Source organism: Pezoporus occidentalis, unplaced genomic scaffold, assembly GCF_034315485.1.
Source record: "Pezoporus occidentalis ecotype Australia unplaced genomic scaffold, CSIRO_AGI_Poc_V1 ctg58, whole genome shotgun sequence".
Classification (NCBI taxonomy): domain Eukaryota; kingdom Metazoa; phylum Chordata; class Aves; order Psittaciformes; family Psittacidae; genus Pezoporus; species Pezoporus occidentalis.
The window spans coordinates 3,367-75,080 of record NW_026915921.1 but is presented as its reverse complement, the minus strand read 5'-3'; the positions used below and the strand labels follow the sequence as shown (position 1 = coordinate 75,080).

The 71,714-nt window shown below is 41.3% G+C and overlaps 1 protein-coding gene across 3 annotated transcripts; it reads left to right on the top strand.

The window, feature by feature from the left end:
• Positions 1-16,800: 16,800 nt before the first annotated feature.
• Positions 16,801-52,934, top strand: FAM53A (family with sequence similarity 53 member A). 3 transcript variants are annotated; one of them, XM_062638626.1, is made up of 4 exons: positions 16,801-16,953; positions 37,609-37,855; positions 47,859-47,913; positions 51,929-52,934. In XM_062638626.1, exons 2-4 carry the CDS (start codon positions 37,778-37,780, stop codon positions 52,789-52,791), a joined length of 996 nt encoding a protein of 331 aa, XP_062494610.1. In that variant the 5' UTR covers positions 16,801-16,953; positions 37,609-37,777; the 3' UTR covers positions 52,792-52,934. The 3 variants fall into 3 exon arrangements, with proteins under 3 accessions (XP_062494610.1, XP_062494608.1, XP_062494609.1); XM_062638624.1 differs by having other exon boundaries at positions 16,802-16,953; positions 51,926-52,931; XM_062638625.1 differs by lacking the exon at positions 16,801-16,953 and adding an exon at positions 17,042-17,297 and having other exon boundaries at positions 51,926-52,931.
• Positions 52,935-71,714: the final 18,780 nt, after the last annotated feature.

Sequence of the window (71,714 nt, the reverse complement as noted above, 5' to 3'; positions counted from 1 at the left end):
GGTGATGGGTTCAAGCTTAAACAGGGGAAGTTCAGGTTAGATTTAAGGAAGAAGTTCTTTACTGTGAGGGTGGTGAGGCACTGGAATGGGTTGCCCAGAGAAGTGAATACTACATCCCTGGCAGTGTTCAAGGAACAGTGTTCAGGAACTGAATGATGTTAAGGTCCTTTCCAACCCAGAAACAAAAGGTCTGTTAATGACATTTCAGGCTAAAATGAAAGGGCAGGGAAGCAGAGATATTTGTGAGGGTAGAAAAATGAGGCTGAGTGGGCTTCCAACAGCAATGACAAGGGCAAGTAGGAAGGTGACAGTCATTTGGAAAACTGCAAGCTGGAGAATCAGTGTGGTGCTGGATGTAGCTCCTGCATGTCTTTGCAGAGGCTGCCAACCTTAAAAAACGTGGGGTAATAGTGGTGGCTCCCCTTTTACCAAACACTTCATCTTCTCTTGGAAGAGAACTGTGATTTATAACTGTGTCCAGGAAAAGACCAAGGAGCCTTCCCTGTCACTGCTGTCCAGTCTGGTGACTCCCGCAGAGAAACCATGCTGCTGTATCTCAGCAGCATATAGTGCCTTCCAAAAATCCCTTCCCTCTGTCATTATGAGAGCTTGATGAGGGCAACATCCTTATTTTCCTGCACCAAGCTAGCAATATTAAGAATGGATCCAGAGGTGGCTACAGAGAAATGCTGATCTAGTGAACACTTCTGTGCAATACTGAAACACTCCTTTCAATGACTACCTTTTGTTTCACCTCCTCCTGCTTTTGTGTAACAGGAACTGTTTTTCCACTGAAGGCACTGACCAAAAATAAGCACTTTTCTTAGATACCTTGTTTTAAATCTTGTTATCCCAATCTGACTCAGGTTCTTCTTGCTCTTAGAGTGTGTAACCTAGTTAGGTTGACCAACTCATCTATTGAGGTAGCCCTCTTAGACTAACAAAGGCTGGGCCAGTCTTGCACCTGAAGAGACAGAACTAAGCAGTGGGACTGCTCAGACCCCAAGAGCAGAGGAAACACGATTTGTCTTTTCAAGAGCCCCATGAGCTGAAATAGGCTGTTGAGCTGATACAAAGCAGGGTGGATTTTTCCAGGGTTGCTAAATATCTCCAGCTGCTCTAAGAAATTGCTGGAGTTGTGGGGAATGACAGTCCTGAGGACTGGGGCTGAAGAAATGGTTGTTAAGCATTCTGCTGTGCAAGGGAAGAAAAAAGGGAGGGGATGGGAAAAGCGAGATAAGGTTTGTCATTTAAACCCAAACACAGAATAGCCTCACCTTGTATCTTTAAATCTGCATCAATTATAATGCCTTGTTCACTTGCAAATTTCACTTGAAGATAAAGAATCATGCCTGGTTTGTTTGCCATTCCTACAGCCAAAGACAAGCTTCACTTTACTCCCCTTTTATTTTCAGTGACTAAGACTGAAAGAGCTAAATTACATTTCCTCCCCCTATGGAAACCTGATGAACCAGTGTGAACCTGCACCTGAGAACCCCCCCGGGAATGCCGAGGATTTGGCCACACAGATTGGACACTTGGATGCTTAATTGCGCTCTGGGCACAAAGCCTGCTTGAATGTGCATCTTTTAGTAAGGGTGTGGGAGACCAGCACAAAAGTTAGACCCCATTAAGGTGCAAGAAGGAGGAGAGCGGTGCAAAGGCTCTGCAGGGCCTGCTCTACTGCACTGCAGAGCGTCAAGCTGCTACCCCATGTCAGAAGCCCTCTGAGAAATGGACCCTGAGCATCAACCTGGAACTCATAAGCAAGACACAAAGATTTGCTGTGGGCACTGGTAGAGACTGGAATGAGTAGTTATTTATGGAGCTCACACATAAGGTTGGGGCCAGGAGCAAGAGCAGAACTGGAGCTAAAGGAAAGAGAACCTGAGAGGACATGAAGGGACCAGAAGAGCATGGGCAGAGCACTAGGAACAGCTAAGGCTTGTTGGAAGCCCATATACCCTGCAAGGGAGATGATACCTCAGCAAAAGGGTTCAGCCAGAGACAGGGGTGAAAACAGGGTGTTGGTGAAGACATGGAAATGGTGAAGAACAAGGGCCAAATGGTGCAATGGGATGAGTCTGGGAAGTGAGAATTTTGTTAGGTAAGAGTGTGATGATTTTTTCAGCTTTTTAAAAGATTAAGCTAGTGATACAGCATTATATTCTAGAGGTGTGTTTGAACTTCCTCAGGCTTTGCAAAGTTGGTGATTTGGAGCCTTTTTCTGGGTGGCGGCCTCCTTACTATTCTGTCCACCTTTGTATGAATCACTATGAAAAAAGCAAGATGAAGAAGGATGAAGAAAGCATCCTTGCTTGTAGAAGGAGTAAGATCTGGGCCTCCCTTGGAAGTAAAGCAGCCACGTATGTTTTCCCTCCTCCCATCATCTTGGTCACTTAGTGAAGACGAATTGTAATGCCAGCACACAAATGCTTGCAGCTTGCATCAGTCATGGACAAAGCATAGTGTGCTATAAACACCACATTTTAACATTTTGAGTATCAGTACCTTTTCAATCACCCCCTTATTATATTTAGTAGTTGCAACCCAACTGAAGAACAATAAGCAAGTGTAGTTAGTGTCCAATACATCTTACCGTGTTCACTCAGGATTTGTAACTTGGGTCTGTCCTTGGCCTCTAAATCAGAATATGAGTGAGATGCATTGAATGATCCCATTAATATAAATAGAACTAAAGTTAAAAGCAAGGCTCTGTGAAAGGACTTTTGATACACCGGCTACCGTCGCCCTTGAGTCAGCAGGTGGCATTATAGAACAATCAGAAATCACCGAACCTCCACTGCTTCCCGCTCGCAGCCCCAGATCTGAGCCTACAGAGGAACGAGCATGAAACCAGCCTGTTCAAAACACATGGAAACGCACAATGAGCAGTTGCCAATTAGGGCCAGGGCTATTGTCTGCTAAAGGTCAAGTGCTGGCCTTGCTGAAATCTTTCAACACTGGCTCCAGCGAGATTGGAACTACTTCTATTTTATGCGGCTGAAAACTTACTTGGCCCTTTGCAGGGCAGAGCCTTTCCTCTCCCCTTCCCCTGTATTCCCCAGACCGGCAATACGTGCTGGGAAACCTCAGAGAGGGAGGAACCTGGCTTTTTAATCTGTTACCCCCTCCCTCCCTGTAGGTATTGTGGAAGAATTGAGTTGTTGGCAGGGCAGAAGAAAAGGAGGTGGTTTGGCAATGTGGGCAAGGGGAGGGTGTTTGCGACTGGGTTTGTTTTACCATCACCCGAGAGATTTTCTTTATAGCTCTGGTGGTACATGTTTTTACAGCTTACTACTTTTAGTATCTGTCACTTGAAAAGAATAGATGGTCTAGATACAGGGGAAAAAAAAACTTGTGCAAGCAGCAACACGCAACAGGCAAAAAGAAAACTTTCCCATGAAATACCTTAGTGATACAGATGTTGCAGGGTGCTTAATGAACCGCAGGTTAGGGAAAGACTCAAAACCTCTGGCTAGGTGCTGGATCCAGAGGCTGCAGATTAAGGCCCTCTTGCTTCCTTGGGTCTGCTGCCAGATGATCCATCAGTCTAATGACCATGCCAAGACACTGTGCCTCCCAGCAGCTGCAGCTGGCAAGGGTCTCTCCTCAGACTCCAAACCATGTTTGCCTATAGCCCTGATGCTGTAATTGCTGCTGCATGGCAGAGTATTGCCTGGTGGGGTTCTTGGTGATGCAAGGGCTTTGACTTCCACAAAGGCAGAGGTGAATACCCCTCAATTCTCAGCACACAATGAGCTACTTGTTGCTCCTTTTGCCCTTCTATTTAGGGCCAGTGTTTATTAAAGTGGATGGTGACTTTATGTCCCAGGCCAAAGTGAGTAGTGACTGCAGTGTCCCCAAGGGCTCTGGACTATAGCATCCTATTGGGAGTGAAAAGTCAACTTTCAACCACCACCACTCCCCCTCACCACCCCGCATAAGAGCTGACTTTTATTTACACCAGTGGCACAATTAGGATGAGCTCAGGGTGGTCCTGGAGAAGACATCAACCTCCCTGTAACTGCTGGTGATGACAGCCACAGGCTGGTGTTGGGCATTGCCCACATGCTAGTACAGTCACCAATGTGCTGCGTGACTGTTTTCCAGTGGGCACTGGCATGGAGCAGGGCCACAGACCAAGTTACTGGTTAAACACAAGGTTTTTATATGCTAATCCCTGAGTATGAATACCTGTACCCTGTGTGTGTGGTCTTGAAAAATCATCAATCTACATTAAAAAAAAAAAAAAAGAAAAATTATAATATTTGCCCATTTGTTGCCATGGCGATAAAGGAGTGTGGGACAAAAGAAAGACATTCCGGTTGCCCCGGGCCTGTGAACAAGCAGAATTGGAGAGAGTTGGTGAGAATGTGCTGTTAATTGTAACCAGAAATGCAGTAGTCAGCCACTATCCCTGCAAAGTGTTCTTCAAACCCCCTTTCATGTCCTGCCATAGCAAAATGACATCCTCTATTAGCTGGGTGACAAAGAATACTGACAGCTGGACTTCCATTGTACCAGGCGAGACTTGAACCCTCGGTGAAGAAAGCTGCAAATCCAGCCTTGCTCTCTCAGGTATTTCCAGCTTCATCGATAACCTTGGCGTGAGCAGATCTTGAATGAAATGTTATCTGGGCGCTGCCAGGACTTGCAGGGAAGCTGGAGGGGGAAGGCAGAGCTGCTGACTCCCAGAGATAACAGGTGGAATGCAACCGTCGCTTCTTTTGTCTACTGTAACTTCCAGTTAAAGCTCTCAAATGCAGCCAGACCATTTGCTGTCCCAGCCTGCAGACCTTGCTAAGCAGAAGCATCTTCCTGCTGGCCTGGGCAGATGCGTGAAGAAGGAATCCGAGGCATTTCACAACTGATAGCATTGCAAAAAATACATAAACCCCCTATAAAATCCTTTTTTTTTTTTTTTTTTTGTGGTGCTGGAGACCCATTGCTGCTTCCTGGGTATGGATTATGGGCTCAGAAAATAATTGTAATCGGTTCTCATTCTGTACATGCACTACATTTGGCATGAAAAGTGTCTGTAAATCCCTCTTCAATTATGTGGAAGTGACGGGTTTAATTTAAACTGTGGCTGCTCCTAGCTCACTTAAAATAAAAGAACATAAAAATAGAACCACCCAAATCAGTCGTAGTATCTTGGCCATGTTTATGTTACATACACAGTTTTAGATTTGCTGCTATACAGATGGCAACCTGAAGCCTGCTATCAGAGCTACCTAGTTAGGGAACTTTTAAGAAGCTTTTGGGTCCATGTATACCTGGCTCTTCTGAAGAATTATTTTCCCTGTCTCAACCTGTATTCTATTTGCAAGAAGGCAGATGATGATGCAACCTTCATATTAAGTGTATAATCATTTAAAAGCTGGTACACTTGGCTCACAGCCATAAGGATGCCCAGGCCCAGTATTTTTAGAGGCAGTATTACATAGCTCTAGCTACGTAAAATGGATTTTTCAAGAAGGGAAGGGGCAGTGGCTTAAGAATGTGCCTGAATTAAATGTGGTCTTATTGATGTGCTTTTAAATACAAAACTAGTCAACATAAGGATCACAGGATCTGGCCTATAGTTGTCGAAGATGGAAAAATACTTGGATAAAACTCTGCAAGGGTAGATTATAGTCCCTCCTAACAGAGGACTGGCTCTCATCTGTCATTGTTCATTCTTCCATTAACTTGATCTTTGATCTCAGTTCCTGTTAGAAATAACTGTAAACAGTGATGAAGTTCTAGGCCATTAACCAGATGTACAACATAGCAAGGTCCCTGCCACTAACAGACCATCTGAAAAAAAAAAACATTCAAGAGTAATGCTTAATAATAATATTTTTTTTTTCAGGAAAGAAGACACAGCATTTTCATTTCCTGCAGGATCTGCCATGTCATGTCTGAAGCAGATCAGGCTGCTGGAAATGTGGCTCACAACAGCCCTTTCAGAGTCATCAGACCCCAGCATCAAAAGCCAAGCTAATGATTCACTTTAACAAACACAGGGGTTCAGTTCACCTATAATAATAATTTGATACCCATTCCACCAGTTCTTGACAGAAAGATGCCCAAATAACAGACATTACAGAAATTGACCTCAGGGTGTTGCATCAAGAAGAGCGTGACCAGCAGCTCGAAGGAGGTGATCCTGCTCCTCTGCTCTCATGAGACCTCACCTGGAGTATTGTGTGCAGTTCTGGTGCCCTCAACATAAAAAGGACATGGAACTGTTGGAACAAGTCCAGAGGAGGCCACGAGGATGATCAGGGGACTGGAACACCTCCCGTATGAAGAGAGGCTGAGAAAGTTGGGGCTGTTCAGCCTGGAGAAAAGAAGGCTGCATGGAGACCTCATAGCAACCTTCCAGTATCCGAAGGGGGCCTATAAGGATGCTGGGGAGGGGCTCTTCATTAGGGACTGCAGTGATAGGACAAGGGGGAAGGGGTTAAAACTTAAACAGGGGAAGTTTAGATTGGATATAAGGAGGAAATTCTTTCCTGTTAGGGTGGTGAGGCACTGGAATGGGTTGCCCAGGGAGGTTGTGAATGCTCCATCCCTGGCAGTGTTCAAGACCAGGTTGGACGAAGCCTTGGGTGATACGGTTTAGTGTGACGCATCCCTGCCCATGGCAGGGGGGTTGGAAATTGATGATCTTAAGGTCCTTTCCAACCCTAACTATTCTATGATTCTATGATTTTAGTTTAGCCTTCCTCTATGCAGAGTTTGAACTCTTAAATCTTCCAGCCCCACAGGAGGCCACGGAGATGCTTAAACGGCTGGAGCATGTCTCCTATGAAGACAGGCTGAGAGAGCTGGGCTGGTTCAGCCTGGAGAAGAGAAGGCTCTGAAAAGACCTTAGAGCAGTTCCCAGTGCCTAAAAAGGCTACAAGAAATATAGAGAGGGATCTTTTACAAGGACATGTAGTGGCAGGACAAGGGGGGGGATGGCTTTAAGATGAAAGAAGGTAGATTAAGATTAGATTTTAGGAAGAAATTATTCACTCTGATGGTGGTGAGACACTGCCACAAGTTGCCCAGAGCAGTGGCTGCCCCGTCCCTGGCAGTGCTCAAGGCCATTTTGAACAGAGTTTGGAGCAGCCTGGTCTAGTGGAAGGTGTCCCTGCCCATGGCAGGGGATTGGAACTGGATGAGCTTTAAAGTCCCTTCCAACACAAACCCTTCTATGATTATATGATTCTGTGATATGCTGGGTAGCTTCCAGACCACAGCTAGTGCTGTGAAAGGACTGCACTCAGACAGGGCTCTCCTGGAAATCCTTCCCAGAAAAGCTCAGGTTGATGGTGTTCAGGTAAAACTATGAAGTCTGTCTTTTAATTCATAGAGTCTTCTGCTGATCTAACTGATAAATAAATCCAGAGAGGTTGTATTGTTCACTGAGGAAGGAACATGAGAAAAAAAGCCAACAGTTTTCCTTTTTTTATAGCCTAGTAATTTTGTCCAGCATGACATGCAATATATAAAGGAAAGATGTGTGGAACAATCAGGTTAGAGATTTCAATTGTATGCATTATGTATGCATTATTTATAGGCTTTCGCTAAAACATTATTTAGTCCCATTCACTATCCTGAGTTTTTAAAAGTTGAATGTAAAGCCTGTGACTGGAAAAATGATGCAGAAAAGGAGATCTGCTTTGAATGTACTCCTAAGTACTGCTGAAAAGCATTTATGAATAACAGACCAAAGCACTTCCTATTGTTTTACATTTTGTCCTGGTTTAGAGACTGACAAGTGATGTCATAACAGGGGGAAATTTGTCATGGACACACATTAAAACCTGAACACAAGGAAAAGACCTTTGATAACAGATATTTGGATACATAGATGGGTAATTCAATAAGGGGAGAAAATTCTGAATTAAAGATATTTTGAGAGTTACTTATATGCACGTCTCAGAAATTCTACCTCTGTTGAAAGGCACATGCTGAACAGCAATCAAATTACAATGTCCAGCTCTGCAATTTCAATCATTCATCCCATTTAATGGGGTCTTTTTGCCTTGAATTAGGCAAAATGTGAGCCCAACAGGAAATTAAGCAACCAAGCAAAATCAGGAAATTCACTCAAGTGGCTTAGCCAGTGGAATGCCACTGCTATCTTCAAACTGAAACTCCAAAGAGAAGACACTGAACTGCAGTCAGATTTACTTTCAAAGCAGCTAATGTGCTTTTAATTTGCACAAGGTTGGTAACCAGGAGAAAAACAGGCAGAGCCTTACATAGCTGTTGTGAAGTTTGCTTTTCATTTCTTTCACATAAGGCCCTGGCATACAGGGCACATAAATATAATGACCTTAAAAATACACCACTTGTAAAGAAATTAGAACAGCTATTTTAATGACAATGTTTAAGATGCTTATTGTAAACTAAGTACCCACTGGCTTTAGAACATTAAAGAAGAACTGAAACAGGAAACATACACTCAGATATTGTGCTGCTTCTTCACAAAAACACACTTGATGCTAGCTCTCTGGGGGAGAGGGAAATTCTTTTAGCTGTTTACAGTGGCCTCTCTTCTGGGAGAGGGATCTACAGATCAGTATGTGGAACATTTTAACTGATCTTTTGGAGGGGCAAGCTACAGTTTTTGGTTCATGAAAAACACTACATCCCCCTGCCCCAAACCCTCAAAGCAATTTCTCTCTTGCAGATTACCATTATTATGTATCTACCAAAAGTACCCATGAGCTCTGGTGGTGGGGCAGGTCCCTGTTATGCTGGGCAGTGCACCAACACAGAATCAGTATGCAGTCCTTGCCTGAAGAATTGCCAAAGTAAGACTGAGGCAAGAGGAGAGAAGCAGGCAGCCACCCAAGTTAAGGATAAAGAGTATGTGTATAGAGATCAACCTGGTTAGAAGCATCTTCAGCACACCACTAGCAGGCTTTGCCAAGGTTCTGTAAATCTGAGAGCAAAGTCCCAGCTTGTGAGGGGATACGAGAAGAGATATCAAAACAACCTTGCAGATACCCAGAGGGAATTTCTCCAAAGCCTAAGACTGGCACAGGAGAAAGACAAGAAGTGTCCGTTGGCAGTTTAATAAGACAGAAGTTGCATGGATGATCTTTGTTATGGATCCTGGTGTCCCTCATTGTGTTAGATATATTGCAGTTTGTGACCATAAATATGCATTGCCACTTACTTCACAATGCACTGCACTTGCCATTAAAACTAAACCATGAGATGCTTTATTAGGTTAAGAAGAAACTATGGAGCTTGTGTGGGTGCTAGGTTTGGGACTGGAGGGTCTCACCAGTTCTTCCTGACCTCAGTACTTTTATCATAGTCTTCCTATTCAGTTCCTTCTTCTTGGGACTAAGGCTTTGTGCACTGCCTTTGACATAGTTGTAACAATCCCAGTTCAGTATTAAAGTAATGGTTATAATCCAGTCTCCTGTCTTTAGCCAACAGTATCAGAGATGAGGGAGAAATCAATGCTCACCCACTTTCCTTTGCCCAACACATAGCCACCAGTGCATGTTATCTGTGCCTATCCACACATATCTGTATATGACACAACATATTGAAAACCAGTTGGACAACTTCAACTGAATTTGATAATGCTTTAGAGGCCTTCTGGAAGTTGCACACAATTTATGGAAGTAGCCAGCTGAATAGAAGACACCCTACAAGTGTTCCCACTGAAGACAAAACCACTTAATCAGCTCTTGCAGTCTTAGAGAACACAGAGAATACAGTTCTTAAAGAACAGAGAACACAGAGAAAAACCCAACTTGTGAGGCTTTCACCCACCCCAACTGCAGGAAAAGATTCAGTCCGGACTTGCATCTTTGTCAGTCAGCCCTGAAACACATCCAAAAGACACCAGCTTTCACTAAAACAGAATTTTTAAATTTATTAGCTTCAATATTATCTCCTCCCTTCTTCAGAGACATCCTAGATGCCTCATAGCTCAAAACACAGAACAGTTTAAATGGATGCTTTGAAGTGATAAGGAAACCTTCTTTCTACAGGACTGATGAATGCCTCTTGCTCCTTTTCACAGGGTTGATTTGGGGTCAAGAAGACATTTCCCTACCAGTCAGGGGAGTAGGGACATGAAAGTTCATTTGCCTTGTTTTATCCCCTTCCTCTACAGTCAGTGGCCTGGTTGACCTCTGGAATCATTTGTGCCACCATAAAACCCTCAGGCGTTGGTGATTACTCTTGTTTTCTGCTTGTGAAACACAGGTTAGTCTCCTGAGAATTACAATCCTTTAGTTTAATTGAACCCTTTGGGTTTAACATATGAGTGTCTTTGCTAAATGTAAAGGCCTGAGGTAAGCAGGGGCCACACGAGGTGATCTTATGGTGCAGTTCACAGTGTCTGGGGGGCTCAAGAAGCAGAAGCTGCCTTTGCTTTAGTGAAAGGCAGAAGCTGAACAAGCTATGAAGGGCTTTGGATGGAAAGACAGGGAGTGTGTGGTTGATACAACAAAAATAAAGTCCATGGAGAATTAGAAGGAGTAGCTAAAGGACATGGCTAGGCAACCACTGCAACAGCAGTTTGAATGGATATGAATGAGATGAGATTGCATTAGCTGACGAGGAAAGTGTGAGAAAATTAGAAGATCTATTTGAGTCACAATGGGTTCCGTCAGTTACATACCTGAGATGGGATTTCTGAGAGACAGGCTGCAATTTTAGCTTGAGCAGAGGAGGCAGGTCTGGGAGCACGAGTAGAAACATGGCATTTGAATTGCCTTCTGCAGGTGAAATTATCTAGAAATATAAAATGTAAAAGTAAAGCCTTTAATACTTGAATATACCTGATCATTAGTATGCACAAACCTACATGAATTAGGAAGAATTCATGTTTAAAATCTTGCACATATATCACTGTGCTCAGCTGAAATGCAAATGGAAATTCATCCTTAAATCCCTGGTTTGATTTTATGATTAAAATAGTTCCTTATTTATCTAAACACAGTCAATTCAGGAATGAGATGAAGTGAAACACAGGTATTACTGTTTTGCAACCACTTTGTTTTCCAGTAAAGTTTCCTATTTGAAAGATCTTTGTTTTCTGGAACCTGGTAAAAGATATTAAGGCCTGACACAACTTTGCACATCTTCCACCACTTCTGAGCTGATACTGAGGCAGAATAAAGGAAAACAGTATCGATGCAAGTATAAACAATTCTTACACTAGGAAGGCACTTAGCCGGTGTGTTTCCACAGGAAAATGAGTTTGCTTCTTGCTCCCTCACATTTTTGGATAGGTAATAAAAGTATCAGACCAGTGCTAACTACTATCTCCTTAGAATAAGCAAAGCAAAAAACCAAAAATGAAACAAAACCAACCAAACCCAAAACTGAAAAATCCCCCTAAAAAACAACTCATAAAAAATTTGAAGCAGATGAAATGGCTCACGCAGAAATTCTGTATTGAGAATGGTGAAAAGGAACAAGCGTGCTATGTTCTGCAGAGCAGGGTTTAAGTAGCAGTGCTTATTAATCAAATTTATTTGTTAGTGGTCTGATCTTCCCTATGTCTTGCCTTGGAAATCACTGGGGGAGTCTGCAAGAGCTCTTTAAGCCCTGTCCTGACAGAAAAAAATGCAAGCCTGAGAACTCAGGCAGTCCTGGCTGCAGCAAGATGCAGGTAACTGAGGTGCTTTCACTGTCCCTGGCTTTTTTCAAGGAGAGACAAGTTGAGGAAAAGTTGTGGGCTGAGAAAAGGCTCACTCAGGAGGTGAATAAGCCATTCGGTCAAGCAGGGAACATCTAGGAAGGAAGTGCTGTATATTGCAAAAAGAAAAAGGCACTTGGAAATGCATGTAGGAAGGACTAGAAACTTGAGTAGGGAGAAGATGCTTTGGCTGAACTCTTAGCAATTTAGAGTTCTCATGAGTGGGGCTGTTCCTAGGGGACTGCAGTGAAAAACAGAACAATGCTGTATTGGCTCAGCACTTGGAACTTGACTTGCCCTTTTTGAAATCCTGTGGCTAATTCATACCCTGAAAAATGAAGTATATCCCGGCCAGATGGCTCAATTTAAGAAGTAGGCAACTGTGTAGCTGGAATAGCAGGCAATGGAGGTGAAAGGCTGGGTGTAGGAAAAGTCAGCTGTGTACAGGGGGCACGGGATGGAGTCACCCTTCCATGAAATCCAATAAAACCTGATCTGGTCATGATTAACTCAACATTTTCAAAACCCTTTTAAGAGCTCACAAAGAACATAATGTCCAGTCAACTTGTAGTGGTATACGAGAGACCCCTGACTCTAATATCCCAGGATGTCAGCCCTCTGCTTGTTTCACGTTTTGATGCTGAACACTGCTTTGCTTCTCCGTTCCAACTTATTTATTTAGCATTCTTACTGCTTTATCTCATTTATAACAAGCCCTTGAACGTTAAGGAAAAGTACATTATACAGAAAACTCATCTGTTTGAGCAGTCTGAAGTTTACATTAAAAGGTTTACATTAAAACCATCAACTGATACATATAATTAGTGGCAGAACTTCCTCTTGTGCCCAGAACCTGTATGCTCAGCTGTGAAACTGCTGAACACAGAGAATGGAGAAGTGTGAAAAGCATCTTTCATCAGGCTCAGCCATGCTCAACCATCCTCCCAAAACATGCAGGGTATCACAGGACCCCTCAATACCTAAGCAGTGTCTCCGGTATCTGCTCTGCGTCAGCCTCCAAAGTCAGTCCAGTTTCTTTCTTCACTCCCTTGTGAGGGGACTCCCCGGGCAGGGAGATGGAATCCACATTGCCCCCTTGCTCCGGAGGGTGAATACAAAGTGACTCTGAGGGAAACATGAAGAATTTGATTGGATCTGGAATTTTTCTGACAGACCCTGATAAATTTGTCTTTTAAAACAGAGACCCCTTTACCATTACACATTGTTTTTTTTTTTTGGGAGGGGGGAACCGAATGATTAACAGTGATTGCTACAAGAAGAGAAATACCATGATTTGGGGTAAATCTCCCTGAGACTTGCTATACAACTCACCTGTCTTGCTTCTATAACACACTGCAAGAGGATTGCTATATGTAGTAAACACACTAACTATTGGCTTACTCATGCTGTGCTCAGTAAAAAGTGATCAGTGCACACAGCAAGTACCATTCAACCAATTTGAAATTGTGTTGGAAATGCTCATCTGAACCTCACAAACAGATGTGTCTAAACTATTTCTGCACTTCATTTCTTTAACTATGTCAAGTAGCTGCTGGGCTCCTTGTCTGTAAACAGTATGAAAATAAGAACAAAAAAAAAGAACTGAGTTGCATAGTCTCCTCTGTTTCCCTTCCTGATCTAAGGTGGTGATTTGCCTACAGTGGCAGCTTTGTAGTATCACACACGTGGTGTTAAGGCCTACCTGTTGTTTTTGTGCAAGAGGCAAAGCCAGCATGTCACTAAACCTATCCACCATGTTCTGATTAAGGAGGGGGAAACATTCCCTTTCTTGAATAATCAGATCTAGGTGTTTAGATAGGGTATAAGAGGAACTTGTGAAATTCCTTTACAGAAAATAGGGGTCAAGATGGACCAAACTGAATATACAGTCTGTATATGTAGTGGAAACTTCTATATGCTCACTCCAATAGCAAGTAAAATAATCCCCAGAAGGGTATTTTAGAGCAATCATGCCAGGCATCAGTTCCCTGAGGTGAAAACCTTCTCCTGAGGTTCATTCTGATGGTACCTGTTTCAGCCTGTACTTTATTGCACAGACAGCTTTGTGTCTCTCTTTATTATTTTCTCTCTATTTTTAATTTAGAAACCTGCCTACATTTATGTCTCACTGTTCCGTTGGAAACAGATGGTCCTTCCTGGAGACACACAGTTGAGTGAACAGACACCAACCACTTCAACATGTGGTAGCATGTTTGTAATTAGATATTTAAAGTGCTAGACAATTACTATCGAACCTTGTCATGAGGGAAATTTAGGTCTGTGTTTACCGAAGTCTGAATTATAAACTGGATCCCTGCCAGAGCTTTACTCTTGGGTATAAAAGAAGACTATGGTTGAATACAGAATGACACTGATTAAAGCCACCACCTGTCTCTTATATGATCACTCACTCCTGCCTCCCACTCCAGTCCCCTAGCTTTTGTTGACTGTTGTATGGGATTTGCACATGTGATAAGTTTTGGGATCCAACCAGCTGATCATAGGAGGTAACCACCTCTGGAACATCACTAGTTTAGGGAGCAGCTTCCCACCCAGTTTCGGACTACAGACTGGTAAAAGTATCTCCATGCCAGAAGAAGACAGTATCAGCCATTGTCACAATCAGAAAAAAAAAAGCTAATAAATCATAGAATTATAGAATGGTTTGGGTTGGAGAGGACCTTAAGATCATCCACTTCCAACCCCGCTACCATAGGCAGGGATGCCTCACCCTAGACCATGTTCCCCAAGGCTCTGTCCAACCTGGCCTTTAACACTGCCAGGGATGGAGCATTTACCACTTCTTAGGGCAACCACTTAAAGTTAGAGAAAAGAATGGAAAGCAATAAAAGATTTCAGGGGAGAAATTACAGGGGAACATATAGAAAAGAAAGAAGATTTAAGAGTTATCTAATCCATAAGGTAATTTAATTACTGCATGGGTTTTGCCCTGGTTGGAAATATCCAGCCTGTGGAAGTTGAGAGCAGAGCACTAACTGCTCCTTCCACATGCCTCCCTCATCACTGCAGCCATGCTGTGAGTAAACACTTGGAATCACAGAGTGCAGTTTCAGAAACACACAGTTCCCTCTGGTTTTACCTTTACTTGCAGCAGAAATAGTGCAGGATGCTGGGGGAAGTACTGTGGCTTAAGTAAGAGAAACATTAATGTTTCAAAACTATGAAAATGGTTGAGCTTGTAGGTGAGGGAAAACCAGTTTCACATCAAAACTCCCATGCCTGAGCTGCTAAACTCCAGCAGAATACTTACATATAATGGTTGTGAAAGATGAAATTATATAATGACTTCATTTTTGTAAAAAAACTAAATTGTTAGCTCTAAGTTTGCAGAGGGATTTAGCAATGAAATGCTTCAGGGATAACTTGTTTTCAGTGGGGAATTCTGTGTACAAAACTGATTAAAGAATGAAGCCAAATCCCTGCCAAAGATACGGGCAGGATCATGAAAGCAGATGAACTACAATTTCCCATGCACTAGAATTCGCAGTAAAGGCCAGGAGCAAAATGAGCACAACAGGAAAGTATTTCAAGAGCCAGGGTTGAGCTATGGGAGAAAGTTGTGTGCGTTCCTCTGTGTACCTATAATCGCTTGCAAGATCTAAAGAGAAGTAGGTGTTGATCTCACAGAGAACTAGCACACTCATTTAAATACTCATTGTATAATTTGGGAAAGGTATCTTGGAAAGCGATTTGAAAAAGATTTCAGACAAGGTTTATCAAAATATAATAAACACCCAAACCTTTCAAGAAACTAGGTAATGTAGGGATGGACAGAGTGTAGAAGATAGGAGTGATAAAAAGCAAGCAGTAAAACCTTGTAATGCCCTTTGAAGTATTGGGTTTAACTTACTGGTTTCTTACAGTTAAAATTCAATAGCTCAGAAAGTAAACAAGCCCAAGTAAAGATTTCCCAGGAACACAGTTTTGGATTGGGCTCTACACTGCAACGATACCTGGGGTATCTGTTGCACCATCACCTTGTAGTTCAGTAAAATCTTGCAGGATAGTAAGTTAAATTCAGCTGAAAAACGTCTGGGTGAAAGGAAAGGTGAGGGAGTGAAATACAACTCCATTTGCAAACTCTGAGGAACAGGTTGCAGAAAGTTGAAAGATGCTAGCTGAAGGGATGAGAAGAGCTCACTAATAGTTGCCATTAATAAAAAATACCTGTACCTCAGTAATGTTAGGCCCGTAGGCAACAGTAAATCAGGGTTTGGTTTCTCATGATGTTAAGGATTATGCACCCACATAAAGCAGCCTCTGCCCTGACAAGTGTACAATGTAATTGTTGTCCAAACACATCCCACTTCCTCACTACGGCTGACTCATAACTGCTTCTGAAAAACTCCCATAGGAACATTCGTTGCACAGAAAGAAGCAGATGTCGGGTTTTCTTTGTTGCCTCCATTTTAAGAGACAAGAGAAACCGCACCAGTTCGGTTCCATGTGGGACCCCTTCGGGATGAGAAAGCTGAGGTATTTGCAGCACGTCGCCCTGGAAGCTGCCAGCTGAGGGAAGCACGGAGCAGGCAAGCAGAGGGCAGTGTAACCACACCGTTGCACAGAGCCGCCTATCAGCGCAGGAACCTGGGAAGAACCAGCTATAGGGAAAGCAACATGAGTTGGCTAGTACAAGCCATGGCCAGGGGTTCAGGGGGAAGCCCAAGGCGCCATTCCTGCTCCCTCTGGGACTGACACAACCCCGTACCTCAGCCTTCATAGAGGCTCTGCCAGCGTTGCCAAGCGGGGTGCAACCTACAGCGCCAAGCTAGGGCCTGATGGAGGTCTCCTACAGCCTGACAAAGCCCAAACCAACATGCTCGGGGTCGCCCCAGCCTAGGGACACCCCCAAGGCCCGAGCCCCACCACCCTAAGGCGAATGAAACGAGGAGGACAAGACCTGCCACTTTCCCCCCTCCTGAGGTGACCCCCCTAAACCCCAGTGCGCATGCGCAGATGGGGAGCGGGCGGTAGTGCGGAGACGCATGCGCAGTACACCCAGCCGGACCCCTCTCGCCGCACCACCCGCACACCCGCGTCCCTCTTGCGGCTCCATCCGGGGACGCGATGACGTAATCGCCCCGCTGGGCGAGAAGCGAATTGGCTCTGGCTGCACCGCTGCCCTATGGTAGAGCGGGTTAAAGTTCGGCGGGCGGGTTGCCCAGCCAATGAGAGCAGGCAGTACGCCCGAGGGGGCGGAGCCGGCTGTGTTTTGTTCAATTGCCGTGGAGCACTGCAGTCCATACGCGCAGGGGAGGCGGCACGGGCGGGTGCAGGTACCTGCGGCCGGCGCTGCGGGAGGGACGGGGGAGGCCGTGGGGTCAGCGCCCGCCGCTGCAGGGCGAGCGCAGCCGACAGGTAACCGCTGTTGATGTGACCGGCGGCCTCGAGGCAGTGCCGGGCGGAGCGCGGCCGGCCAGGCCCGGACCCCTTCCCCGAGCCTGTGTGGCTGCGGGAACCAGACAGCTCTCTGCGGGTGGCGGAGTGACCGCTACCGGGGGGCTGCTGCTCCGGGGGGGTCCCTGCGGGGTGGGGGTGAGGCGCCGGTGGAGCCCTTCCCCGCGGCGGCAGCCTGGTGCTGCCGCAGAGCTGCAGGCTGCTCATCTCCGTAATTGCATAGGTAGATACATTGGCATCGGCTTTATATTCATCATGGCTATGGTCGGTGCTGAAGCCGGGGGCCGCGCTTCTCCGTCGCGGCAGGGGGTAAAGGCTGGCTGCGTTTCGCCGTGCTGTTAGCTGAACGCTTCGTGGGGAAGCTAAACGGCGGCTGTCTGCAGCCCTGGCAGGAGAAAGAGACACTCAAGCCCTCCGAAAACCAACTTATTAGTATTAATTACTGGTCTCCGGGTGTGAATGAGGGTGGCGGGGAGGCCGTGCCTCCTTCCCAACGGGCGGCGGGGCTGCTCTGGGTGAGGGCCCCGGCCTGCCTCAGCGGGAGGGAAGGAGAAGGGAAGGAGCCCGGGCCCGGCCGGGCTCGGGCATTCCTTTGTGCCGCTGCCTTGCGAGACACATGCCTGCAGGCACGTACCCCGGGGGTTTTGAGGCGATTCTCCCCCCCGCTGTTGCTCAAGGATAGAGTTACTTCAGAATAGGTGCATGTTTCTCCACAATAGCTGCCTTCCACAATGATTCCTGCGTGAAAACGGCGATTATTCTCTTCCTTCCCCTCCCTCGGCAATAGGAAAGTTGATTTCTAATTTATGGCTTGTAAGTGTAACGACCGACTGGGCTCAAAAGTCCGAGATCGGCAAGTGAATAGGCTCTTTGTGTTATTCTGGCTTTTCTGAGGGCAGTAACATGGCTTTGTTCTGATCATTTGGCTTATTAAATGTCTACTTGTCTGTGTGAAGGCTGAAGAGAAACGTGTACTTGAAATTCGGAAGCTATTTAAGGAGGTTGCTTTAGGTCTTGTGAGACAGAGGCCGCCCACCGCAGATGATCCTCTGCTTTAGCATTGCATCCGTTATCTGAACTCTCCTGGCAGGGATCTGAAAGTTGAGGCGTTTTCTCTTTAGGTAAATGATCTATCGAGTCAGAGCCCTTCAGAAAGCAGCAATTAGTGCTTTGTAACTTTCAGGTTGAGGGTGGCTCTGTGATTAAGACCAGATAAGACACTGGCTTTTAACGTGCATGCCGAGTTCTAGGCCTCGGGATGAGTTGAGCCAGCTGGTCAAATCTATTTTCTGGTTCACTGTGCTTACATTAAAATTAGCTCCTGAGAACAGTTATTACAGCCTTTACGGTTACATTGCCTCCCATTCATATGCCTGGCTGCTAGGAAATATTTTTGTCAAAGCCATTTTTGGCGAGAACGAGTAAGTTTGTGTGTTCTTGTGGCAAGCTGAAATGTTTCTGGATGTGTTTTAATTGTGAATTGTCTGTTTGCTTCAAGTCGGGCTTATGAAATGTGGAGCACGTTTGCTGAACTGCAGGAACTTTCCTAACAAAGCATGTGACTTGATCTGCGTTTTACTGGAGATGCAAGGTACATGATTAAGCCCAAAGAGCTTGTATCTTTACAATTATCATGCTTCCGAAAAATCCCTGGAAGAATTGCACTTGGCGACTACCATGTGTAGGGAGCTAAAACATACATTTGAAGTAGTTCTGCATTAGCTGATGGAGCTCCTAACTAGAAAATGGGCTTACTATTTGTTCCCTTTGAATTTATGGAAAATACTATTCATATTAATCTCTCCATTATTTTTAATCATCCTGAGGTGGTTTTTTGGCAGTAATAAGATGTTAGTCGTTATCATACGGAAGTACATGCTGCCTATTCCACACAGACTTAAAATGCTTATCTGCAGGATCATCCCACTAATGATATCCTTTCAGGATGTTCCATGCTGTGGAAATCTGGCTGTCCTCTAGTGGCCTTTACCTGCCAGTGTGTAACCCACAGTTATTATCTCCTTAACTAGAGAATTAAAGTTGATTAAATAATTGCAGAGGTGTATATTTTAAGTTTGCTGTAGTTAAACTGCCCGACTTCCTCATAAAAAGCTATTTTTTTTTCCTGCAGGGTACTATGATATGGAAGAGTGAGGAGGCTGAAAGGAGAAATATTACTTGTATTTGCAACCATCATGTTAAGCTTTGGAAGTTTAGTATAGGCATAAAACTATTTTATGAGAATATGGTGTGCAGATAAACTGAAAGCTTAACCTCACAAAGATGACTGCAACTTATTGCAGGGATTGCTTTATTTAAAACAAGCATGAAGGATTTATTCTTTCCTATAGGAATTCCTTGAGGGTCTGGTAGCCATTACTGTAGCTCCCTTTTTCAGTTCCTTCTCCTTTTCCCTTCCCGTTTTTTTTCTCCCCCTTCCCCTGTTGCCTCCCCCAATCTACATTCCTTTGTGTGAGCAGTGATGATGGCAGTTCTAGTCACCTCCTGTGGTTTGATAGATTATTCCTTTTAGAAACATGGTGTACTTAAAACTTTACAAACACAATTCTTTCTTTCCTTGTTCCTGCACTTTATTGATGCTGGTTTTGAGTTTTCTCCTAAGAATTTATCCTTTGTGGTTCTGCTTTGAGTTTTCTTAAATGCTAGTGAAAAGTCTTGTTAAACCTTTAGTGGAGAATTTCATTATTTATATTATACTTTACATTTCTTTTTTTGTGTATTTTGATGGTCATAATATAAACAGAACTGTTGCCTTTTGGCAACAGTGAATTTCCCTTTCCCCTGCAAGACCATGAGTATTGTTCTTTTTTAGATAAAAGTTTGCTTGCTTTAAACTTGAATTTTTACTTTTATAAAATAAACTTCTTGGGCTATTTTTAGATGACTGCATTCTTGACATCTGATATTCATTCAAGAATAATCTTGCAGATGAATGTTCATAGTCCTTTGTCTTTAGTCTTAATTTACATATAAACTTACATGTTCTACCATAATGTTTCAAAATGTAAGAGGTTCTTGCCTGTTGAGGTGGTAGTTGTAACTTTTATTCTAGATATGCTAAGTAATGTAAGCTTCCAGGGGGTGGTGGTGGTTGTGAAACTACACGCATCAACCTGTGAAGGGCTTTATGAGTGTTCCTAAGGAAGGGTTAATGAGCAAAAGGTTCATTAATTCTAGGGAAGAAATTCATGGCTAGAAAAATAGCTACTTAAACTCGGTATAGTGGCTCAGACTTTCTTGGTGGGTAGGTTTTAATCTGTCGACTTTGTATACCTAAGAAGTAGCCATTTATGTTGACAGCCTGGTTTTTTGTCATAAAGGTTGTGTGGTTAACAAGATCTTAACAGTGAAGTATTGCAATCCAGTGATGAGAGTCTCTATAAAACAGAAACAACTGTGCATTGTTGGTTTCTTTTAACCATAAAGTTGGTTTGGGGATAGAGACATTTTCAGAACATAGGTTTCTTTAAGGATTTTCTTTCCCTAACAAAAGGAGGCCTAAAAAAAAAGGAGGGGGGGGGGGGGGGAAGGAAGGATATTTTTAACTCCTTTCTAAGCTGTTATACAAATTTTCCTGTGATGAACCAGCTGGATATTGCAGTACTGTTAAGTATAGAAAAACCTATGTTAACTCTTTTATATCACCGTTTCTACATTTTGTGCTGTTTTGCCTGATCTGTTTGGGAAGTAATAACATCCACAAGCTGGCAAGAAACTCCTCAGCTAACTTCTGATGCTTTGTAGTGGGCGCAAATAACTTCTGAAGGCCATGTTTCTGCTGATTTTCAGGTTGCAGGGAGGAAGTAGGCAGAGTTGTTACTAAACACATTATCTGGGTTATGGCTCTCGGGTTACTGACAGCGCTGTTTTTTAAGCAGGGAGTTGAATGTCATGCTTTAGAAAATATGAAATGTTTCAATTAGGAAACTTAGTAATAAAATCAAAACTAATATAATTGGCTTTCCCCTGTTTGAACTTGATTATATTTTAGTGAAATGCAGGCCATCACTTATGTTTTGCTGTTAACAGCAAGATCAAAGGTTCCAGTTGCCTAATGTTAGCATCGTTGCTCTGAATTTGGTATGACAACATTGTTTTAAGTTCCTAGGAAAATTAAACTAGTAAAGTACAGGGAAGACTACTGTCAATGATACGTCAAATTGCAGGCCTGGAGCTTTGGACATACAGTGCCAGTGATGGCAGTTCTTCAGTGTGTGTAAGTCTGTACAGATAGAGCTAAGAGTGTGAAATCGAACAATATTTTGCCTGGAGCTGTCATGAGAAATGTCATTTACAAAGCTGACTCAGTATACTAAGACCTAAATGTCAGTGTGGGAAAGGTATTTGAGATGGAAGAAACCCATTTCTGCACTTGCTGAGCTTTAGAATTTGAACTGAGCTGGTACAGGAGGTAGCCAAAGAAATAACTGCTGCACCACTTTACCTTTACTTTTGTACTTTACGCTGAGATCTGTGATGCTGAAAGATGGGATCTGAATTCCTTTATCCTGAAGAATACTTTTCTCCTTAACACCCCCCTCGTCCAAACAGCTTTGGCTGCTGGCTTGTTGTTTATTTGTTAATGCACTTAAGTCTTTCTGGGTTTATGAAAGATCATGTTTATAATATGGCAATTTCCACACCAAAGTTAAGGTGGGTTAACTTTAAAAATGAAGGAAAAAAACCTTTGCTGTCCTAATAAGACCCCATACAACAAGGCTGAGGTTTCATTTCTACTGTCACCTTCCCTTGAGCCATGAATGGGAATAATAGGAACTTCTGCTGATGTTATATTAACTTTAGGTCTCCAATTTGCATCTCAAATAACATTGTGAACAGCATTAATGCCTTTGAGGGGTTTGGGAGGTTTTTTAATTTGTAGGGTAAATGTGTTTTTTAACCTAATTGGGAATCAGATTATTATTGCAGCATGTTTAGCTTTTGCTCTGCGCAGTTAGTGGTGTTGTCAGTGGCACTAAATCATTCCTTCAATGCTATGCATATGTATTATGTTTCACTTTCTTAATTGTGGCTTTAGATTTTGTCCTAGTAAAGTATTCCTCCATTTCATGCAGTTACTACTGGATACAGTGTAATGTGTCCTTTATCCTACCCTTCCTAGTTTAAAGGGAAAATTCGTGTTTTAAAGGTACTGCTTCCTTTAAGTCTCCATGCTTTCACACTGAAAAATGCATTTTTCTGTCCTTCTCCAGGGATTTCTGGTGATTTGACCTCTTTTGGCTTTAGATGGATGGAAATTCTTCATATATGAGGAAGTATACAAGTGACAAAAGTTGTGTGTCACTTGGGTCTCTCAAGCCCTGTTGCTTTATCAACTTCCACAGTCCAAAAGTAGCATGTGGAATATGGAAGGTTGAAGTTTGGAGCTTCAGGTGTGATGTGGATTATGAATCAACAGAGTTGTGGAAACATGCTTGAGGCTGGATGGGTCTGGATCTGCTGGATTCTGTCTCTTGCAGAACAGCATTTCTTAGTTGACATGTAGATGGCCACTGAGGTTGTGGGTGGTTTTTGTGTTGTCATATGAACCAACTTTGTTTTCATAACATAAGATACTTCTGTTCTATGGACTGTGATTTATTTTATAAGTGATGGTCTCTATTTAGGTACCTAGCATCTATTTGTATGGCTGCATGTTTTTTTGATGAAGTGACAATTACAGTCCTAGTTTTAAAAAAAGGAGCCTTTTTGCTCAATTATCCCATACTGATAGTAGTGGCAAATAATTCAGTCATTATGTCCTATTTGTAATGGAGTGTAGGTGGTGTGTAAGCATGCCTCAAGACTACTGCTGTGCTCCTGATGCAGTATTTAGTAAGTGAGGAGGAGTAATGAAAACAGCATTCAATAACTGCTTACTTGAATAAAATATGGTGTATCTATATATTCTAGTGGGTAAAGGGAGAGGAGTAGGTACCTAGTACGTTGTCTTTTCACGTTTTACAAGTGATGAAACGGATCAACAAAGTTGAAATGAAGAATTGAGAAGCATGAGTAACTTGGAGGCTATGCTGAAATGCTGTTGCCTGCTGTAAGGGGCTGAGAGAAGTTTAAGACAGAATAACAGAGGTGCTGGTTAAGAAGATACCGCTGGCTCTGGAGCACATGTGGAGCTTGGCCTATTCACTTGTCAGTATGTATGGCAGTCCACTTAAGCCTGGCTATGTATGTGCTTGCTCACCTCATCCCCTTCCACTGTAGGACTCCATTCTGACCAGACCTGTCCAGTTCAGTATTTGGATAAGGAATTGCTGAGCTTCTGGAGGACTGCTGCTGCTCTCATTTTCATGTTTCACAAATTGGAAGGATGTCACTTGAACAAAGCAGACGAATACTTGTAGTATCAAAACTGTTACAGAGGATGAAAAAAGATAGTATTTTGTCTTTGGTTTATGCCTCTTAAATGTCCTGTCTCTGCTTGAGCTCTCATGAGTTAATTCTGTCTCTTTGGTGACTTTAGAATTTGAAGTTTACATTTAAACATGTAGCTTATCTCAGGCACAGGCATCCTCTGACTGTCTGTGACTAACACTGTCTGCTTCAATTCCCTGTCTGTAAAATCCTGCATATCTTAGTTTTTACTTTAGAGTATTTGGTTTGCTGCAACATTTTCCATCCTCAAGAAGCCTAACAAAGCCTAAGGCTACAGTTGTAAAAGGTGAGGTGCAAATGTCTGTGTGATGGTGCTTAGTGACACCACATCAATGAAAGCTATTTCATCACTGTTCTAGGTTGATAGAAGGCCAAGCTTGCATGTTCTTCTGAAATAATCGGCTTCTGGTTTCTGTTGGTCAGGAAAAAGATGCAACAGGTTACTGCAATACTGCTGAGGTTTGCATGCTGCCATGGGAGATGGTTGGAGTTGGTTTATTTCTGTGTGAAGAAAGCATGAGGCGGGTGCAAGTTGCCTTTTGGTGTATAGCAAATAACCTGAATGTGCAAATCCTGAAGTTATAATTTGAAAAATCAGAACAGTAACTTCTAGCTCACTGAAACTAAATATACACCATAGGAGGGTAAGCAAAGACATTACAGTGGCTTGAAATTGAGGGAGTTGCTTTAAAAAAAGGCTGGAAAAGGTGTAGGCTGGTTGTGAGAGTCCTCTGCCCCGTACCAGTGTGGCATATCTGTGATTCGTAAAAGGAGCTTGAGTAGCTCTATTTCATCCTCAGTCCAGTACTTTGTTGTACTCGGCATTAAAACTTGTTCTGAATATGGAACTAGACATCTTCCTTACTGCAGGTCAAGCTTATTGCCTAATTCCCTGTACATGATATGTAGCTGTTCTTTCCCCTGTAGTAATCTCTTACAAATGCTTAAGCTGGTCTTTGTCACGTTCCTGTTTCCTTGTGTCTTGCCCTGTACCCTGCAGCCTTCTAATACTTCTGGCCTAAATAAAACTAGTGTATTCAGTTCTTCCCAAGAGGTCATGTTTTTTCAGCTCTAATCATTCTTCTCAAGTTAGTTCACATTGGTCTTTGAGTGTGGTGCTTAAAGCCCAACTTTGTCCTACAGCTGAGGCTTTCCTGTGCTGAGGGGAGTGAAAAAGACTGTTTTGTGTGCTCTGGAGCTGATATTTGTGTTTATGCATCCCCATACATTTGACTTTCTTACAACAGCTTAACACTTGTTTCAAGGTCAGCTGCTTGATCCAGTCTAGCCCACAGCTTTCTTGTAAAGATCTCACCTTCCTGTTTCCTTGATAAATCCTGCTGGAGTGAACTTGGAACCGAATTATATCTTATTTCTTGCACTACAGCTCTTGAATTTGTCAAGTTATGCAGAGTTTTAATGCTGTCCTGCAGTTCTTGCCTTTCTCCTACTTGTAACAAGCCTGCTCTGCCAGCAACAGATGATGAGAAACACATTGGTGAACTGAGCTGGGTTCCTGTTTGGTGTGTTCTTCTATGTACCACTGTTAAGTGCTCTCTGGGTATGGTTATCCACCAAGTATTGCATTCACTATAAAGCCTTTGCTTGCGTTCCTGCAGCAGAAGCCTTTAAATCAAGGTGTAGGACCTCAGTAGATTCTCTCTGAAACCCTCTTACGCTGCGGTAAAGCTGACCCTGGTGGGTGCTGCTCACCTGCTTGTTGTCTTTTAGTGCTCTCACAAAGGGTCCCTGTTCTTCCCCTGGGATTCTACTGGAATGTGAAGAGTTGGAAACCAGTCATACAAATTTTGACCTTTTTCTGAGGACGGACATGGAATGAAGGCGGGCCTAGGTTCAGGAACTGATGTCCAAAACCTGGCCTGTTCACCTCATGACAGCCTAACTCTGGTACCTTGCAAATAACTGTAGGTGTTAGAGTGACTCTGAAGTCACCAGTAGTTGGAGTTAAGTTCTCTATTTTTGAGACAAAACTTCTCTTAATGTGGCAAGCTAAGCATTGTATAAGCCCTGCTATTTGCACCTAACTTTTCTTTAGGGTACTTCTCTTGGATTTGTGTTTGAAGTATTGACATCTCTATGGGTGCAACGCTTTGCCTTTGAAATGTTAGTTCTCATGGTATCTTCCCCTGCTGAACTTGATTCACATGATGAATCTTGCACTTACGGAAATGGGTTACTCTGAGCCCTGTCTCTGGTGGTGGTTGCAGTTCTGTAAATACTCTTCATTATCGCTTCTCCAGCATCTCTCCCTATGAACTTTCAAATCACTTTGCATCTTCCCCTGACAGTAATTTCCTTACTCTTTCTCTAATCATTGCCCTGTTTGTAGTCCCTGCATGTGTAGCAGTTTATTCTCATCACACAGATATATTTGAGTGTAGTTAAAGTTTTGATGCAGTTGGCCACGAGTTGGAATAATTTATCTTCTAACCATTATTTCCACTGTGTGCTCTAAGGAGACATCTGTCCTTTAAAATCATACTGCCATCTTTTGAGCAGAGGTTTAGAAAGTCCAGTAATCCTTCTCCAAAGATTTTGAATGTTTGTTAGCTGAGGTTACTTCAGTAATCATATTTTGGCATCATATGGTGGGTTAAAACTAAGGCAGCATCTCCTTGTGCTGAGAAGTTAAAGGCAATGTGGATGGTGAAATGTGTATTGAGTGCTCTTTAGAATGTTAATACTTGTTTGTTTTTTGATGCAACCATGCTTTATCTTGTGTTTCTTTTTAATGTTATAAAGAAGTAAAAGGGCTTTTCAAATTATGTTTGCATAAGATATAGGTAGCTTCATAATGCTACCCAAACCCTTTGATTTTTGCTGTGGAATAGTATGACTAGAAGTATCCCTTATAGTAACCTTGCAGAGGTGGTGGCTGGCATGTACTGAGGGTGTGGGTAAAGTAGGGATTAATGCCATGCTTGTTGCGTGCAGTGTTTGAGTACTCACTTTTGCAGCAAGGCATATCCCCGTCCCTGCCCTCAGGTTAGATATTTGGGCTGTTCCAAGCTCATAATAATTAACAGAAATGGGGATTTTATTGGTAGGATGCTTTTGCCAGGCTTGTCTAGTTGGATACATCCTGCTATCAGTGGTGCTGCTAGGCAAGCTTGGCTGTGGAAACTACAATGGGGCAAGTGTGTTCAGAAGGGCTCTTTGAAAGTGGGTGTCCTGGGTTCAGCAGTAGCAGTCATATACTTAATTTTGAGAGGCTTGTCTGTATTGAGTGCTCAAATTTTAGTAACCAATTCCAAAATACTGTGTATTTTTAGACTGAACTTTATAGTCTTGTTAAAATACATAGTCTTGAACTTTGTAAGTGGTTTGGGGGGGACCTTCCTTTCCCTTAACCCTTCTTTAGCTGAGCACAAGATCTCAGGGAATCAAATAAAACCAAACCTATTTATAAATTCTGAACCAGTTATTGAACTAATTGCAAAAACTGAGCCAAGCTGTAGCCTCTTGCACCTGCAGAAAAGGTTGCAGCTATCAAAAGCTTGTTTATTACTCCAGATCTCCTTGGGTCCAGGTGCTTAGCCAGACACTTCCCCCAGTTCAGTGGTTTGATGTTCCAAATATTCAGCAGAAAAGGTGTTGCTGCTTTATGCAGACTGTAGTATGCTTAACCTTTGCATGAGTGAAGATGCCAGAAACCCAGATGTAATTTCAGAGGCTTATTTTCAAGTATGTTAGATAAAAGCACACTTTTAAACAGTATCAAACGATCATTTGAAAGATTAAGAGTTTTCAGGTGAAGATCTGAAAGGACACGGTTGCCTCTTTTATTGTTGACTTTATCAGGTAAATCTTTACTGTTTTGTCCTTCAGCTTGGTTAGCAGAAGTTGATCTTGTTAGAATGCAGTCATCTGTAAAGGTAACTGCCCAAGTGGGAGGAAACTTTTCCATTCCTGGTCCTCATGGTTGTGTCATCTCTTACACTGTTGTCTGCAGATGTTATGTGCTTGACTTGCTGGTCAAGTGACTTACCTGCCACCATTTAAAGCTGCTAATTTTCTGACCCAATCAATGAAGATCAAAACCAGGAGCTCTTCTTCCTCCTCAGCTTTGATTTTTCTCCTGGCATTTTTGTGCTTAAATGAAAGTGAGTTGTTCTACCCTATACCAACTGAAGTGTGGTCTGTAATATTTCTGTACTGATAGGCACCTTGTGCCTATTTCCATCCCATACAGAGGCATGGTTTTGCTTTAAGGCTTCTGCATAAACCTCACAATTTGAACTCCTAGTGACTTCTGTGAATCCTTCCATAGAACATGCTTGCAGAATTAATGACTTTTCATTAAATATCTGATAGTGTTGAGGTAGTACACAATGAAAATACTGAGCTTTTCCATCAGGCAGAGGGTGATCTTTCAGTATTCAAAGAAAACCAATCACACTGATATAGTTAAGTTCACTGTTGGGTTTTTTTTTTCTGCTTTATGTAGTCTGCTCTTACATAGTGTAGCTTTGTCTCCTGAGATTTCTTTTAGTACATGTAGTTATAAATGCTTTTACTAAATACCTACTGCAGTTGTACCCCTTGATTTGTCTTGACCTCTAGTGCAGTGTTTCCTGAATCCAGCTGTTCAGTGTGCTGTGGAAGGCTGAATGCACAGACAAAGTCATTGTCTTGCTTTTTGGAATGGTGTAGTGAACTAGTAAGAGCTGCGTGGCTCAACTGAAGTAATTTTTATTGAAGTACCTTAATCAGTCTGGCAAGAGGGATGTCCCTGGTGACACTTGAAGTAATATCTGAATCGAATGCTGAAAGCACACAATATTGACACATACTGCTTTTGTCTTTGCGGTTCATTCCATTATTTTAATGGACTTCAATTTGTGGTCTGCTTGTACTTGTAGTGCTTGTGGGCTGTCCTGAGGGTTCAAGTGTAGTAGAGCAGTATATACATAGTGCAGATCTTTAGAGACTTCAAAAAATCATGTGATGTGCAAAACAGAAGTTGGATAACAACAAAGTTGGTATGAACCGTAGTTTAGTGCAAAGCAAGGAGCAGCAGCAAATTCTTGAAGCTGTCACTCAGTTTTGGTATTTCTAGTGTGATCTGAGACCTCAAAGTTAGAGAACATTCTTGCTACTTGAAAGCTGTGTGATATTTAGGCTCTTCCCCCTCTTAATTATAATGGATCGTGTAACTAGATGGTGGTTGTAAAACTTGGTCTTTCAGTCTGCTTGAGGTGGTGTCTCTGCCAGATGAATTTGAGCTTCTTGAGTAACAAATTACAGATGGTCAGCCATGATTGGGAGCAAATTTGAGAGGGAACTTGGTTGTCTGTTACGCACCATACCTCATATCTGTTTAGTGCATTTCCATGTTCTTTCAAGATGGGTAATATAGCAGACAGCTTGAACTACTGGATGCAAGCCTGTGTGGAGCTTTATTCTTGTGTAGTTCTTCCTGTAATTTGCTTTCTTTCTTAGACTTCTGGGGTTTATATGAAAATATGTAAGCAGTTTATTTGTCATAAACTGATAAAATAAGGATATGCACTTACCTTTGTTCATTCATTACAGTTGCACGATGATATCTGGGAGAGTTCAGTTTTCAGAGACTGAAACATCTCTTGTGCTGCTAAATTGGGCATAGGACTTTGTCATGAGAGGGGAAATACTACTCGTAGTATGAATTAGGATGGCAAGGCTCAGGGATAAGTGCATTTCGTGTTACTGTAAGCATTGAGCTGTATAGATATTTACAGAATACTCCTAAGCACTTGAGTTCTAAATTTAGCAGGCTCTGCAGTTCACCAGCTGTACTATTTACTGAGAAATATTTGGACTACTATAGGTTTCTTGTTTTTAATTTCCATAGCTGTATGCAAGCTAATGTGAGGGAGACTTCCCTGCATGCAGATTATATAGCTCATTAGATCCCTGAAATGCCATGAAGTAGCATCTTAACACAAGTGTTTTTCACCCAGCCCGAGGCCTCCAGCAAGAACATTTCACACTTGGGATCATAAAAACAAACCTACTCCTTGGGCTTTTTATTTTAAACAAGCCAACCAGATGTCTGAAACCCTTCAGAATGAACCTGAAGGCAAATAGGAGGAGGTTTATTAGCTGTGTGTGTTTTGGGAGCAGGATGTATGGAAGAGATTTGTGTAATACCTCAGCTCCAAGCACGTAGGGTTTGGTAATCGAACGGTACGTTAATACTGATATTATTTCAGTCTGTCATGGGGGGGGGGAGCAGGATGTGTGGAGTAATCATCATTGACACTGCCATACAAGTTAAGGGCAATGCTACATGTTTGTTCAGGCCTGAGTACTTTTAAAGCACATATGTGCTTGTTTGACTCTGCTCATTTTTAAAGGCAAACACTTAAGAGAAAGTAGGTGATACTGCTTTTTTCCACTGGCTTTTCTTCTATAATGGAGTGAAGCAAATATCTTGTTGTAGGGCCTGTTAATCTTCATCTGTATCTTTTCTTCACAAGCCTTAGAGTAAAATAAGATCTTGTGGGTCTTGTGTAATCTGTATCACTTGCTTTAGTGGGAGCGTGGTGGGCTTAAGTTGGTGGTATGTGTATTTCTTCAAACACTGATATTCTCTGTATAAATTACTATTTATGAGTCTAAGTTTTGTATCTTGTTGGAGGCTTTTTGTACTAAATAAACACTTCCATTGATTTTTAAATAGAACATTTATAAAAACAGTATGTGGAGGTGGAAATAATTCATGTAGGACCTGAGCTGTGAGCTTTCAGTAATATCACAGGCTGAATGTTGCAGTAATACTGTAAAACTGGTGATTGCCCACTAGGTTTTGTTCTGAGCTACTCAAACACGCAGTAATTCTTAGCTTCAGCTGCCATGTTCTTTAAGTGATGGTGGTTAGCACATTTAGTTCATAATTACGCAGAGGCAAGGCGTTTGGAGTTCATATATATAAAAGCCTCAGTAGACCAGGCTTCTTGTTCCTCAACACTATGTTGTAGTCTTGTGCTTTCTGCAAGATTGCTGAGAAGGAGGAAAAAGAGTCCAAATGGCACATTGCAGGGAGATGGCTGGTCACAGGCCAATGCTGATGGCTAACTCAAATGGAACTCCAAGCATAAATGGGAATATCCTTCAGCAGAATGAATTAAATCCTTGGCTGTCGTTTAAGTAGTGATAGATTATTTTAGGAAACAGAACTTAAGTAACAAAGCATCTTGGAAAAGCATCTTTGTACAGGATAAACCCACAAGGCACAGCTCATCTGTTGTCCTGTCTGACAAAAGGATCCTTTGAAACATGCAGGGTGATTGGTCTGCCATGTGAATGTTAAGTCTTTCTCAAGTGTAAAAGACAGGTTTAAACCTGGGAGAGCAGTGAGACTTCTTACTGATACGAGCTAGCAGTAGTAAATGCTTTAACCTCTGGCTGGGTTGAGTTCCTAGCCCTAGTTTTCTGTGGTGATACGTTCCCTGCTTTAATTAGGTATGGCCTGGAAAAAGTCTCTCAAGCTTGTATCTCCAGCACTTCTGTTGCTTTGAGAAATATACTTTATAAAATGTGACAAAGGCTTAACATCCCCCGTCTCAACCCTTCCTTCACCTTTCTGGAAGGTGACTTTCCACCAAACAAACTCAAACCACCGGATAAATAACTTTGAGAAATAGAGCACAGTGTATTTATTACAGATAACAGTTCAGCATGTAATGGAATAAAATCTTCCATTTTCTAATTAAATTTTAGGAAACAATATTAGCTCTTTATTTTGTCTGTTTTTCAGCCAAGCTGGATGAGTTCTGCATCTGAGGAATGAGAAATCTGTGCACCAGAGTATTACCTTTAGTCTCTTTCCAGCACATCATCTGGCTGTTTTGCAAATGAAACCACCATCTTAAGCCAGGAAAGTCTCTTTAGTTGACTTCCGGTGCTTCTGCTTGCAGGTTTTTATCCATCTCACAAGGTCTGTTTCTTCAATCAGAAAAATCAGAGTACTGTTTGTTCCCCTTTTGTTCAAGGAATTTGCCAGAATGTGTTGAATCTTAAGCAAAATGGAGTCTAAAGGCTGTGTGTGATGGTTGAGGTTTTGCTTCCTTCTCATAGGAGCTCCTGCATCTAAAGTGTGGGAGATGGAGTAGAAACAAGAGTGTAGGATGCAGCCTTGTTTTAGTAATGGTTTGTACTTTGTCACAGATGTCTCAGTGACCAGTTGGTGTTACAGTGATGATGCTTTAGGTTCAAAACAGCGTAATTCTGGGCTCCATAATTTCCAGTATTTGAGGCAGGTGGACCTAATATTCTTGTCTGTCTCTGGAGGCAATAGCAAGGTTAACTGTAATTTTTCAGCCTTATAATGGTGAAATATAGTCCTGTTGCATGGTAAGTGAGGTATGTTCTTCAGAAGAGTTTTGAGCTCTTGATATTGCTTGTCCCTCCTGGAGCTTGTGAAGTATCTGAAGAAACTTGACTCCAGTGACAATCAGTTAATATAAAGGATGCCTTCTAGTGTATTGTCCTTTTCTGCAGTTTTGTGCTGGAGCTTTGGCAACCTTAACCTAGGCTTGAAGGCCTCCTAATATTGAGGCTTCTTCTAATAAAAACTGGCTTATGAAAGCACTGCATGGAGAAGGTGAAGAGATTCTGTAGCTCCCAAAATTTCTTTTTACTCTTTGAAAGAAACTCTGAATTGCAAATGTTGGAACTAACTTTGGCTTCATTTTGAGTTTTAGCATGTGTAGAGAGTGACCTTGAGTTACCTTATTTTGGCACATCTGAACTCTTCAGGGAGAGGAGCTATTATTTAAATAGGATTTGCTAGATGATTGTGAAACAATTTCAACAGAATACAAATGAGGCTTAGAAACTTTGTCCCTTTTGGTTAGAAACTGTTGTTCTAATACACTGGTTTTAAACTTCTTGTAGAGAACCTCAGAAAATAAAGGTGTTAATGGTGCATTACGAGTAGATCCCTAAAGTATAACATGCTGGAAACACAGCTGTCCTGTTCTTGTACCTATACCCCAGAACATTGATGGATAATTCTTTAGCTGCAGGAAACTTTCTAATTAAATCTCTTATTTTTAAGACTTGATGTGGAATTTTGGAAGGCTGCAGAATAACCACTCTGCAGATTAGTGCTGAAAAGGATAGAGTCCAAATAATTCTTTCTAAATGCCAGCTATCGAAAACCCTTCTGGGCTAAAAGTTATTAATAATAGCCTTATGTTACAAGGAATGCTTAGCCTCCCTGTGAACTTCTTAGCACTGTGGTACCTAACGTGTCGTTCTAGGAGTAGAATGTTCTCTTTCCACTTGGAAACTAGAATTTTGCATTGCAAGGAACTAGATGTTATGCAGCTTTTTTCAGATGGCACAAAATACTACTTTAGCAGTTTCTAAAAAGCTGGTCTTCCAACTTACTCTTGCTTCAAGCATAACTAGGACGGGCCAGACAATGCTCTGTTAAAACTTAATCAGTTTGGTGTGATGTTTCAATTCTGAAATGCTACTGAAAGTGTCAGGAGGGGAAAAAAAATCACGTCTTTCATCTAGAGTCTAGTAGCAAAATCATCTAGATGTAGAGTTAGTATTGCTGGGGTTATTAGCTGCTTTGGCTTGCTGAAGCAGAGATAATATTTTAAAGGGCCTACTTATCCGAGTTGGAATTTTGACTCTAGCTAATCCTTTTCTTCTGCTGGGAGCTGACTAAGTACATCATTATGGGATTGTTGGTAATAAGGGTTCCATGTTACTCTCTAAGCAAAGACTAGGAAATGATGTGAAAGAACAGATAAGAGGGAACAACCTTCTGTGTTCTCCCTGGGTCATTTTAGTCCCATATGTAGAATAAATGGAATTCTGATAGTTAAGAAACACCTCCATTTGTGTTATGGGGAAATAATCTAAAATCTTGTGATCTTGTCTTTATCCAAGATGGAACTTCCAGAAACAGAGGAGAAATTGTTAGCAGTGATTCAAACAAATGTAAATTTTCCCAGTGAGATGAGCTGTTGCTGGAACATTTTGTCCTGCAGCATGCAGAGGAGGAGGAGTGGGTTGGAAATGAGTCTGGCTGCCTTTCTTTCTTAGAGCCAAGAAGAGATTTTTGAATTGGTTTTATGTTCTTCATCAGGACTCTTCAGCTCTTTGAAAGTAGGTTGTCAAATTGGATGAGCCTCTGACATCCTTTAATTGACTGGGAGGTTGGGTAATCCGTATTTTTAGTAGTCTTCCCCAAAAAAACCCCAGTGGCGTCATTGAGAAGATAGAAAATTTGTGACACAAGCACTTCTTTTCTTCTATCTCCACCCTTAAATTTGGCACAGATTTTACAAGTCATTACTACTTGTGGCTTAACTTTTAAAGAAGTGAAACCTCTCTTTAATAGAACTGCAGAGATAGAATAATAGATCTTTGCTTTTCCCAGGCTTCAGGATGTGTCATAGAACAGAACTTTAAATCAGGGATAATGGTGATACTGATTCCATCACAGCGCGTTCTCCAGCTGTGAAGAATGTTAGTTTTGGCTTGGGTTTGGAGTTTGACTTTTTTTCTAGTCCATTTATTTTGTTCCTTTTCATTAGTCTACCTTTGAGCAATAAAATAGCTTCTCTTCCTCTCACCTCTACAACCCCCAGCTTAAGGAGATCCTAGTAAGATTAAATCTCTCCCAGGATGGAGACCGACCAAAGTCTTTTGTTAGGTGTGTTTCTCTTGGATGGCTCAGCTTTCTCACTCCTCTCCCTAATCAGGCTCTGTAAAGGATGGTGTGCTAAGAGAAAGATGGCCATAATCTTGTAAGACTTCATCCAACTTGGAGCTCCAAGGGATGTTATTATTACCTTAAGCCTTCAGAGTATCTTGGTGTTTGAACTTGCATGCCTTGCTTAGCCTGCTACCTGTAGAGACTTGGTGACAGCAGAGGTGTATGTCTCTGGGGTATACTTACAGGTTGTATAGAAGGCAGGGCATGTACTTGCAATGGTAGGCAGAACTTGATTGTTCTAAGATCTGTGCTGTGAGGCAGCTGAAGAAATGCAAATTCAGTGGAATCCATGTTGCTGTGACAAGGATGGTCAAATGGTTTCTGTTACTGAAAACCTAATTTGTTTGAAGTGCTGAGCAGTTTCAGAGGGATTCAGCCTGTTAAGCATAAAGGGCATGATAAGGAGAGCCTGAAAAAAGGTGGGTGCCTTTATTCATCTCTGGAAAGAGAGTGTGGTGGAAAAAGTACATAAAATAAGCAGCTTACAGTCTCAGGGTACATTAAATATATGCCACAGCAGAGGATCTTGAAACGCGGAAATCCCCAAAATGTGAAAATATCATGAGAAGTTTTCTATAGTGTAAGGAACTTCCTCCTAAGCGGTAATGAGGGCCAAAACCTTGTAAGGCTTGCAGATACATATTAATGAAGCTTCAAAATGACAACAGCATAGTGAAGCTAGAGTGGCTCTTGAGAATGTCTTGTTTCCTAACAGCATGCGGATAACTGTCCTATTCGGCTTGATTCTGAAAGTGCCATGCCTCTGTGATTTCATTTGCATCCCCTGTATCCTTTCAGGCAACTGAATTTATTGGTTCATTAACTAAAGAGTGATGTCCTTCTGTTCTCTCCTTATTCTAGCTTGTATCATGCTGACTTAAAATTTCAGTTAAACATTGAAAATAAGAGCTAAGCAAAACATAACTGCATTATAGTTAACTAATTAGAGACCAAATGTTGTTCCTCCCTTGGTTTTGGTAGCTTTGTTGGTTTTGCTTTTTCCCATAAGGAACAAATTCATCCATGGCTCTTCCAAACAGAAAAGTAATTAAATACCTGCTGAACTTCTCAGCTGGTTCTTAGTAGTAGCCTCTTAGGTGTGGAAATACTAATCCTTACAATGACTCTGGAAGTCTTTGTGCCTGTTACTAAGCTCTTCAGTATGTTTTCAGTCTGCATATGGAATATCTCTGACACAGCCTTTGTTTTCTGGATTTCTGGGTCTAGTTTTAATTTCACCAAGTTTCGAACAGGACAAGGGGTAATGGGTTAAAACTTAAACAGGGGAAGTTTAGGTTGGATATAAGGAAAAATTCTTTACTGTAAGGGTGGTGAGGCACTGGAATGGGTTGCCCAGGGAGGTTGTGAATGCTCCATCCCTGGTGGTGTTCAAGGCCAGGTTGGATGAAGCCTTGGGTGGCATGGTTTAGTGTGAGGGGTCTCTGCCCATGGCAGAGGGCTTGGAACTGGATGATACTGAGGTCCTTTCCAACCCTAACTATTCTATGATTTTGTGATCCTGTGACATTACAAGGTTTGTTTTTGCGAAATACTGCTCCATTCACACACTTGCCCTTAACTTGCATGATCCCCACTTTTCTTTGGCAGATGCTTACATTGAAAAGGGTATATGCAGCCAGGAGGTGATTGAATTTGAGTGCTTTTGATACTTGACTTGATGTAATTTCAGAACAAGATGTGGTTGGTATTTCAAGTTGTTGGGTTCTTTCCTGAAAGACAGGACATGTTCTGTAAAAACAGACCAGTGAAATCTCCAGGCATCTGGGTAGCATTATTTGTGGTTGAAGAGCACTTATAAGCATCCTGTTTAGCACTTAAAAGTAGATACAAGAATGAGGCTGAAAGATGGGCATAGTCTATGGCTGTGAAACAGCTCTCAGGCTCAGGGGGAGGCTTTTATGTATCAGACACCTGTGAAGGTGAAATAGCGCATGGTTAGCATGTTAAAATCATATTTGAGGATGTTCTCAAAGGCAACAGGTTTAAAAGATAATCTAATGTTACCATTAATGCTATTAATATCTTAGTTTTAAATGGGTTTAACTTGGGTCATGGACTCGCAGCTTTTTTTTTCTTGCAGCTACTGGTTATTTAAACAGCTGATAAGTAGCAGTGTAGAAGAGACAATATTTTATGGAAACATTCATTTAGGGTTATTATCTGCTATTTATTGTAGACTTTGAAACCTAGCAAACAGAAGTAAACTTCTGGGCCTAGTGGCATCAGTGTTCCATCCTTCAGACTCATGTTGCTTTGTTTAAATTTGGAAGTACCTGTGTGTGGAGTCATGGGAATAGGAGTTTGCTGAATGTATTGTGAAGAAATTATGAATAATACTAATGTAGACTTGCTTTTGGAAACTGGAAGTGAATTTGAGAACTGTGTGAGCCTAAAAGATGCTGTGATAGGAGAAGGAAAATGAAGAAGCTGAAGTTCTGTGGTTTTGTTGGTGGGTGGTTCTTGAGAGTTGGAAGAATGAGGTGGAGTTGAAGACAGTACAGAGGTCCACTTGCTGTGGTAAAAACCATCAGCTAATAAAGACTTTTAGAAGACAGGAATGATATTGCAGCAGTTAAGGGTTACTGATACTAAGGGAAGAGAAGGGAGGATAATTTATGTAGAGAATGTTTGGGATAGAAAGAGGCAGCCAGTGAACCCAATGCTTTTGATTTAGCTGACTGCTCACAGAATAAAGGTATCTAAGCTTTTGTCAGTGATGCTTTTATGTGTATGGTAATCTGTCGTGCTTACAAGTTTAAAATCTTGTGTTTGCTGACAGGTAGCAATTACATAACCTTTAAAAAAGAGAAAACGCAGGGAATATATTGAAAGTAGCTGAGGGTTTGGAAAGTGGATGTAGCATTTGAGGTACCCACTGCTCCAGCCTTTTTTTAAAGAAAGATTTAGTGATGAAATATGGTAGAATGTCTTAAAATAGCATATAGTGTTAAACATACAGAACAGTATGGTAGGTATCTGCGTCTTTCACACACTGTTCTCATATACCTAAGACTTCAGTAGTAGTTTAAAGGAGGAAAAGTTTAAGTCTTTCCTTCTGCCTCAGATAAAAATCCTAGGTAGAATCAGTTTAATATAGGAAACTGCCAAATAATATCCTAGTCTTTACTATGCGTGATTCTCATCTCCCTTCTAAAGTTGTCTTCAGTGGAATCTCAGTAGGCATATTCCTTCACGAATAGACATATAATGTGAAATGCCAGGCAATAGTGTTGGTCACAGAGTGCTGTACTTGTATGAACAAATGGTCCAAACATGAGTCCTGTAATTACAACAGTAATTACGATGTACACAAGAATTGTTCTGACTTTTCCCTTTTTTTGCCTCAATTTTACAGAAAATCAGACATGATACACTGACAGCATCTGGAAATAAACTTTGGCAATAAAATGGAAGCATAAATCTCAAGACTTAAAACCAAACCAGAAATGGCTCATGAGTATTGAAAGAAGAGACCGAAAAGCCTCCAACACTTCTGTGAGAGCAGTGGAAAAGGAACAACTACCATGGTAACACTAATAACAGAAAAGCTGCAGAACCAGAGCTTGGATGATCTGACGTGTAAAACGTACAATATTAATCTGGTAAGGATCTACCAAAATAACATTGTAATAAATGTGAAATGCAAAGTAGGTTAAAAATAACTCAAAACTACATAACAAATTCAAGAATGTAGATGAGCCAGAATTCAGTTATTTAAGTTTGCACTGATTTGCAAGGTGGATGAGAGTTATAAGGAGCGGGGTGGGGGGAAGTGAAACTTTAGGGTATGGTCCTTCTTGAAATAATGCTGCTTTATTTTAGTGAACTTTTAACCTTACAGCTTCGTTTTAAATAGTGAGTGAAAAGCCTGTTTTCTTATAAAAATGATATTCTAATGACTTGAGAGGTATCAGAACTTCTCAGAATTCCTTTTACCCTAACAGAAACACAAATACTGGTATGTGGTGAAGTTTTCTTCACTTCCTATAGCCTAATGATTGATATCTGACAATAATATTTACTTACAAAGATCAGTGGCCACTATGTAGGTAACTGTCAGCACTGAGCAGGAGAATAGGTCATCCAGTAAATACAGCTGAATGAAAATTGGGTTGCTAGCTACCAGGCTGTTGTTGGTGCTAGTAGATCCTTGCTGTCGTGGTTTAAACCCAGTCAGGTAACTCGTTCACTCACTTCCCCCCCCTTTTCTTGCCCTCCCCCTGCTCTTGGAGGGACAGAGAGGAGAATCGAAAAGAATGCAACTCCCACGGGTTGAGATAAGAACAGTTTAGTAACTAAGGTATAACACAAATCACTACTGCTACCACCAATGATAATAATGATAAAGGAAATAACAAGGGAAGAGAATACATCATCTCACCACCAGCCGACCGATAACTCGCCCCCCCAGCCCGACCAAGCTCCGACCGATACCTCCTCCAACCCTGCAGTCTCCCAGCCCTTCCGGCTAACTCCCAGTTACATGGGCATGACGTGCTGTGGTATGGCTCTTTGGTCAGTTTGTCAGGTGTCCTGTCTCTGCTTCCTCCTGGCTTCCCCTCCTCCCTGGCAGAGCATGAGGCTCACAAAGTCCTTGGCCAAACCAAAATATCCTTGTATCCTCTGTTCCCGAGAAAACACTGCACTGCACCAGCTACCAAGAAGGGGAAAAATGACTGCTACTGCTGAACCCAGGACACTTGCTTTACCAGAGTATCGGATGGCTGGTGCTCTGAAAAGTTCTGTAATATTTACTGGACTATTTTCTGCATGTTTAATGTGTGGATCTGTGGTGTGGTTCAAGCTTGCTATTTAGACACTAGGAAGTCTATTCTCTTTTTATCTCACTTGTGAAATGGGACATTACCTACTCCAGACTAATTCATGCAGAATAGTCTTCATTTTGGATGCTCACCTGAGAACACTAAGACGGTATTTTTCATGTAGTGCACCAGCCTTGTTTCACTGACATTAATTGTAATGGCACCTTCCTGTAGGTCAAACTTGCCAATGACAAATGGCAGAACAGTTTGACTAAATGCCGAAGTATTGCCCAACTTGAGTTATCTTTTCAAATAGTAAATAATGCAAGCACTGAACCTGAAGTGCATTCAATTACTTTAATGGTTTTGCCTGGATTGTAACTTGTACTTAAGTAGCTGGGCTGCATCCATATTTATTTCACAAGCCCAAACCAGGTGAAGCAAATCCTGAATGTTGTGCAAAAGCACCTGCAATTTTCATGTGTGAAGTGCCTGACCTTTGGTCCAATACTTTGTTCAATAGTCTAATAGTAGGCATTAATCAAATGGCTTTATTTCTACAACTATAACAGGTCCATTTAGAATTCTTCTATTAATTTAATTGATTTTTCTGTCTTTACCTTAAGTATGTGCTGTTCTTGAAAGGCAGGTATAAAAGCATTGGAATGATGTTAACTCTCTTAGACATGCTTAATGAGCCTGCATTTATTTTGGCTAGCTTGTTGAAGCACTTGAGATACACAGTTTGTAGGAGAATCTCCTGTATCCTTGAACTTGCAAACCTATTGCTTCTAACTAAATTCTGGGCCTAGGTGTGAGCCAGTGATGACCTATAACCAACAGCAATGCTTCTAACTAAACTTGTAGTGGCATCTTGGAACTCTGTCTGGGGACAGGTGAGCAGTCCACAGAGAGTTTGTGGGTCAGGGTTAAAGGGAGTATAGCTATGGGACACATTACTGTGGGGATCTGTTACAGACTGCCTGATCAAGGAGAACCTGCAGATGAAGCACTCCATAGACAGATAGGAAAAGCCTCACGCTCGCAGGCCCATGGTCTCATGGGTGACTTCAACCACCCTGACATCTGTTGGAAGGACGGTACGGCCCGGCGCAAGCAATCCAGGAGGTTCCTCAATCGTGTGGAAGACAACTTCCTTCTGCAAGTAATAGAGGAGCTGACAAGGAGAGGTGCCGTGCTTGACCTCGTGCTCACCCACAGGGAAGGGCTTGTTGGAAATGTGACACTTCAGGGCAGCCTTGGATGCAGCAATCACAAGGTGCTTGAATTTGAGATCCTCAGGACAGTGAGAAGAGCATGCAGCAAGCTCACTGCACTGGACTTCAAAAGAGCAGACTTTGGCCTCTTCAGGAACCTGCTTAAGCCCTAGAGGGCAGGGGGCCCAAGACTCTTGGTTGATATTCAAGGATCACCTGGTGCAAGCTCAGGAGTGTTGCATCCCAACTAGAAGGAAGTGCAGCAGGAGGACCAGGAGACCTCCTTGGATGGATAAGGAGCTCCTGAGGAAAATTCAGTTGAAAAAAGAGGCTTATAATAAGTGGAAGCAAGGACAGGTGGCATGGGAAGAGTACAGGGATGTTGTCCAGGAAGCTAGGGACCAGGTTAGGAAAGCTAAGGCCCAGTTAGAATTAAACTTAGCTAGAGGTATTAAGGATAACAGGAAGGGATTCTACAGGTACATAGCAAATAAAAAACAGACAAGGGAGAATGTAGGCCCCCTCAGGAAGCTCTTGGGAGAACTGCCTACACAGGATTTGGAGAAGGCTGAGGTTCTGAATGACTTCTTTGCCTCGGTCTTCACTGGCAAAGGCTCTGACCACACCACCCAAGTCTTGGAAGGCAGATGCAGGGACTGTGAGAATGAAGACCTTGCACCCGCTGTAAGAGAGGAACTGGTTCGAGACCATCTTAAAAATCTGAACGTGCACAAGTCCATGGGTCCTGATGAGATCCATCCGCGGGTCCTGAAGGAGCTGGAGAATGGAGTTGCGAAGCCGCTGGCCATCATATTTGAGAAATCGTGGCAGTCAGGTGAAGTTCCTGATGGCTGGAAAAAGGGAAATATAACCCCCATTTTCAAGAAGGGGAAAATGGATGACCTGGGGAATTACAGAGCAGTCAGTCTCACCTCTGTGCCTGGCAAAATCTTGGAGCAGATTCTCCTGGAAGGCATGCTAAGGCACATGAAAATCAACAAGGTGCTTGGTGACAGCCAGCATGGCTTCACTAAGGGGAAATCCTGCCTGACCTATTTGGTGGCCTTCTATGATGGGGCTACAGAACTGATGGACAGGGGTAGAGCAGTTGATGTCATCTACCTGGACTTGTGCAAAGCGTTCGACACTGTCCCACACGACATCCTGGTCTCTAAATTGGAGAGACATCAATTTGATGGACGGACCACTCGGTGGGTAAAGAACTGTCTGGATGGCCGCACACAAATAGTTGAGGTCAATGGCTCAATGTCCGGCTGGAGACCAGTAACGAGTGGTGTCCCTCAGGGATCGGTGTTGGGCCCGGTCTTGTTCAACATCTTTGTTGCTGACATGGACAGTGGGATTGAGTGCGCCCTCAGCAAGTTTGCCGATGACACCAAGCTGTGTGGTTCAGTTGATACCCTGGAGGGAAGGAATGCCATCCAGAGGGACCCTGACACACTTGTGAGGTGGGCTGATGTCAGCCTCATGAAGTTTAACCATGCCAAGTGCAAGGTCCTACAGCTGGGTCGGAGCAATCCCAGGCACAGCCGCAGGTTGGGCAGAGAAGAGATTCAGAGCAGCCCTGCAGAGAAGGACTTGGGGGTGTTGGTTGATGAGAAAATGAACATGAGCCGGCTTCAGTGTGCACTCACAGCCCAGAAAGCCAGCTGTATCCTGGGCTGCATCAAGAGGAGCATGACCAGCAGGTTGAAGGAGGTGATCCTGCCCCTCTACTCTGCTCTTGTGAGACCTCACCTGGAGTATTGTGGCAGTTCTGGTGTCCTCAACATAAAAAGGACATGGAACTGTTGGAACAAGTCCAGAGGAGGCCACGAGGATGATCAGGGGACTGGAGCACCTCCTGTATGAAGAGAGGCTGAAGAAGTTGGAGCTGTTCAGCCTGGAGAAGAGAAGGCTGCGTGGAGACCTCACAGCAGCCTTCCAGTATTTGAAGGGGGCCTATAGAGTTTCTGGGGAGGGACTCTTCATTAGGGACTGTAATGATAGGAGAAGGGGTAATGGGTTAAAACTTAAACGGGGAAGTTTAGATTGGATCCAAGGAGGAAATTCTTTCCTGTTAGGGTGGTGAGGCACTGGAATGGGTTGCCCAGGGAGGTTGTGAATGCTCCATCCCTGGCAGTGTTCCAAGACCAGGCTGGACGAGGCCTTGGGTGATATGGTTTAGTGTGAGGTGTTCCTGCCCATGATGGGGGTTGGAACTGGATGATCTTAAGGTCCTTTCTAACCTTAATTATTCTATGATTCTATGATCTTGTATTTCCTAATTTTTGAGGCACTAAAGTTTGCACAGATTTGTGAAACTGAGCTATCCTATTGGTAGTTACTGTAGGTTTTGTATCAGAGACTTGCAAGAGTAGTGAATGATGTACTTTTACACTTTATGGAGTCTATACAGGATTGTATTAGCATGGTGTAATGTGGTGTTGGTTGTTTTTTATTATTGTCTTTATTTGTACTTACAGTAAGGATAAAGGAGGAGTGGAAAATGGCAGATTGTTTCATCAGTGGCTTTGTCCTTATCCTTCTCTTGCTCCTCTCCTCCTTCATTAAGTAACTGGTTTTGGAAACACTGTAGTTCTTGTAGAAAATTAATTCTGAGGCCAGGAAAATGTTCTGTTTGTACACAGTGGCGGCTTGGAAAAGTCTGGAAATCACAAAGGAAGGTGTGTAAATGGAGAAGCAAGTGTGAATAAAAGTGTGCAACTAGGATCTTCCCTATGAGAAAGGTTTAATGGGAGCGAATGATGGCTTCTTGACTTAAAACATGAACCTAAGATAAAGCACCCTTTTTCCAGTAGGAAAATGACAACTGCTAAATTTTAATAAGGGGGAAAAAGAATGCTAGTGGGTGTCTTGAATCTGCTTTAGCACACTTAGGCTTCTTGGCAAGAAGTTCAGGTTAATGCTGTCGTTTCTTCTAATAGCAATAGCAATTTAAAGCCTTTCTTTCATTACTGGCACAAAGTTCTGCAGGACGATGTGGTTAATTGTATTGTGAGCTGATCAAGGCTTAAATCTAACCTTTCTTGCAAAGCTTAATGTTAACTCTTATCAGTTTCATGATTCTTTTCATAGTGCATCTGCACAAGTATTTGTCTTGGCACAAATAGGTAAAATAGCTGGGGAAAAGCTATTCTGTAATGCAGTTTGTAAATGAAGGTTATAAAAGAAAGAATAGCTCTTTCAGACTGTTTACCTTCCAGCTAGCCAAGCTGGGCATAAAGACAACATATACAGGACATAATACACTTTTTTATTTGTGTAAGCTGTGTGATAAGTACTTTTACCTGCTGCCTGAGTATGTTGTAAAGTACTGGGTGTAGCTTTTTACTTGTCTGTTAAATGAATTGCACCAGCTTGGAAAATTAGCATGTCATTTGGCCATGCATGCTCAGTGATATCCACTGTTGTGCTGCACCTGCCTTCAGGGAAAGTACCCCAAATGGTTGTGTTTCCTGCTGTAGAAGCAGGAAGGTTGTCCCAAGTTCTTAACTAAGTGGGTAGAACAATGTCCCTGGTTGGCTGACTGTACTTATCAACAATGAGATCTTGTGCAAGCATATTATGACTTTCATTCAAGGAAATAGTGACCAACTATTTCATTTAACATAGATCTCTTGAGAGCCTTAAGAATCTTGAGGGCTTTTCTGTATGTTCTGGCTAAGCCAGTACTTTTTGGTATTCATGTAGAAGTTAGTATTGTTTTCTGACATAACAGTGTGTGAGGTGCAAGACTTCAAGGTGTGGTATTAGGAAAGAAACGTGAGCATCTCCAGAAAACTATTTGTGGGAGGAAGAAGCTTTACTATTAATACTTTCTGTGCATCTGGGTTTTCATTGTTTTTAATTTTCATGAAGCTGACTTGTGTTGAAAGACTTAAAATGGGGCTGACATCCTTGGATGGAAAGCCACTAGCTGAAAGACTTGAGGGCTTGAGTCTGAAATGTGACTTAATTAGTACTTTGTATTCTGAGAAAAGGTCAAATGCTTCTCACTACTTCCTCTCTAGTCATATTTGGAGGCTATTTGTTAGAGAGATGGAAGTCTAGCATGGCCTATTCAAACAATGAAGGTCCCATCTGCACAGTGGTGGTTAAATTAGTACTTGAATAATAAACGCCGGCTTTTCTGTGGTTTGGGAAGAATGCTGATAAATTGGAGGAACTCAAAAATACTTGGAAACAGAAGAAAATGCCTTGAAATAAAAAAACTAACGTTACGAATATCAAGAAGTCATTCTGAGAATGAGCAGGATAGCGCAGGCTGTGAAGCTCTTTATGTAGTACATTGGAGTGTATGTAAAAGAACAGCCAGATTTATTTTTTACAGCTGCGTTTTCACTAGCAAAGAGCACTTTTTAAATTGGTGATGTAAATTATAATTGTCAGTCTCACTTGTGTGCCTCTTCCATTTACTGGGTTCAAGACTAGGTGTTTTCAACATGAGTATTTTGACTCAAGAACATCTGCTAAGACTCAGTAAACCAATTGAAATTTGCAGTGCTGTCTTAAATGCCATACCATGCAATTCCTTTCCTTTTGAGGATAGTTTTTCCAGATGCATAGGAGAGGTTCAGTTCCACTTTCTTGCATGAAGCTAACAATTAAAACCTTAGAAACTTGTTTCATAGGTTTTGTGTCTCTATCTAAAAATGTTCTTTTTCCCAGAAAGCTTCTCAAGAGGCATCAGATCTTCGGGGGGGGGGGGTTTAACATGAAAAGCAGTAGTGGGAAGATGAATATACGTGACCTCTTGGGTTTCCTCTTAAGGCAGATGACATTGTTGAATAATGTGGTATTATTCTGAGGAAGATTTCTTTCACACAGAGGGTAGCAGACTTCCCTGTCAAGGTTCTTTTAGCAATTGCAACTTCTCAAGCATAATCATAAAGCAGCTCTTCATTCAGGAAGCTTCAGGTAGATCATAGCACAAAGGGAATGAATGGAGGAGGGTAGAGCATGGCCAACCCAGGAGAGCTGATAAAGTGGTTCAGTGCCCCGTTTCAGTAATATCTAGTGGGACTTCTGCTATGTGCTGTATAGATAAAAACGATCCTCCCTCCTATAAGCAATTTACAGCCTGATAGTCTACTCAAATTTGTACTTCCAGACATCATTAAAATACACTAGCAGATAGTGTTTCCAGGTATATTTAGTGTCAGTTATATAACTTGGCTTTCTAGATCATAAATGAGTTTCTTGTTTCCTTCATCGCCCTGAAGTGCCTTGAGCACGTAAGCGCAGCTTAATGCCCCTTTCCTGCATATGATGTCACATGTGACATTTAATGAGGGTTTTTGGTCTGAATCTCCAGAGAATTAGCACCTTTTGTAACTTAATAAGGTTCTGTATAAATGATCACTGAAGAGAACAAGTTGTAGTTGTAATACGTCTGCTTTATCATAGACCTGTGTTCTGACTTCGCTAGGAGCTGACCAGAAATAGCTCAGAGGATGGGGTTGTTGTCTGGGTTTGAGAACATTGTGGTTCTCTGTGGTACAGATAGTCTGTGTATGTGATCCTACTTTTTCCATGCCCTCTTGAAAAATTCTATTAGGGCTTTGCAGCTGTTGGACAATATTTTAGCCTCTGTTTGATGGGCAAGGCTTTTTAAGGTGGTTAAAGTGCAGGTAATCAAATAACTTGGGCATTCATGAAGAGAACCTTGTTAAAGATGGACTTGGCTAAAAACTACTTGTGAAAACTAAATATTGATCTAATTGCCATGTGGGATTGTCCTTGAGGTTCTGTTCCTTCTAAGCATTGAAGACCTTAGCCTGGGTCTTTTAGACATCCTTTGTTATTGTGGTTAAGTCATTCTTATTGCCATTTTCCATGTAGGTCGAAATACATTAGCTAATACATTTTGACACAATGCTGTTACAAAAATGTGTTTTCCTTAGCTACTATCTGATAGTTGGAATAGGTTGGTATTGCCTTTCATTTGGGAAAAACTGGAGAGGGAGGAATTTGCTGAAAAACCTTATCTTTAAGTCTCCAATTTGTTTGTTTCCCCTTCGGGGACAGCTGAAATGTAAATATCACTGTTATCTTGATGTGCTCTTGTGTTCTATATGGTGCCTTATTAGCTGTTTAGAGTAAACAATTGATATTGGCTTCTTAAATGTGTATATACATATAAGTGGCAACTGCAGTTATGAAAAGCAAGCTAGTAAAAATGACTATGGCTCCTGCTGTCAAGTTGCAGACTTCATATGGTTCGACTGGGGCTAATTGGTTCTCCATCAAATTTGCAGTTAAACTTGAGGCTCTGCTCTTTAAAGTAGGCTTCTTTAAATGTAAGTTAAGAATGCATCTATAAATGCAAACATAGAGTAAAAATTAAATGGCTTGTCTCATGCAGACATCACCAAAGATTAAATATCTGATTGTCTTATGCTTTCATCTGTTCCATTATTTCCTACCTCTAAAACAATAATGCCAAGAGAATATCACCATAGCTTAGTGTTTGTCTTGTGTGTGGGGCTCAAGGATATAAAGTTGTCACTAGCACTCCATGTGCTGCTGTACAGCAAGAAAGAAAAGCTTTTGTAGCCCAAGGATGTTTGTTTTAAAATTGACTTTGTATCTGGAAAGGAAGTGTATGTATGATGCTATCTTCTTTGGCTATACACAAAAGGCAATGCTCACATGAAATGTGGTGTTCTCTTAAAGCAGTCTTCATACTGAGGTGGTGATGGAGGAATAAATAATGATCCTTGGACTCTGATGGAGCCTTGAACTTATTTATAACTCCTTTATAAGAGGCTGGATAGCAAGATCTATTCTCTTGAGACCTAGACCCTTAAAGAATACCTTTGTAGTGATATTTTCTAGGTAAAATTAGTTAAGAAAATGGAAAACCTTCATACAAATTGTCCTACTGTGCAGATACTCCTGATGAGGCTTCATTATAAATTCTGAAGCCTTTTACACACAAACCTGGTTTTAAGCATGGCTTTATATTGTTTCTGAGTAGTGATCTATTGCCAGTAAGCCATGATTTCAAAGACTGTGAGTCTGCAAAAGACAGTTTTTAGCTAGTAAATATTTTTGATTATTTTACCCTTAAGAAATAAGCGGACATTTTGCTACATAGGTTTTAAGGAAACATAAAATGCTAGTAAAGCCTGATTGAGATAATGTTCATGGTGGTGGCCTTAAAGAGCTTGTATATTGAATTTAGGGAAAGCTATTCCTGTCTTGTAGTTGAAGATTAAGTGTTTTGCTTTTTAGCCTTAAGATTGAAAATGGAAACCCAATTGTTAGACTGTAATTTCCTCTCCAATGAAATGAGAATTGGATCAAAGCTTTTTCATTAAGAATGAATTATTGCTCTTAATTCTGCAGTTTATTCACGTGGGCCAATGTTGCAACTCCTGAAGCAGTTCGATATTTCACAATAGATCAGAAAACATTACAAATATCTAGCTGCCAGGGGTTTTATTTATAAAGATCAGCTGTTGAGGAATTTCTTCAAGATACCCAGTCCTTTCTAAAGATGTTGTTAAATGCATGTATAGGGGAACTGAAAACTGCATGCAGTGTCCTATGCTGACTGCTTCCACAGTTAAAACTTTTTTTCTTCTGATTGATTTCAGTACTCATCTGAGAAGCTGAACAAAAGTGGCAGCTTGTTCCCTTTCGAAATCAATGGTAAGTTCTTCAGAAACCTTAGTTGTGTTTTACTGAGGTAATTGGTATAGCAAGCAGCCTTTCTTTTGTAAATAAGATGAGGGGGATGGAGCATGCTGTTGTAGAGCCTGCTGGTTTAAGCTGGTCTTGGAACAATACTGGGAATAGCTGGTTGTTAGTTTTGTACTTGTGATCTGCTTTGCATAGTAAAAGCCCTTGTAACAGGTTTTTTGGTTCAATATCTGCTATGCCAGAAGCACAGCAGTGCTGTTTTTCATGCTAAACATCCCTTCAGGTTCCTCAACTGGCAGAAATCTTTACACACCTTCTTGCCACGTAGAATATCCAGCATGATGTAAAACCTAAGTTGAAGTCCAGTGCCTTCGTAGAAGTGTTACCTGCATTTCCCACTTTGGTCGTATTAGAGTAAGAGGAAGTCGTATCTAGAAAAAAATAAAAATGTCACTTATTGAAATGTAGACTTTGTGCTGCTTTTTTAAGGGATGGACTTGGAATTTTGCATCTTCTGTTGTGTTTGAGGATGGAGGGATTTTATTTGCTCGGTGGAATTCCCTGTAAAATGCACATCTTAGCTTGTGTAAATTTTCAAAGGGAAATGGTCTTTTTATCTTAAATACCATTATCAGCAAGGCAGATAATCATGATGGGAGTCTATAATAGACCACCAAGACAGGATAGAGGGGTAGACCATAGTCTATAGTCTGTAAGCATCTGAGAGAAGTCTCACAATCGCTAGTCCATGTTCTTGTGGAAGACTTCAAATCACCAGATGTCTGTTGGAAATATACTATAACAGAGAGGAAGCAGTCTGTGAGGTTCCTGTAGTGTGTGGCAGAGGACTTCCTGACATAGCTGATGAGTGAGCTAAATAGGGAAGGTGGCTACTGGAGCTGTCATTTGTGAACAGAAGGACTTGTGGGTGGTGTTGATGGTTGGAGGCTGTCTTGGTCATAGCAATCTTGAAATGACAGCAAGGAGAGTGGGGTCAGCAAAACTGCTGCTTTGGACTTCCAGGGGGCACTTTGGCCTGTTTAGGAGCCTGGTTGACAAGATTCCCTTGAGAGGCAATCCTGAAGGGCAGAGGAGTCTAGGAAGGCTGGAGATATCCTTCAAGAAGGAAACCTTAAAGGTGGAGGATCAGGCCTTCCCCAGGCACTGAAGGATGAGCCAGTGGGAAAGATGACTGCCCTGGCTGAACAGAGAGATTTGCCTGGAATTTAGGTAAGAGAAGAGAGTTAATGACCCTTGGAAGAGGAGATGGGCAACTCAGGAGGGGACTGCAAGGATGTCATGACGTTATGCAGGGAGAAAATTAGAAGGGCTGAAGCACAGCTGTAACTTAATCTGGTGACTGCCATAAAAGACAATTAAAAATGATTCTATAAATACATTAGCAGCAGAAGGAAGGCTAAGGAGAATCTGTCCTTTATTGGACACAGGAGGAATCATAGTGACAAAGGCTGATGTACTTAATGCCACCTTTCCTCAGTCTTTAATAGTAAGACCAGTTATCCTCTGGGTACCCAGGCCCTGCACTGAAAGTTGAGGACAGGGAGCAGAATAAAGCCCCTATAATCCAAGGGGAAATGGTCAGTGACCTGCTATACCATGTAGACACATCCAAATCTATGGGTCTGGATGGGATCCACCCGAGGGTACTGAGGGAACTGGCTGAAGGACTCACCAGGCTGCTTTCAGTTATTTGTCAGCAAACCAGGATGGTCCCAGTTGATTGGAAGTTAGCAGATGTGGTGGAGGCATGTCGTGGTTTAAACCCAGTCAGGTAATTCGTTCGCTCACTCCCCTCCCTTTTCTTGCCCCCCCCCCCTGCTCTCGGAGGGACGGAGAGGAGAATCGAAAAGAATGCAACTCCCATGGGTTGAGATAAGAACAGTTTAGTAACTAAGGTATAACACAAATCACTACTGCTACCACCAATGATAATAATGATAAAGGAAATTAACAAGGGAAGAGAATACGATACCACCGGCCAAGAAAACGAGTTCCACCCGGAAGCCCCTGTCCTTCCGGGTGGCTCCCAGTCACCCCCCACCCCAGCCATGACGTGCTGTGGTATGGAATACCTCCCCGGCTAGCCCGGGTCAGGCGCCCCGTCTCTGCTTCCTCACAGCCTCCCCTCCTCCCTGGCAGAGCATGAGCCTCACAAAGTCCTTGGCCAAACCAAAATATCCTTGTTATCAGCTCTGTTCCCGAGCTGAAAGTCAAAACACTGCACTGCACCAGTTAACACAAAGGAAAAACATGACTGCTACTGCGGAACCCAGGACAAGGCACAATCCCTGGGGGTATTTGGAAGATATGTAGATGTGGCAGTTGAAGGATATGGTTTAGTGGTGGGCATGGCAGTGTTAGGTTGGAGCTTGTGTTCTTAGAATCGCTAAGGTTGGAAAAGACCTTTAGGATTCTACCATGTAAAGAATTAAAACACACATGCAACTTGTGACTTTATTTCACAGTATTCTTTAAACCCACTTCCCAATCTGGGAGAAAGCTTCCTAAGGCTTTTTAAAAATCAGGGCAGTCCAAGCTAGCGAATTGTCCTACAGTACATACAAGGAGTTTCAAGCATTATCTGGATCCTATTGTGTTGGCTATTTTACTTGCATTGAATTATGGATGGTTCCTGCCTTGAAGAGCTTACATGCTTAAGGCAAAGCACAGTATGTGGTTGTACCCATCTGAAAGAATGGAGGAGGAAGGACAGAGGAATTCTAATAAAACATGTTGTTTGAATAGGCCAGCTGTCTGCACAGTTAAATGATTTTGAGACAATAGGCTGTTCTTTAAATAAGATTGAAATAAACAGGATAATCCATGACATACTTTGGGCATGGAATATGTAGAGCTATTTGCGTTCACAGTTTTTGAAGCTACTCAGCAAATCTTTTATCTGATGATTACTCTAAAACTTAGACAACGGTAAGAATATACTGGTATTTAAAGTTATATCTAGGTTCTTAAAATAGCCATTGGGGAAAAAATCTGGTGTTTTAAGTACTCTTTCTTTAAAGCTGGGGTAAGTGAAACTTACTTGGCTAATTGGTTTAAATTAGCAAATTTTCTAACCAAGCATGAAGTGCTGTTAACTGGCCAACAGTTTTCAATTTGCAAATCCAAAGTCTGCTGTAGTTCTTCTTACACTTCATTGTATAATGTGGAGGAACAGCTGTAAAATGTGCAGAATGTTCTCAAAGAAACGCTTTACAAAAGAGTGAGAGGCTTCGCTGGCAGACCGCTTTTAACCCAGCATTGCCACTTCAGATGAGACGTTGTGCACTGTGGGTTATGCCAGTATTCACAGTGAAACTTGCAGGAGGTTCTTAAGGGATACTCACTTTATTTTATGCATTGAATTAGGATTTTTATCCCCTACACTTTGAGCAAGAAAAGGAAAGGATCTGCAGTTTGCTTTTAACTTTGTACTGTTTCTAATTTAAAGTAAAGCTTTTCACACCACAGAATGTGAACGCCCATCTCTTTCGAACTTTTTCTTTATTAAGGTATTCTTAATAGAAGAGCATAACAGCCAAATGAAGGACAGCAGTCTGAGAGATTATCCTGTTCTTATTAAAAGAATAGAAATTCCCTGGTGGGTTCTTGCATTACTTGTTAATCCATTTTGGTTGGACCATAGGTTGCTCACTGTTACAGGTTTTAATTGTGCTGTGTACAAGGAAGCAGGTAAGGAAGCTGTCCTTGTTCCTAACTAAAGAAACACAATGCTGTAATCTTTCAATATACAGGAAGAAGCATTAACAAGGTACATACGTACTGCAGTCCTGAATTGGCTTCTGAAATACCTTGGTCTTCATGTTTTTTGAATATTCTATGTTTTTTAAAATGAATATGTAACTGTAGTGTGATTAAGAGCTAGGTATCTATGGCTCATCCTTCTGAGCTTGAGTTTTATTCATGGTTTTGCATTAAGCTAGGTTGAAAACAAATTGGCTTTTTTCTTTTGTATCTTTCACTTGTATCTTTTTCTTTTCAGAAGAGAGTCCTTGGAAAGCTTTAAATGGCGGTTACCCAATCCAGACTGACACAACAAGGAATTCAGCTTACCCTTTCCCAGTGTGCCCATTCAGCACCAGCACTGCCAGTAATGGTAGTCTGCAGTGGCAGCAGGAATCTTCCAGTACATCTATGGTGTCCGGATGGATAAGTGAATTAAACCTTAACGAAAACTCGGGTCAACCCTTGGCACCACCAACAAAACGCCACTGCAGGTCCCTGTCTGAGCCAGATGAGCTGGCTCGCTGTCGGTCCCCTTGGAAGCCTGGCAATTCAAAAGTTTGGACTCCTGTGTCAAAGAGACGGTGTAATAGTGGCGGTAGCGCTACTTTGCAACGCTGCAACAGTCATGGAAGTGCAACCTTACAGAGAAGCACAAGTATCAGTCTGCCACAAAACATACTGTCACTCAATAACGTCTTCACTATCACCAGCTTCAACACATCACCAGTACCCAGACCTTCCTCTGCCAGCAGCGGGTTTGTGGACAGTAGCGAGGGCAGCACAAGCTCGAGTACCCGCTGGAATTCTGGAGGCCCTTGTGACTTTAACCCAAGGCGCCGCCTCTCCCTCTCCCAGGAGCACATCACCGAGACAGGAAATCTCTTGCCTTCAGCCAACAGCACTCCCACCTCCACACCAGAGCTCAGCCGGCGTCAGGGCTTGTTGAGATGCCGCTCTCAGCCTTGTGTTCTGAATGAGAAGAAGAGCCGGCTAAAGCGCAGACGGGAGGAGGATGTACGATGGAACAGGCCATCGTTAGACTTTTTTAAAATGACACGGGTGAGATTTTACTTTGCTCAGTGTGTGAGGGGAAACTCTTGCAGAAAGGCTGTTCCTAGATAAACTGAACTAGTCGGTATTACAGAGTTGCTTATGTTCTTATACTGACATAGTCACCTTCAGCAGGCTCCTTATACTTGCCAGTGCTATATACCCTATAGCTACTTGCTTTTTGTTTCCGAAGCCCAGACCCTAAAGTCCAAACTGCTTGCTACAGGGTACAAAGATCTATGAGAAAATGCTTGAAGCAGAGTCCAAAGAAAAATGGCTTGACTACTCCATGGTTTCGTTTCATTTTGAAGTGGGGGTTAGGCAGGCCAGCAAAAAAACTATACCACTCTGTTCCCAGAGAACAGTGTGCAATGATTTCTCAATCATCTTGGTGTAAATCTGTTTGGTTAATCCTCCCATTGCAGTTTGAGTAGTTCCGTAAAGTTAAATAAGAGCAAACAAGTCCCTGTATAAATGAATTAACTAAAGAAAATGCTAATAAGCAGTCAGAAATCAAAGTAGTACTGCAGTACAGCAGCTGCAGATGCTCTGGCTCAGTGGAGAGGTGTTCTAACTTGAACTATTCAGAATTCTTCTTTCCTCATGTAAAAGTGCTGATATAAAAAAAAAGTAAACTTCAGTTCAGGCCTGTGCTTTGCATGTAATGCAAATACATGTGCACAGCTCACTTTTCAAAGTTTGTGTCCACAGAGGCAACTGCTACAATTTAAAATGGAAGATGCTAATTTAGTTTCTGTAGTTGTGAAATTGAGTCTTACTTTATGGCCAGAGAATACATTATGCTTGTGAGAATATAACCCTCCTGCCTTCAGTAGGTAGGAGACTCAGGAGGTCTGTGTGAGTGGATTGGTTAAGAATAGTGAGGAAGAGGCAGTTTGTGGAAATAGCGATGAAAGCGTGAAGAAAGGAAAAATTTTTGTACCAATGTTCCTCCTTTAATGCACTGTGCAAAAGAAAAGCTGAGTAGAATGAGATGCTGGCAAAAAATGTCCAGTCTGTGGTACCTTGGTAGTAGTAGGCTTTACATAGAATTGGGGGGGAGGGGTGGGGGAATACTAGTAAGCTACTGGAACTGAACTGTCCACTGTGGAATATTCAGAGTTAACTAATTTATGTCCACTTTGCCAAGGTAAAAGTCTGTATGACTTTTTTAACACCTTTATGAGTCAACTTACTGCTTAAAGGACATTCTTCATTAAAAATAGGGCTTTTTTGATGAAGCTGTGGGGTAGGTCACTAGTTGGTAAGCCATACAGAATGATCTGTTTGCTTATTGACAAGCTTGGTAACCCAAGCTTGCTACTCTAGACAGGACCTAGACAGTGTTCTGAGTTCTGGTTAAGATGCAAGTTTACTGATTAGCTAATCAGATTTTACCTGTTACTGTGTTAATCACTGCCGAGATTAGTTTGCTAATCTACTCCAGAAATAGTAGCGGATTTGCCTTCAGCTGCTCGTGTGGTAATTCAGGTTTCTTTATTTAAAACCTGCTCCTTTTTTTGGCTATACTTGCTGCTTACACTCTTCAAGCTCTAGAAGTGAGATACAGTATTTAACTGGCAGAGTAGTTTCAGTTGCTCAGATATATGGATTACTTAGATGACATAACAGTGTATATGGAGAAAACCTGATATAGCCTAAAGTTTTTTGGCTACTTAGATTTGCTGCTACACAGACTAATATTCAGCCTGTCTCAATCACTTTTTTCCTTTAAGATCTATTTTGAAATCATATTTTTACTATAAGCTGAGTAGTTTATGCAACAAAGTTCACTCTGCAGTGTCATGGTGTGATGGTTTTTTCCTAGCTGTTTCAGGAGAATCTTCTTTCAGAGATACTACTGAGTATTTAATTGACAGCAAAAAGTATAATTTGGAAATAGATGAGTTTCCAAACATGCTAAACTTTAGTGAAAACATCTGTTTGAAACTTAGACCAGTGCTGAAAACATTTGAAGTAAAAACTGAATGAAGTTTTCAAGAACTATTGGGGTTTCTGTAGAATGACAGCTTGCTTACCCTTTTGATTGTTAAAACTCTTCTATTTCTTCATAGCCTACCTTTTCCCCATGTCCCAAATCCTGGCAGATGTATATGCTTTGAAACTTACATGGTGGTCTTAAACATTTCTCTCTAAATTTAAACAAAATTACTGCTGTATGAAATACTGTAAGTTAATACTATGGAAGACTTGTTTTGAAACGTTATACATGCATGTGTCCTATATCTGCATATAGCTCGGTGAAGATCAGGGCTATGCTAAGGGGAAGTTCAGTAAGACCTCTTTTTATGTATCTTGATGGCCCCTTATTGCTTCCAAAAATACTTTTTCTGTGACTTCAGATTCACTTCTTAGTCAGTTTATGAAAGACCTGTGTTGAAAACAAATGCTTCTGAGGATTTTTTGTGGTTGTTCTGAGCTTTACTCCAAATATTTTGATATCCTCCAATCTTCCTGAAGAGCTAAACTTACCAAATAGTTACTCAAAACCAGGTCAGTAATTAGATGCTTGTGGAGAACTTAAGTCATAGTTGACCCATGTTAGGTTAGACCTGAAGTTGGTGAGAAGGGAGAGTTCTTACTTCTATGGCATATGGGAGCTATGACTATGTGAAGAGGGGAGTTTTGGATCTGCAGCCATTTCTGCCAACACTCCAGAGTCCTGAAAGGTTGGCATTGAAACACCTGCAAGAGTTGCTCAGGGTTTCTCAGCTAGGAATTCTCTCCTATGACTGTTGATTAGAAGTTCCCATTGTCATTGCTTTTTACTCTTTAAGTTCATAGGTGAGTAAATTCAGGTTACTAATCTATCCTTAATTTCTCTTCTTGTTCGTGGCTTGCTCCTTCTGCTGTTGCCTCATTAATATTCTAATTTGTGCCTTTACTTAAGAGAAGGAAAGAAATTGGGCAGCTCTTAACACCATGAACTGTTTCTTTCTATATATTTTGATTTTATGTTCTTTCGCCACAGACCTTCATGCTTCACTTCACTGTACTCCCCCTCTGTTTTAGATTTTATGTGCTCTTGGAAAAGAATATGCCATAGTTTCAATTCTCATGGAAAATACTACATTAATATTCAGTAAAATGAGTAATTCACATACGTAGAAATAGATGGAAATGATCAGGCAGATTGCTGTACACCACTTTAGCTCTTGCATAGTGCTAAATTCTGGAAGGATCTTTTTCTGGACTTGAAGCTGAAAATACAAGCTGTGAAACTTCAGACCTTCTAGAACATGAAGACAGCTGTAAAAACAAGTGGAAAAGACTGTAGGAAAAGATAACAAAAAAATGATAGCTGTTTTTAGCCCCAAAGGACTCAAAATTACTTTCTCTGTTCAGTTATATGTGCAAGAATAGCTGTAGGAGTTTCAGAACGCAGTATTTATGCCTACTTAGTATTTGTTCTCAATAGCCCAAGTAAGAAGGTGACTCCAGTGAGGAGTGTTGGTGTTCCTTCACTGTAGCATCTGATCACCCCCGCATTTCAAGATGACTGTGCATGGCCAAGAGCCTCTTTGGACTTGTGCACTTTGCAGGTAATAGAATCATAGAATAGCATCATAGGGTTGGAAAGGACCTTAAGATCATCAAGTTCCAACCCCCCTGCACTTAAACTCTTGACAACTACTGATAGATCTCTTTTCTGGGTTTTTTTAAACCCTTTCTCTTGGACATTCACAGTAGTCCACAAGAGTTTAATTTTTGTAAACTGTTCACTGTCATATTCAAACATTCATTCTCTGAGTAATTAACTTTTCTTTCTTGGAGCTTAAGGTCTTGAATCAGCAAAACACTTAACATTGATCATTCAAGTAAATTGAGCTTAAATTATCTCTGATTTGTTGATTTTATGTTTTGGGTCACAGTGATGTGCTGGCTTTGTGGATCTGTGGTAAGGGGGGCTTCTCACAGAAGATAGCAACTGATTTGTAAAGACTTGCCAGCTCTGGCCAAACCAGCAAGACTAGTGTCACTGAAGTATGAGGATGAGCAGAGGCACAAGCTGATAGTGATTTCCACAGCAGTTTAAAAATGTGTGCAAAGTATGGATGAATGGTGGAGGTGGATATATTTCCCTGAAGGGTGTGATGAGGAGGCAGTGTTTTATGAAGGGCAGAACACATCAGAGTGCTGTTGACAGAACTTGGATCAGATGATTGCTACCGTTCCTGCAGAGACTTTGTTAGTAACTCCTGGTCTATCTTGTGGAATCTTTGCCTCTGCTTACTTCAGTTTTACTTTTGTAGGCTAGTTGGAAGAAGCCAAGGTGAATATATACAAGGGTGAGATGTGGTACTGATTTATTTAAGTATCTAAATAATAAACCAGTGTAACAACTTGTGGTTGCTGTCTGAACTATTAGGCCTACCTTTTGTTTTATTGGTCTTTGAGGTCACTTAAATGGTCAGTATGCAGCCAGGTAGATGTGTTAGCCGTACTGTGGCCTCACTAAGCTTAAGCAAAATAAGCTCTAAAGCATTCTCCTTGATCCTTTGAATTCTTGTATAGAAAATTCCAGGGATGCCTGTTAAGCATAGTTAAAGATGCATTCACTTGATTATGCTACAGTGATGTTCCCAAGCTGTTCAAGCAGTGTCACTGCTCTAAGTAAAAATCAAGTATAGGCATAGAAAAGATGCTATCATACATGAGTAGTGTAGTGAAGCTGCTCACTTGGTGTTAGGCTTTCTCCCAGGCTGCTGCTTTAGCATGTATAAGAAGTGATATTGAGAGTCATTCAGAATGCTAGCAGAGTAACCTGGGAGTCAATCCTGAATGGGCTGAAGTAGGTTAAGTACTTGCTCATGAAGTTAATTTAGATTGTGTTCTCTAAATAGTAAGCATGTTGTTTTAAATAGTTTTGAGATGCTTATGTGAAGCTTGTCTCCTACAGCCCCCTGGCAAAATGGGATCAAACAGGTTATTTGGGGTAGATGTGTTTTCTGCTTGTGGATACACTGAAGTCAGCAAAGGCTGTCCTCTACCTGGGGAAGATACTTAATACAATTGTAAGTATTAAACATGAGGGTTCTTGCAAGAGTGTAAGAAGATGTACTACAGCATCTCTGGGTCAGAATATAGGTCTGATTTTTTTTTTTTTTTTTCTTCTACCTGTGGATGACACTTTGCAGTTCAGTGATGCATTCATGTGTGGTGCTGCTTCTCAGATAAAATAGGTGATAGATGCCCTTGCACTGTGTGAGGGTATCTTCTGCTTCAGGATGCCCTTGGCTTCTGGAATACGATTTGCAGAAAATGCAGATCAGCTATATGTAGTGAGGAACTGGACTGGGTTTGATTTGGATCATTAAAATTGTAGCAACTATATATATGCAACGCTAGTCAATCTACTAGTAGTTTACGTTTGTGTAAGATTAAGAACCAAAAAGAACAGCTATGAATGAAGCAGTTGAGCCAGGGAAGGAATTTTGGTTCTTGTTTGAAAAGTTAATACCTATTCCTTTGGGAACCTTTAACTTCACATTTGAAAAGTAGAGTTAATCCTGGGTTACCTTTGCTTTGAAACACAGTTCTGGGGCCTTTTTATTTTTTCTTTTTTATTTCCCGTGGTAGTAATTTCTGTAAGTGATCATAAACCAAAAAAGCGGAAGATAACAGACGTATTTCACAAAGGCATGAAGTAATTCAAGCACAATGGTCAATGGCCTTGTTAAGAGGAAGGGAGCTGTGTAGCAAAGTTGTTCAGCTGAATAAATCAGTGGTTTGAATCTACTTTATGTAATTCAAGGCATAAACTTAATTTATAGCTGAAAAGAAATAGTCAGCAATGGACCTCAAGGAAAATGTCTTTACTGCTCACCTGTGTAATGTACCCCTGCATGCAAGAGGCCAAAGACTGGTATTTCCAAAGTGTAAGTGCCTCTTTCTTTCAGGGCAGCCTTATGACTTGGAGAATAAGTGTCTGAATGGAAAGTGAATGTAGCAGAACACTTTTCTAAGGTTTTCTTGTAAGTTTTAGTGTAGTGAAAATAAACTACTGCTATGCCCACAGGATTTTGAATAGTGAGGTGCAAGTCAGCTTTAGTCTGCTGGGGGTTGGTCAAGCTATTGTATTTATACATTTCAAGTTGGTTTTAGGAGCTAGAGAACTGCTAAGATTGGGAGAAATTCCTCTTTGGAGAGGAGCAGGTATGTGTGAAGTTCACAGAATACCAGTTGGAAGGGGACCTCAAGGATTATCTGGTCCAGCCTTTCTTGGCAAAGCGTGACCTAAGAGTAGATGTCCCAGCACCCTGTCCAGCTGAATCTTAAGTGTGCAGTGCTGGGGAATCCAGCACTTCCCTGGGGAGATTATTCTAACTGTTGAATGTGCTCATTGTGAAAAATTCTCTTGTGTGCAGTTGGAATATCCCCAGGAGTAGCTTGTATCCATCACCCCTCATCTTTCCCCCTCCGTCTTCTTTGTTGAAAGTTTCTTGAGATGCCTACTCTTCTATGGCCTTTCCACAAAGGAAACGCTTCTTGAGCAATCATCAGTGATGGCCAGTGATAGTCCCAGCACTGCTGTCATTGGTGACATAGCACAGGTGTTCTTGAACTCTTTGTACTTGTCTCTGTGTAAGATGTCTAGTAAATTTCCAAGTATTTTGACTTGAATTGTAGGTTAAATTGGCTTTGAAGTTGAGCAGTGTGCATCTACTCTGTAGTGTGATTAAGCCTTCCATGTACTCAAACTAAATGAAAAATAACATACAGCAGTTTGACTTGAAGTTTATATGAGTGACTATTGACATCTGGCTTACTAGCTATAAAAACCAATTGTGGAAATCATGGGTGAGTAAAGATGTTTTTAATTCATCCTGTCTCAATCTCTGTTGATGCATGATTACTTTGTACAGTATATATTTTTCTAGTATTTAGTCCACTGTAGCCTTTTAAATGCCTTTGGGAATGTGGTTTTCTTAGAGATAAAGACCCTTTTGTGGGAAGCAAAAGCAGTTTTAATTAAGCTATAAAGTTCATTCAGACTTGCTTAAGATAGTGGCAAGTATTTTTGCATCTCTTTCTTACTGTCATGACTGTATTTTATAGAAATAAAACTTTTAAATAAAGCTACTGGTCCTCTGGCTAATGAAGACATACGAGCTCTTAGTCTCTATTTGAAAGCCACTTATGCAGGAGTGGGAGGAGGGATAGCAGATATTAAGCCATGGTGCCTAGAGACTAGGAGTCTGTATCCTGTTCCTCGTTTCTGTTTTGTGATGTTAGGGGTGATTGTGCTTTTGGCCTGGAATACTTCTTCATGAGAGTTAGAGGAGACACACATCAGCAGTAGTTTTTGCTGTGAGAAATAATAGCCAAGGGCTTCTTGCAGAGCTTCCTGAAGACTTGAGTAGGACCAGCTAAAGTGTTCAGCAGTATCTCCATCTCCTTTTCCAGTCAAACACTGGCCTTGAACACCACACACAGTCGCACACACCCCAACAACACAACTTTATTTCATGCTGTTATAAATCAATAGGGAAGAGGTGTCTAGTTCAAGTGGTATTTTCCTTCTCAAACAAGCAAAACAGGCAGTAACTTGACACAGAAAAGTCAATGCTGATTTCTGACTTCAGGAAAGCAAGTCATTCCCAGTGCTAGCTCTGTGCTTCCAGTCGTGGTGTGATATGTTGGGCTTGTTGAACTAGGAATTTGTTCCTATATTTGAATTATTGGGAGTTTAAATATATCTGTACTTTGTTAGCATTCTAAACTTTTTAATTGTATGTAGCATCTACTGCTTGCTTCTTGCAGTGTCTGTTATTTGTCTAGGAACTTGCTTAAATAGCAATAATATTTTCAGGGAGATGTCAAACTATTTTAATGAAGCATGCATTTGTGGTATAAGTAGTTCAGTTCAGTTTAAAGACAGCTTTTTAGCCTTGTTAGAAATCTGTGTTTTCCACTGGGCTTTATGTTGCTATCTGACAATCAGTTATGAGTTTGAATTTTGTCATTGCAGGCATGGCTTTATTGCTCTTTCTTCTAAACCTAAATAGATGAACTGCTCATCTGTTGTGTGAAAGTAATGTAGGAAGTCTTTCATTTTTTTCTGTTTCAGGAGTGACTTTGTTAACATCAGTTGGATGGCTTGTCTATAATTACATAGTTCTTAACACTGTGGTGTTTGAAAACTGGTATTTGTTTTCTATAAGCAAGATTAACCCCATCCCTTTGCAGATGTTTTCTTTCATGTGAAATGATTGAAAATCTTGAGGGTTTTATAAAATAAGGGTGTTAGGCTTGACTAACACAGCAACATAACACTTAAGTTTTAAGTTCAGGCACTATACCAGGTGGAATCAGAATTACTCTTGTACAAAGGGCTGTGTCATTCACCAAAATGTGTGTAGCAATTTGCCTAAATGCAATTTTTGTGCCATGACTAACTTTAAAGGGCAGGTTGGGGAGCAACTGTTGGGAGCTTTTACTGTTGATGGGAAGGTTTGGAGACTTAAGTGTGCTTTTAAGTTCCATAGTGTGCTGCTATGAATTGTGGCAGTGAGAAGAGTCTGGGTTCCTAGAACGAAGTAAGGTTAGATTATGCCATTCTTTAAGTTGTAGGTAAATATTGTGGAAACCTTTCCAAAACTTGAATATGAGTCAAGCCAGGTTATAACTTAATTTCGTGTTGAATCGCATAAGGCTTAGGATATCAAACACTATGATGTATAGCTACTGACTTGTCTGAGCTTTTCATGTGAAACTTGAGGGCTTTATCCAAGTGCGTAAGAGTAATGTGTAACTCAGCTCAAAATGGAAAGGAAAAAATGCTGTGCATTTGTCAGGGATGCTGTCCTGTGAAATTAACTTTCTTTTTGGACAGTTTGTGAGCCCTTATGTTTGCAATACATGTAGTTGATTGTGTAAGCTGTAAGGGTTTCCTGGAAGAACAATGCTAACATAAAGGTGCACTTATTACAAAAGCAAGATGTAGGAGACTTTAGTGGCAGACTGGGGTTGATGAGTTTGGATCCTGTTGGCTTGATGATACATGTTAAGTCCAGCAAATTAAACTGGGAAGGACGCCGGGTTCTCCAAGCTTTCACCATTTCCTCTTTTCCTTTAAAAAGAAGAGTGATTTTTTTTCCATAAAGCAGCAGCATCACTGTTAGCAGTTAATGTTTGCAGTATTAATTTCTTGAACTTTGCAGTTCCAGTTCTGCAGTTGAATACAGCTGGGAAAAAAAGGGCATCCTTAACAAAAAAAACACGTGTTGAAACTACTTCTTGTCAACTTCCTCTGAATTATTTTTGAATCTGGGATATAATTGAGACTGAGACTCCCTCTGTTCAACAAAGTGCTTATTGGGAACTTGAGTTTGTTTCCAAAAAGCTCTGTACAGAGGGAATGTTAAACTGTATCTTTCCTTGTTCTGAATTACAGGTCCTCTTTCATCACTTGCTTTCCTTTTCCTCTGTTTATCTTACTGCATGGATGATGTGCTAACTGTAAAACACTTCATCCTTTTCACATCCACTCTTGTGTAATTTTAAGCTTGGGTTCTAGAAATACTTGAATTCTTATGTTGGTATTTTAATGATATTCTTAAGCAAATACTAACTAGGGTGAAAGGCATTGATGATAGTGCATTATCTTCTCTGAGGCTGTACTTTCCCGTGATCATCCTGTAGCACGTTAGTGCTGTCCAGCCATTTAGTCTGCTTTGAAATGATGGAGGTTTTGGTTATAGAAACCACTTCAGTGTTTGTTTTTCTCCTTCCCCACTCCCCTCCCCTTGCTACCCCTGTGGTTTGAGTTTTGTATGAGGAGGACTCAGAGGAAGGGCAGCTGAATTCCTTTTCCTCTTCCAAATACAATGGTGATTACAATGTCTGTATGAAACAGGCATTATTTTGGTATGAATGTTTTGTCTCAAAGCAGGTGAGTCATTCCCTGACTGCCAGGCTTCAGAATATGACAGTCCTGAAGAACTTTCCATATGAGGAAGCAATAATGGATTTGTAGGATAGCAAATGACTAGTGGGTACTTAATGTCCTGCTTCTGCTAAGCTTTAGTATCTGACAGGTATTTTGTCTTTTAGTGGGACAGTTTAGAGAAATGTTTTCTACCCAGCTTATAATTTGACCTAATATATGAAGCGTTAAAATGCCAACTTTTTATATCATGATATAGTATCAATGTGAAGTGCTTTCAGGGGGTGACCTGCTGAGGGTTTTTTTGCTACTTGGTTCTTGTGAGTTTATTCTAGGGCAGCAAATATTAATCTATTTAATCTATTAATATTTAATAGTATTCTGTTATTATTGATCTATTATTAATAATAAATTTAATAATTTATTTACTATAATTTAAGACACAAGTGATATATTTTCCCTGTATTGGTGTGCATATAACACTAGCTTCATACTTGATTTAGAAGTATCCTTGATATATTAAAGATCACTTTAAACTTGCAGTAGTTAAAGTCCCCTAATTATTTCTGAGATATTAATTTTAGCTTACTTTAACTTTAGCGTACTTTAAAAGTATGACACATAGTTCAGCAAGCCAGAAGCTTCCAGTTGGCAGTATTGGGCTTCTTTTGAGTAGCCTGGGGTGCTTAATCATCAGGTCTCACACTTTCTATTAAATGGGAGAGCCCTGCCTGTAGGACACTTAATGGCTCTGCTGAATACAAATGGTCGTCTGAATCTGTGCTGTTTCAATGCATCTGATGATGCTCTGCGGCTGGTATAAAACGGGTAAAATTCCTTGATAGTCTTCTGTTGCTGATCAAGCTCTTTGACACCAAAGTGTTGATTTTTGGTAACTTTTCCCAGAAATTGCCATTCTGGGAAGAAAAGACCTTTCCAAAATATGTCTAGGTGTCTTAGAGCAAAACCAGAAAGTCTTTCCTGAGAGCTTTAGGGCACGTTTGAGGCTTGTGTAGTCTCAGATGTTCAGGAGCAAGTGTTGATACCAATGACAGGTCTTTTCAGGCAGGACCAGCAGGTGCTGTCCCAATGCCTTCAGCCTCTACCAGGCTTGAATTTCAACCTACTCTCAATTTTCTAATCCTGTTGTAGTAAGCAGACCCAGTTAACTGAGAGTTTTACTATGGTGTCAGTGCAGATACCTGAGGATGCATTTCACTTTGCTAAGCTGCTGGAGGTAATGCAGTAGGTCTTGGACTTAATGCTTTTACTTCTTCCTGCCATGAACAATATGAATTACTTAGGTAGTTAAAAACAAAAGGGGAGATTGCTGTCCATCAGGGCTCCATTTCAGATGCATTGGAGCTTGGATAATCCACATCTTGCATAATTTCCCTCTTCATTATGAGGAAAAAGAGCCTAATTGCTAATTAATGAACTCCTTAACTTGTTAGAAATAGCTCTTCAGGTTGAGCAATATTAGAGGGGAACGTTTTTCCTAATCTTGTTCCTTAAATAGCTTTGCTGTCAAGAACAGATCTACGTTTTCTGTACTGAAATGTAGCTGATAACCATGTTCCAAACCAGAGTTGTGCAGGTTAAAAAGCTTTAAAGAAGTGGCCTTGTAGGGTGGTTGTTTTTTTTTCTAACCACTGAAGAGTATTTTCTTGACCTAGGTATTTTTTCAAAGACAGATAACTTGTTCTTACCTTGAACATTTCCTGAATGTCTGATGGCTTGACCCATGGTTTGGAGAGCCTTTAGTCTCTGCCTCCCTCACTGTTGAATTTGGATGCTATTCTACCCAGCTCTGTTCTAGAACTAAACAAAAAGTGTAGGTACTTGAACTTGAAATGCTCCTTCAGTAACAGGCTTTGAGAAAGCAAATGTTCCTGTAGGCACATCACCCTTCTTCTAGGGTGCATCTTACGTGGTACAAATCTAAAGTATGGAACTGTTCCACTGGGAATCAACATTTTTGTCAAATGGCAGTTAAGCATCATTACAAAACCCATGTCTGTTTATTGGGAATTGGCAAGCCAGCATGATGTCTCCTGACTAATTCCACATGGCCTAAAAGCTTTTTCCTCCGAAGCGTTGCCAGCTTCTTTCCCCATCACTGGATATGTGTGTGCCTGCATGTGCTTATGTTTTATAAGGATGTTATGGACTATTACTTTGTTGCTGTAAGCTCTCTTTCTTTTGGAGAGGACAACAGAACTGAATGTTGGAAGCAGGAGTCATTCTTTTTATATTGCTGTTTGTGAGACAAGTAGGATGCATGGCACAGTCAGCAATCAGATGATGGTGGCAAAAGGGAGAAAACTTGCCCAAAGTTCTGTTCCCAGACAGAATTTGGGAATATTTTCTTTACCCGTGTCAGCAGCTTGACAATCTCAAAGTTAGTGCCTTAAATCTATAGGTTAAAAAAACCCATACTTTGTACTTCAGGAAGGCATGCTGGTATTTGATGGGGGGAAGGAAGAATGTCTTCTACTGCCTTTTTAGCTTATGCTCAAGGTCTATGAATAGCTCTCAATGCCTGTCTCTCCCAATTATTACTTCCCCAAGCAGTCCTATTTATAAAGCTGATGCTCTTGAGCCAGCCTTTGGTTTCAGATGGCTTTTTTAAACATAAATGGTATTTCTTCTTCAGGTATGAGTCTACTAATACATGCAGGATCTTCTACCTTGCGAGTTCCTTGTACACCTGTGAAATAACTTCACTTTAGAGCCTTGTTCTCCTGAGTCTTGACAGAAGCAGTTGCCAGTCATACAGAACAAATATGCTGCCATATTCACTGCAGCTGGTAGTGGCAATGTGAGGTGTTTCTCTGTCCCAGTCAGAGTACCACAGTAACTTGTGGGAGTAGCGAGAACTGTGACCTAAATAGGAAAGAGATTCAAACTAGTGCTACAACATATTGTCTGCAGAGCATAATGAATGACAGGTTTGGGACACTTTGAATTTCTCCTCTTGTTTATTTAAAAATAAGACCTTTTTTGTTATCTTACAGGAAATACTGCAGGCAGTACTGCTTGGCTGCTGTCATGCTTGGTGTTTTCTTCCTCTTGTGGTAAAGTCCTTCCCTTCTTACGAAACAGACCTCGTATTGTGCATTTTGTAGGGGATCATTTATCTATACCCATTCAGAGTAGGGGTCAGGTCTATAGTTTTATGATGATGATATGGTTTGTAATGCATATTAGTAGTTTTACCTTTAAGTTGCAGCAGAATTAACGTGATCCTTGAAGTTCATGCTTGGAAACTGTAAACCTGAGGATTATAGAGAAGAAAACAAAGAGGAATGGCAGGATGTTGAAATGCATTGTTAGCAAAGTCATATTTGTAATAACCTCTAATCTGTAAGAAGAAACCTCAGTGGAACTGTTGGTGAACTATGAACGCTGTTGTGAACACTCCCCTTCTGCACATCAATTCCAGACCAGTTGTATTTAAATTCTTCAATGTGATTAGTATTTACTGGGGCTTTTTTTCTTTCTGAAATGGTTTTGTGTACATAGAGTAAGGCATAGAATGTCCTTTCCCTAACAACTAAGGTAGAGGGCTCCCTAACAACTAAGGTAGAGGGCTTGATTATTACCAATTTGTCTAAAAAGTGTTGTTTTATTAAAAAGTAAATTGTAGTGGTTTTGTTTTACTTAAGTTTGAATTTCAGGTGTTAGAAACCTGAAAACCACTAAGCAAGATATTCTGGATTGTTTCTCAGAGTTGAGCATGCATGAGTGACTGTTAGTGATGCCTTTTCTCTCCCCTTTTATGTTTTGGTTTAATTTTTTTTTTTTAATCTCCTTTAGGAAGCTCATTGATAACTAAAACCACTAGTTACTAGTTGTTTCGTTTTGGTTTTATTGTCTTGGTCTACTCCATGCAGAAAACTTATGACAGTTTCCTTTTATATGAATGGAAACATTGTTCAAATAAAGAAGTCTTGCCTAGGAGTGCTAATCTCACATAGGCGGTTTAAATATTGACTCCTTGTTATTTTTCCATATTTGAAATACAGCTCTCAGAATAGTTGAATTTGTACCAGGCTGCTTCCACCCTTCACTGACCAACTTGTGCTTGAAATAATTTGCAATCTATTCAAAAATACTCAGATTTATGGTAAGCTTGTTCTTGTGTAACACTCCCCACCCAAGTAGTTTCTCTTCTGCATCCTTCTCAGTTAGTCTTAAATATTGTAGAAACATCAAAATCTCCCAGAAAGTAATAGCTGTCAGATGTATAGCCAAGCTTCAGTCCCTTGGTGAAAGAGTTTCTATAGGTTCCCAGGCTTCAACTTGTTATAAAAGGCAAGTGAATAAAGCAGAAGTTGATATGTGTCCTCAACATAAAAGGATGTAGAACTGTTGGAAAAGTCCAGAGGAGGGCCATGAGGATGATCAGGGGACTGGAGCACCTCCCATATGAAGATAAGCTCAGAAAGCTGGGTCTGTTCAGCCTAGAGAAGAGAAGGCTGCATGGAGACCTCACAGCAGTCTTCCAGTATCTGAAGGGGGCCTATAAGGATGCTGGGGAGGGACTCTTCATTAGGGACTGTAGTGATAGGACAAGGGGGTAATGGGTTAAAACTTAAACAAGGGAAGTTTAGATTAGATATAAGGAAGTTCTTTACTGTAAGGGTGGTGAGGCACTGGAATGGGTTGCCCAGGGAGGTTGTGAATGCTCCATCCCTGGCAGTGTTCAAGACCAGGTTGGACAGAGCCTTGGGTGAGATGGTTTAGTGTGAGGTGTCCCTGCACATGGCAGGGGGTTGGAACTGGGTGATCTTAAGGTCCTTTCCAACCCTAACTATTCTATGATTCTGGGCTTTGTTTATCTTTACGATTAGCATGTGAGCACTGACTACCAAAGGTTTTAACTGAAACTGGATTTTATTGCTAGTTCCCAACATGGTTTGCCTGTTAGGTGTGCCTGTTTAGGAAACTGGTGTGAAAAATAAGGTTTGAGAGTGCTTGGGTAAACTTGCTAATGGCTGATTGTATCACTGGTCCTTCCTTGAGTGTGTTCACTGGAGCTGGTTCCTCTAGCTCTTTATTTCTAGCTCTTTATTTCTCATTGATGCCTCCACAGTATGTACATTTAGAGACCAGTTACTGTGTGGATTGTCCATATCCCAGCTCTAAGTAAACCAGGTTCTTAAGTAACCTTTCTATGAACCTTTCCTACCTCTGACTCCTTTCTTCAAATACCACAACTTTTTTCGGCTTTGGGTCTGCTTTTGCTTTATTCTGTCTCCTTTTACGGCTGTATTGTGTTGGTAACTGCAGTCACTTGTTATTCTTGTCCTACTCTGACCCTTCCAAGTGATGAATTCCTCATGATGCAGTTTGATAGTATGATCTTGTTCTTTTCTATAAATGTGCCCATGATATCATTTCAATCAAGCTCTTACACTCCAGCCTTCCCTTATGTGGCTGGTGCCACTCAACTTTTAACTAGTGAAGTACATTAGCATGATGTACTTTTTTGGGCATTTTTCCCACTCTTTTTAAACAAGTCTTCAGATGCATTGTCTATAGATGGCCACCTCCATCTCTGTGCAGTTATGTGTGCTGATTAGGTCTCAAGTCTGTATTGGGTTCTTGGTGTTGCTGCACTATGTCTGGCAAAAGTAATGTATGATAATTTAGCTGAGATAGCATAAGAGCGCAGGTTTGTGTGCCACACTGAGCTGAATATGCCAGTGCTGTTAAATACATGAAACCAGAAGACCTATAGTTCCTGTAAAACTATCTGGTCATGATGACCACTGGATGGGTGTTGAGGGAAGTGTTTAAAAAACAATTATTCTCCATTGGACTTGCTTTTCTGCGTTTGTAGAGTATGCAATGGAGGTGCAATGCTTAGTTTATTTTTTTAGGCATCTAAAGTTTGTTATTATGGTTTTTAATATAGAGTATATTGCATTTTTATGCCAAGCACTGTGTTAATAGCGTGGTTTTGAAGAGCTAACCCTTTTCCTTTCGGGATAAGGCATAACTTCCAGGGCTAGTTGTGTCATGCTGTTACGGGCCTCCTTGGACTGAAGTCTGCCTTGACTATCTTGCTTATGCAAAAGTGTTTTAAGCTGTTTTGATTATGTTGAGAAGGACAAGCAGAATACATTGAATTGCAATGAATTGCTGTGCTGAGCAGAGTGTGTGATCTCTTGAGCTCTAAGGGGATGAAGATGTGCAAGGGCTGAGTTTTTTTTCTGTGTGTAACTATTCTGGTTTAGGTCTGTCTTTGGACAGCAGAAATAGGCATATGCAAGAAAACCAAACCAGCACCAGTAATTCAGATACAGTTCAGACGCTTTTAAACTTCAAGTCTCCACCCAAGAAACTTCCTGTGAGATCAGTAGACACAGAAAGAAGGTAAGGAGGTCCTAGATTTTAGCTGGATTAGTGCAGAAAACTCATCTTCTGTGGGGGTTTCGATGTTCAGAAGGACTTTCTGAATTCAGTGATATGTAAACATACTAGAGAAAATAAATTTCTTCAAACTTTTATCTGTAAGACTGCTTTAGTATAATTGACTGCTATGGATTTTATGTGAAAGACCAAAACTAGCTTACAATAAATGCAGCTGCAGTCCTGATGTGGAATGAGGGTTTGTTGCTAAAATTACAAGGGCGAAGACTTGCGTGTATGTGTGGAAGGGAATTTCCATTTTAAAATGAGAATTGCAAAAAATAAGGGGAATATTCTTCAACAGAAGAATTATTTAGGAGCAGATAGTATCAAGAAGGCCTCTAAAGTTTGGGGGCTTTTTGGTGTGGTGGGAGAGAGTGGCAGGAAGGATACCCAATGCCTTGGGTTAGGATTTTGAGTGTTTCTGGAATCCATATGGGGATTTCCCAGTAATCAAGTGGTCAGATGAATGAGGTTTCTACAGTGCATTTTGAAGCAAAGGCTTCAGTAATTTTTATTAAATTAAAAATTAAGAAATTCTTCAGGGTAGACATTGATGTAGTCTTTTTCCACACAAGTCTATATAAAAGAAAATGAAGAGGATAGGTGAGGCTCCAGTTTTCTATCCTGTCCAAAAGTTTGGAGTTGTCCACTCTTCTGTGCAAACAAAAGACCAAAAGTTAATGACTTTAGCATGCTTTTCTTTAGGTCCTGGCGTCTTTTGTTTTCTTAGTTCTTGAGTAAGTCATCTATACACCTTTCATGTGTGTATAGCAGAAGGAGCTGGTTTCAGATTTGCTTTTCAGAGATCAAGATAAAAACTTTAAGATGAAAAATACTGCTTCTATTAAGAATCATAACAGAACAGTTAGGGTTGGAAAGGACCTTAAGATCATCCAGTTCCACCCCCCCTGCCATGGGCAGGGACACCTCACACTAAACCATGTCACCCAAGGCTCTGTCCAGCCTGGCCTTGAACACCGCCAGGAACGGAGCATTCACAACTTTCCTGGGTAACCCATTCCAGTGCCTCACCACCCTAACAGGAAAGAACTTCTTCCTTATATCTAATTTAAACTTCCCGTGTTTAAGTCTTAACCTCTTACCCCTTGTCCTGTCACTACAGTCCCTAATGAAGAGTCCCTCCCCAGCATCCCTATAGCCCCCCCTTCAGATACTGGAAGGCTGCTCTGAGGTCTCCACTCAGCCTTCTCTACTCCAGGCTGAACAGCCCCAACTTGCTCAGCCTATCTTCATACAGGAGGTGCTCCAGTCCCACAAGATGAAATTAAGCCTTGTGTCTTGTTTTAGTACCAGGAGGCATTGCAGCTTTTTTCTAGGTGAGTAGCTGTTGTCATGGTTATAGTTTCTCTGCGCTGTTCCCAGTATTGGAGCTCACCACAGATTTTGAGGTTGCTTTGCCACGTGAACACATCTGCTGTGTTGTGTGTCTGACTTTCAGGCAAATACTTTGATCAGGCATCACCTGTCTAGTTTAAATATGCAATTAAATAGTTCAAGTAAATATTTGCATTAGCTAGCAAATAAGATGGTACCTAGGAGGGTAGGTCTGTTGTAATAATGAAGTGATGGAGAACAAAATGCAGCTCTTGAATAGGACTTCTTAAATCGGAAGTGCAGTAGGGAGGTAGTGTGAGATTAAATAAAACTTCTAGTAGAAGTCATCAGCAGGATTAGTATATAGGTCTTTCTGTATTAAGCTTAGTTTTGCTAGGTTGAAAGATGTATCTTGCCGACAGTGTGTTTTTGATAACCGCAATGACTAAACTGATACTTGGACTTTTAACAGTAAAACTGCAAAAATGCAGAGATCTTGTATTATCCTGAGCTTTTTGGAGTCTCAACTATAACAACATCATCCTGTATGAAACGTAAGCCTCAGTATCTTTCCATTTATACTTTGTTTCAAGTCGCAGTACTGGTATGACACACTTCATCCACCTCACAGCCTTTGTTTTAAGAATCTTGAACTTGCAGTGATTAAAAGCACTAACTTACCTTGTTCAGTGCTCCTTGAATTAACTGTTCCATCAATCTGGATGTTTGCTTAATAGAACTTCCAGTTTAACTGCCTTCACAAAGCTTTGAGAAAACAAAAGCATCCTCAGTTCTTAAAGTGGAACTGTTTCTGCTTGTTCCAACTGCATACAAAGCAGCTAACACTAGGGTTCCATGTACTGTTAACTTCATTATTAATGTGGCAAGCTTCTAAACTTCAACCAAATGTCTAATTCCAATATAAATTGCATATAAATTCCATATAAAACCTAATAAACTTAACTAAACAATTTAAATGAATGTTTTGTTAAATGTAGCTAACACAGGTTTTTTTTGAGCTAACCTTGCCAGTTCATTTTAATTTTTCATCCAAAATCCTTTCTTCTGGGCATTATAAAGAAGGATGATGGGGAAGCAAAAATGTAAAATACTTCAGAAACTGGGAAAGAAGAGAGGTTCAATTTATTTCACTTTGTTGGAGCTTCTTGAACAAATTTGTTTTCCTCTTGACTTAGGGACCATTGCTTCCAGCTGTGTGAAAGCCAGGGAACTAACCTGAACTTTAGTTGAATTGTGCTTAAGTAATGCAAGGTATAGAGAATATCTTTAGGCTGTCACACATCCCTACCCTGTAGTAGGGAAACAC

Bases quoted from the DNA above. Each gene is read 5' to 3' on its own strand.
- FAM53A (XM_062638624.1), top strand. From the start codon at position 37,778: ATGGTAACACTAATAACAGAAAAGCTGCAGAACCAGAGCTTGGATGAT. The intron at 37,856-47,858 runs GTAAGGATCTAC...GATTGATTTCAG, and splicing joins AAACGTACAATATTAATCTG to TACTCATCTGAGAAGCTGAA. The intron at 47,914-51,925 runs GTAAGTTCTTCA...TTTTCTTTTCAG, and splicing joins GTTCCCTTTCGAAATCAATG to AAGAGAGTCCTTGGAAAGCT.